General features: G+C 36.3%; 3 protein-coding genes across 3 annotated transcripts; all 3 read right to left on the bottom strand.

Annotated features, from left to right (window-relative positions):
* Nucleotides 1–20,646: 20,646 nt before the first annotated feature.
* On the bottom strand, nt 20,647–21,585 carry LOC128598411 (olfactory receptor-like protein OLF3). The gene has a single exon (XM_053608744.1). It carries the CDS (start codon nt 21,583–21,585, stop codon nt 20,647–20,649), a length of 939 nt encoding a protein of 312 aa, XP_053464719.1.
* Nucleotides 21,586–34,608: 13,023 nt separating this feature from the next.
* Nucleotides 34,609–35,565, bottom strand: LOC128598410 (olfactory receptor-like protein OLF3). The gene has a single exon (XM_053608743.1). It carries the CDS (start codon nt 35,563–35,565, stop codon nt 34,609–34,611), a length of 957 nt encoding a protein of 318 aa, XP_053464718.1.
* Nucleotides 35,566–57,680: 22,115 nt separating this feature from the next.
* On the bottom strand, nt 57,681–58,760 carry LOC128560175 (olfactory receptor-like protein OLF3). Its single transcript, XM_053553732.1, has one exon. It carries the CDS (start codon nt 58,720–58,722, stop codon nt 57,766–57,768), a length of 957 nt encoding a protein of 318 aa, XP_053409707.1. The 5' UTR covers nt 58,723–58,760; the 3' UTR covers nt 57,681–57,765.
* Nucleotides 58,761–72,089: the final 13,329 nt, after the last annotated feature.

Below are 72,089 nucleotides of genomic sequence, written 5' to 3'. Positions count from 1 at the left end.
TCCTCTAAAGAGGCACAGGTTGGCTGACTGGATACAAAAACTCAAGCCAGATATCTCCTACATACAAGAATCTCATGTTACATTAAAAGACAAATATAAAGTGAAGGTAAAGGGATGTTCATCTATATTCCAGGCAAATGAAAAGCAGAAAAAAGCAGGTGTTGCAATCCTATTTGGAGATGCAATAGGCTTTAAACGAACCAAAATAAGGAAAGATGGACACTTCATATTTGTTAAAGGTAATACTCATTATGATGAGATTTCAATTATTAATATTTATTCACCCAACAAGAATGTGCCTCAATTTATAAGAGAAACTCTAACAGACATGAGCAACTCGACTTCCTCCAGTTCCATAGTAGTTGGAGATTTTAACACCCCTTTACAATGCTGGATAGATGCTCCAAAAAGAAGCTAAGCAAAGAAATTTTAGATTTAAACTTAACCATTCAACATCTGGACTTAACAGACATCTACATAACATTTCATGCCCCCCAAAACTGAATACACATACTTCTCATCAGCCCACGGAACATACTCCAAAATTGACCACATCCTAGGCCAAAAATCTAACCTCAGCAAATTTAAAAAAATAGAAATTATTCCTTGCATCTTCTCAGATCATCATGGAATAAAAGTTGAGCTCAACGACAACAGGAATCTGCATACCCATACAAAAACATGGAAGCTAAATAACCTTATGCTAAAGGACAGATGGGTTATAGATGAGATTAAGAAGGAAATTACCAAATTTTTAGAACAAAACAACAATCAATACAAGAATTATCAGAACCTCTGGGATAATGGAAAGGCCGGCCTAAGAGGGAAATTCATAGCACTGCAAGCCTTCCTCAAGAAAACAGAAAGAGAGGAAGTTAATAACTTAATGGGACATCTCAAGCAACTGGAGAAGGAAGAGTATTCCAACCCCAAAACTCAGCAAAAGAAAAGAAACAATCAAAATCAGAGCAGAATTAAATGAAATTGAAAACAAAAGAATTATACAACAGATCAATAAATCAAAAAGTTAGTTTTTTGAAAAGATCAATAAAATAGATAAAGTTTGGCCAACCTAATCAGGAAAAAAGTAGTAAAATCTCTAATTTCATCAATCAAAAATGGTAACAATGAAATAACAGACCCCTCAGAAATTCAAAAAATCCTTAACGAATATTACAAGAAACTTCACTCTCAGAAATATGAAAATCTGAAAGAAATCAACCATACTTGGAAGTATGCCACCTACCAAGACTTAGCCAGAATGAAGTGGAAATGTTGAATAGGCCTATATCAAGTTCTGAAATAGCATCAACTATACAAAATCCCCCTAAAAAGAAAAGCCCAGGAGCAGATGGCTTTATGTCTACCAAATTCTACCAAACCTTTAATGAAGAACTAGTACCTATATTACTAAACCTCTTCTAAAAAATAGAAAAAGAAGGAATATTACCCAATGCATTCTACGAAGCAAACATCACCTTGATCCCTAAACCAGGGAAAGATCCAACAAGAAAAGAAAATTATAGACCAATATTACTAATGAATATTGATGCAAAAATACTCAATAAGATCCTAACAAACAGAATTCAACAACACATGAAAAAAATTATACACCATGACCAAGTTGGATTTATCCCAGGGTCTCAAGGCTTGTTCAATATATGTAAATCTATAAATGTAATTCAGCACATAAACAAACTTAAAAATAAAGACCATATGATTCTTTCAATTGATGCAGAAAAAGCTTTTGATAATATCCAGCATCCCTTCATGATCAGAACACTTAAGAAAATTGGCATAGTAGGAACATTTCTTAAACTAATAGAGGCCATCTCAGCAAACCCACAGCCAATATCATATTGAATGGAGTTAAATTGAAATCATTTCCACTCAGATCAGGAACCAGGCAAGGTTGCCCATTGTCTCCACTGCTCTTCAACATTGTAATGGAAGTTTTAGCCATTGCAATTAGGGAAGAAAAGGCAATCAAGGGTGTCCACATAGGGTCAGAAGAGATCAAACTTTCACTCTTCACAGATGATATGATCGTATATCTGGAAAACACTAGGGATTCTACTACAAAACTTTTAGAATTGATCAAGGAATACAGCAATGTCTCAGGCTACAAAATCAACACCCATAAATAAGTAGCCTTTATATATACCAACAATATCCAGCCAAAAAAAAAAAAAAACAGTCAAGGACTCTATTCCTTTCACAGCCATGCCAAAGAAGATGAAATATTTGGGAGTATACCTAACAAAGAATGTGGAAGATCTCTACAAAGATAACTATGAAACTTTAAGAAAAGAAATAGCTGAAGATGTTAACAAATGGAAAAACATACCATGATCATGGCTGGGAAGAATCAACATTGTTAAAATGTCTATACTACCCAAAGCAATATATAATTTTAATGCAATTCCTATTAAAGCTCCATGTCATACTTAAAAGATCTTGGAAAAATAATACTTCGTTTTATATGGAATCAGAAAAAACCTTGAACAGCCAAAACATTACTCAGAAATAAAAACAAAACAGGAGGAATCACACTACCAGACCTGAGACTGTACTATAAATTGATAGTGATCAAAACAGCATGGTACTGGCACAAAAATAGAGAAGTAGATGTCTGGAACAGAATATAGAACCAAGAGATGAATCCAGCTACTTACCATTATTTTATCTTTGACAAGCCAAATAAAAACATTCAGTGGGGAAAATATTCCCTATTTAACAAATGGTGCTGGTGAACTGGCTGGCGATCTGTAAAAGACTGAAACTGGACCCACACCTTTCACCATTAACTAAGATAGACTCTCACTGGATAAAATATTTAAACTCAAGACATGAAACTATAAAAATACTTGAAGAAAGTATAGGGAAAACTCTTGAAGAATCGGCCTGGGTGAATATTTTATAAGGAGGACTCCCCAGGCAATTGAAGCAGTATCAAAAATACATTACTGGGAACTGATCAAACTAAAAAGCTTCTGCACAGCAAAGAACATAGTAAGTAAAGCAAGCAGACAGCCCTCAGAATGGGAGAAAATATTTGCAGGTCATACTTCTAATAAAGGTTTAATAACCAGAATCCACAGAGAACTCAAACGTATTAGCAAGAAAAGAACAAATGATCCCATCTCAGGGTGGACAAAGGACTTGAAGAGAAACTTCTGTAAAGAAGACAGACGCACGATCTACGAACACATGAAAAAAAGCTCATCATCCTTAATCACCAGAGAAATGCAAATCAAAACTACTTTGAGATATCAAACTAACCCCAGGAAGAGTAACCCACATAACAAAATCCCAAAACCAGAGATATTGGCGTGGATGTGGAGAAAAGAGCACACTTCTACACTGCTGGTAGGAATGCACACTAATTTGCTCCTTTTGGAAGGATGTTTGGAGAATACTTAGAGATCTAAAAATAGACCTGCCATTCAATCCTATAATTCCTTTCCTAGGTATATACCCAGAAGACCAAAAATCACAGTATAACAAAGACATCGGTACCAGAAATTTTTATTGCAGCCCAATTCATAATTGCTAAGTCATGGAAGAAGCCCAAGTTCCCATCGACCCACGAATGGACTAGCAAATTGTGGTACATGTATACCATGGAATATTATGCAGCCTTAAAGAAAGATGGAGACCTCACCTGTTTCATGTTTACATGGATGGAACCAGAACATATTCTTCTTAGCAAAGTATCTCAAGAATGGAAGAAAAAGTATCCAATGTACTCAGCCCTACTATGAAGCTAATTTATAGCTTTCATATGAAGGCTATAACCCAACTATAGCATAAGAATATGGGGAAAGGGCCAAGGAAGGGGAAGGGAGAGGGTAGGGTAATGGGTGGGGCCACACCTATGGTGCATCTTAGAATGGGTACAGGTGAAACTTAATAAATGCAGAATACAAATGTCTACATACAATAACTAAGAAAATGCCATGAAGGCTACGTTGAACAGTTTGATGAGAATATTTCAGATTGTATATGAAACCAGCACATTGTACCCCTTGATTGCACTAATACACACAGCTATGATTTAACAATAAAAAAAAATAAAATAAAACAAATAATCCCAGATTGGAGATATTCAGCAGATGCAAACTGGCTGCATTCTGGGACATGCTGACATAATCTTATCCTAGAATTCAGCTGTACAGGAAGCAAAAAGAAAGTCAAAAAACTCATTCCTTTGTTCCTTGGGGCATAGAGTCCCTTGGCTGGCTGTTTTCTTTTTTTCAGAATTCTCTTATATCTGCTGTTGTATTGTAAGGGTCAGTTAATGTTTTATTGAGAAATACTCTGCTATGCTAATGTATCACAGTTTGTTCTATATAGGTATTCACCAACTGATTTTGCATTTGGTTCTTTCTGGGGCACATTTTTAACACTCAGGACATTGATACTTTGGCTTAGCCATCACTTGTTATAACAGAGTGTGAAACATTCAGAGATGAAATCTGAGGGTCTTTTCAGACTTTTTCTAGGCACTCATTCTGCCCTGGACATATGCATAGCTCTCTCAAATTTCTGGTATATACCAAGTTTTTAAAAGCCTTCATGCCCTGGTATATCTTCTTTCACAGTCTCTTCCTTCCAATAAATAATCTTTTGATCTGTTTATTGCTTTTCTCAACTCTTATCCTTATACTGAAGCTGTTGGAAGTGACACTTTTGCCTTTAAAAGCATTCAGCCAATGCCCCCTAAAAACATCCCCAGTCAAATCAAACAAGGGTAAGACCTTTAGTTGGCCACCAGCTAATTTGAAACTTCAACCAATTTTCTTTGAGAATAAAGTCTATATTGCTCCTTTTCACACTGGCAATCTGCACTGGGCTGTATTCTTCATGGCTTCCACCAATACTGGGGGAATTTAAGTGCTCAAGCATTCTCTTACTGCAATTAGTATTGCATGGTAGGTCTTAATTATCTTTTTATATTTAATCAATTTATTATATTAAAAATGGATTGATTAATTATACAGAGGATATAGTTGAGTCCTTCTATTTTATCCTATACTTCATTTGCTGCCTTTTAAATATTGTGTTTTAGATGATTTACTTTTACCATTATAGGGGTAAAGGTATATTTAATTCTACCATTTTGCTGTTTTCTGTTTGATTGCTTTTGATTTTTGTTTATTTTTCTATACCTCTACTTTTTATATTAATTCAATATTTTAATAACTTTATACCTAACAGTGGCTTAATAGTATTTTTATATACCTTTTAAAATTTCTTTACTGGTTGCTCTAAATTTTAAAATGGAAATATTTAACTTATCACACTATACTTTTAAATAACATTATACTCCTTGATTTCTCAAAGAACTAAACATAAAACTACAATTCTATCCAGAAATCTCACTGTTAGGTATCTGCCCACAGAGAGAGAAGTAATTATATTAAAAAAGACACCGTACTTGTATGTTTATAACAGCACTGTTCACAATAGTTAAGTCATGAAATCAACTTAAGGACTTAAGGGTCTATCAATGAATTATTGGATAAAGAAAATATGATATTACATAGATATATGTAGTAGTAGTAGTAGTATTCCTATATACATATTACTTAGCTACAACAAATAATGAAATACTGTCTTTGGCAGGAACATGAATGGGAATGAAGGCCATTATCCTAAATGAAATAACTAAGAAACAGAAAGTCAAATGCTGCACATTCTCACTTCTAAGTAGGAGCTAAACGATGTGCTGCACACTTGGACATACAGGGTAGAATCATAAACAGTGGAGATTCTGAAAGGTGGGAGGGAATGATGGATGAAACAATACCTATTGGGTACAATGTGTACTACTCAGGTGATGGATACACTAAAAGCCCAGAATTCAGCAAAACACAATATGAGCTCAGACAATTGGGTTCATGAAGTATCCTAGAAAAAATAGTACACACCTCATTGTTGAATGTCAATATGGTCACCTTCAAAGTACTTCAAAGCAATTTTAGAACTCTTTTTCTATAATGGCCATCAGAGCTGTAGTCATATGAGGTCTGACAATTAAGTTTGTGAACTCATCCTGGAAAAAGTCCTATGTACCTCATTGTTGAATATCACTATGGTCATCTTCAAAGTAATTCCCTTGGCCATTTGTAGACCACAGTGATATTCAGCAACGAGGAATGTAGCACTTTTTCTAGTATAAGTTTGTGAACTTAATTGACCTCCTATATTGATGTTATAAAATTGTATTTATACCTCTAAATCGAAAAAGAAAAACAATTTAAAGAGCATTTTTTCATATTGCTTTTTGCCATTTGTCTGTCTTCTTCTCCTCCCCCTTCTTTCTCTTCTCCTCCTCCGCTTTCCCCTTCTTCCTGACAGAATCTCACTTTATCTCCTCAGCTAGCTGGCTAAAGTGCAGTGATATCATTACAGCTTACTGTAACCACAAACTCCTAGGCTCAAATGATCCTCCTACCTTAGCCTTCCCCCTGGCTGGGATTACTAGAGTGTGCCACCATGCCTGGCTAATTTTTCTATTTTTTTTTTTTTATGGAGATAGAGTGGGGTCTTACTTTTACTCAAGCTGGTCTCCAACTCCTGAGCTCAAGTGGTACTCTTGCCTTGGTTTCCCAGGGTGTGGAAACTGCACTCAGTCTATCTATCTTCTTTCAAAAAACTTCTGTTCATGTCTTTAACCCACTTTTGATGGGATTGTTTGTTTTTTTCTCACTGATTTGTTTGAGTGCTTTGCAGATTCTGGATATCAGTTCTTTGTCAGATGTATAGATTACAAATATTTCCTCCCATTCAGTAACCTTGTTACTCTGTTGATTATTTCCTCTGCTGCACAGAAGCTTTTCAATTTAATTAAGTCCTATTTATTTATTTTTGCTGTTGCTGTATTTGCCTTTAAAGTCCTTTTCTTTGCCTATACTGATATCCGAAAGAGGTTGTTTCACATTTTCTTCTAGAATTTTTGTGGTTGCATGCTTTACATTGATTTAAGTTTTTAATCGGTCTTGAATCATTTTTGCATATGATGAGAGAGAGATCAATTCTGTTTCATTCTTCTACATATGATTCACCAATTTTCTCAACACTTTTATTAACAGGGCTTCCTTTCTCCAGCGTATGTTGTTTGCTTTGTCAGAGATTAGCTGGTTGTAGGTAGACGGTTTTATTTCTGGGTTCTTCATTGTGTTCCATTGGTTTGTGTCTTTACTTTTGCAGTAGTACCATGCTGTTTTTGGTTACCATACCCTTGTAGTATAATCTGAAGTTAGGAAATGTGATGACTCCAGATTTGTTCTTTTTACTTAAGATTGCTCTGACTATTCAGGCTCTTTTTGGTTCTAAATGAAACTTGGAATTATTTTTTCTAGATCTGTGAAATATGATGCTGGGGATAATGTTGAATTTGTGAATCTCTTTGGGAAGAACAGACATTTTAACATTATGGAGTCTACAAATCCATGAACAGGAGATATTTTTCCATTTGTTTGTGTCATCTGTGATTTCTTTCTTACTATTCCATAGTTCTCCTCATAGAGGACTCTCACATCTTTGGTTAAAGTATATTCCTAGGTATTTTATTTTCTTTGTAGCTATTGTGAATAGTATTGAGTCTTTCGTTTGGCTCTTTGCTTGGCTATTATTAGCACATTGAAATGCTACTGAATTGTGTATTTCTATTTTGTAACCTGAGAATCTGCTGAATTTATTTATCAATTCCAACAGTCTTTTGGTGGTGTTTTAAGGGTTTTCCATGCACAAGATTATATCATCAGCTAATGAAGGTAGTGACATAGAGCCAGCAAACATATGAAAAGATGCTTACCATTAATAATCATCAGGGAAATACAAACTAAAACTACAATGAGATACCACCTTACCACTATTAAAATGGCCATTATTAAAAATTCAAAAGACATTAGATACTGGCATGGATGCAGAGAGAAAGGAACACTTACATACTGTTGGTGGGATTGCAAATTAGTACAACATCTATGGAAAACAGTATGGAGATTCCTCAAATAAATAAATGTAGACCTACCATTCAATCCAGAAATTCCACTGCTGGGTATATACCAAAGGATAGCTACATTTGAATATTAATTGCAGCACAATTCCCAATTGCAAAGTAGTGAAACCAACTTAAGAGCCCTTCATTCATGTGTGAATAAAGAAAATGTGGTATATGTACACCATGGAGTACTGCTCAGTCATAAAAAGAAATGAAATAATGTCATTAGCAGGAATGTGGATGGATCTGGAGACCATTATTCTTTGTGCAGTATCTCAGGAATGAAAAACCCAAACACTGTAAGTTCTTGCTAGTAGTTACATTCTTTACAAAATGTTGTAAAGAAGGGGAAGTGGGTTTCTGTGGGATTAAAACTCATCTACTGGATACAATGAACACTATTCTGGTGATGGGCACACCAAAAGCTCTGACTTAAGCGTTATACAAGATATCCATGTAAGAGAAACACTTGTATCTCCTTAATTAATATTTTGAAATAAGAAATACCTTTTTAAGCAAACATTGAAAAAATAAAATTCAACAACAAAACCCTTTAGTATAAAAAACTTAATAATATCATACTCCTTTTAAAAACTGTAAAAATGCCACAGTAGGGCGGCGCCTGTGGCTCAAGGAGTAGGACGCCGGTCCCATATGCCAGAGGTGGCGGGTTCAAACCTAGCCCTGGCCAAAAACCACAAAAAAAAAAAAAAAAAAAAGCCACAGTAGTTCATTTCCATGTTTCCTTTCCATCTTTGTGTTATTGTCATTATGTATATCTTTCTAAATATGTTGTAAACGCCACAATAAATGTTACTATTTTTACTTCATTTAATCAATTATCATTTCCAATTAATAGAAATAAATAACTTTTTAATCTTCATCATTTTTACCATTTCTGGCATTGTTTTTTCTTTTGTAGGTTCAAATTTCCATTTGGTATCATCTTCCTTCTTTCTGAAGAACTTTAATATTTCTTGCTGTATACCTATGTAGGGGCAATAAATTATCTCAGTTTTTTTAAATTGAAAAAGTATTTCATACTCATTTTAGCAAGAAATTCTGACTGGTTATAGATCGCTAGATGAGAGGATTTGTATCCCTCCTCTGTGTTTATTGTTTGCCCCATTTATGATGATAATTTTATCTCTGTGTGTGTATGTATAATATTTGTCTCTGAACATCTTCAAAATTTTCTTCTAAAATTTGAGTTTTAGCAATTTAAATATGATTTTTTTCTATCCAACTTATGATTCTCTGTTCTTGAATCTGTAGTTTTTTTCATTGATCTTGCAAAATTTTTAGCCAAGATTTCTTAAAATGCTTCCTCTATCTCATTTCCTCTTCTTCTGGGACTCAAATTAAACATTTGTTAGATTGTTTTATTATATTGTACAACTCTGGGATTCTTTTGTCTGGCAAGTGGTAGGAAGGTTTCCTGACCTTTCTACAAAGGTAAAGTGATATGATTTTGTTTGCAAAGCTTGTGGTTGAGGGTGGGGTGGGGTGGGGTTCTGTTTCTCCTTCACCTTCATCAGAAAGAATTTTTTTCTTCTACCTTTCCATCTTGGTCCCTTACAGGTAATTTTGTTTTTTTCTCTGACAACTTAAAAAGGAAAAAAAAAATCTACGGTGCATCTTAGAATGGGTACAGGCAAAACTTACTAAATGCAGAATACAAATGCCTACGTACAGTAACTAAGAAAATGCCATGAAGGCTATGTTGAACAGTTTGATGAGAATATTTCAGATTGTATGTGAAACCCGCACATTGCACTAATGTACTTTGATGCACTAATGTACACAGCTATGATTTAACAATAAAAATAAATAAATTTTTAAAAAAAGTATTGTTTTTGGTTTGTAGCAGTTTTACCCTGTTATACCCAGTCATGTTTACATTGTTTTTCTCCTGTTTGACATTTGTAATACTTTATGTCCCTGTGGCCTGATGACTATATTCAGTTTTCAAAAATGTTTATTATCTTTTATATATTCCTCTTGATCATTCTCTTTCTTCTCTCATTTTAAGTCTTTAATTACATGTATGTTAGACCTTTTCATTATTATATGTTAGAACTTTTTGCCATGTTCCGTAAATCACTAATGCTCTTTTTAATTTTCCTTCTTTTTTCTTTCTCCACCAAGTCATTTTCTACAGACTTATATTCTACTTCACCTCTGATTTTTTTCTAATCCACTATTCAACCTATTAAATTTTTGTTTTAAACTTACTTTTTAAATCTAAAAACATCATTTAATCATTTTTGTTGAATTCAGGTTTTTGAAGATATTCTCCAACATGGCTTATTTTCTCTAGAACATGTTAATGTGTGAATCATTTATTTTAAAGTCACGTCTGATAATACCAATACCTACGTTTTTCAGAGATTGTTTTTGGCATGAGTTCCAAAACTGAAAAATGACCTAAGAGTAAATGCCTCTTGGCCACTGGTTACTGAGGACCAGTGGCCAAGAGACTAGCAAAATGAGCAGAATTATGGTAGACCAAAAGCTGAGAAAACACTAGTTAGACAATCTCTTCTAGACATCCATGTTGTCAGGTAGGACTTCGGAAGTACTATTCTTTAGGAGTAGGAAGAAATTACAAACATAAGACCCCTCCATATTGTAGTCAGCTCAATTAAGGTGAGCAATCTCTAAAATTGCCTGTTATTAGCCAAATAAATCCTTTATTGAGGAGGATAACATCATATAGAGCATCAAATTACTCCACAATTTTCCAAACCCAATGTATATCATTCTATCAAAAATTACCTATTGTAAGAGATGAGACCAAAACACTGAAAAACAGATAAAACTAAAAAAAAAAAAAAAGCAACTCTTTTTTACCTAGTAAGTTCTCTAATTCTTCCAGGTAGGTATTCTTTTCATAATTCTAACCATTTTTTCTAGTTATTTCCAGTGGAAGGGATCATGTGATATAAGATGCTTCACTATAGCAAGATGCAGAAGTCCTAAAATCAATATTTTCAATGTAGAGCCAACAGGATACACTGATGATGGATTGAACATGTAATGAGGAAAATGAAGGAAATAGGGTATAAAATAATAGTGATGCTGTATACTGAGACAATGGGGGACTTTGCAGTTTTTGGCTGGGAACTTTGGAAGAGGAATATTTTGGTGCAGGGAGTTTAAGTAGAGTTTATGCTTGGGTATATGAAAGTTTAAGTAGGCAGTAGAATTCCAAAGCAGCACTGGGTGTATAAATTTGGGAGTCGTCAAATGTGTGCTTATAGGAATCGTCCAGAAGAAACTAAGAAATATATGATTCAAAATTCAGGCAAGGATACATTCAGATTTTGTGGTGTCTGAGACAGGCAATTTATAGGGCACTCTTTAAGAAAAAAAATATAAAATAACAAACATGAAATGCATACGAAACAAATGTTGATTTAGAGTGTGAAACCATGGGCAACCAAAAGTTTTAAAAGGTTATAAAATACCTTAAACATTTATAAAATTAAAAATATTTCTGTCTATTAGCAATCTGATACAGCTCCATAGATTTATTTATTTTTCTTACTGTTTTGGCTGCATAATATTTTATCACTTTTTCATTAGCAACAACTTTGTTATTATCACTTTGGGGATGACTTTGGAATCATAGGAGATTAGTAATTTGGTCATCTATGTAAGCCAAATAGAGATACAAATCAAGATGAAGTAATATATGGATTTCCTGTAGAACTTCAGATGAACAGGGCTATGAAGCAGAAAGTAATGATTTAGGATAGACTCCTAGGGGGAAGTGCATAATCAGGTCTAACTAAACCTTCTTTCTTGACACTGGTCTGTATCCAAGTCCTCATTCCCTGTGGGTTTCAGTATCTTTGTTTTGTGCTTACCACTCTGGCTTTTACTTCTTCACTTTCAGCACACGACATACATAGCTTATAAAAGTCAATTTTATAGGGGCGGCGCCTGTGGCTCAGTCGGTGGGGCGCCTGTGGCTCAGTCGGTGGGGCGCCGGCCCCATATACCGAGGGTGGCGGGTTCAAACCCAGCCCCGGCCGAACTGCAACCAAAAAATAGCCGGGCGTTGTGGCTGGCGCCTGTAGTCCCAGCTACTCGGGAGGCTGAGGCAGGAGAATCGCCTAAGCCCAGGGGTTGGAGGTTGCTGTGAGCTGTGTGAGGCCGTGGCACTCTACCGAGAGCCATAAAGTGAGACTCTGTCTCTAAAAAAAAAGTCAATTTTATACTTAAAAGGCTTTAGCTTGTTGTGTGTCTTATTAAAACTTAACTTTAAGTCAGTACTTTACTTCATGCCATCTTTTGTTGCCTGAAGTTATTTTTGCATTTTTTGCTATGTTGGTTATTAATATAATCTTCATGAAGGAAGAATGAGTAATAATTCAATTGAATTTCGGATATGTAAGTATGCATTTCTGTTGCCCTTACAAGGGCACACTTCTAACTTTGACTTAAAATATACAAAAGCAAATTATGTATAAAATATATATGTACCCCTTAATATTCCAAAATTTTGATAAGTGAATGATGCCTTAACTAGGCATAAAAATTTTATTTAACGGTATGTTCTGTCAAGATTCTGTAATAAGACATTATTCTATTATTTCTGTCATCTATTATTGTAATGTCTGAGTCTAGCCTTGCAATCTGCCATAGCCAGAATTCTAAGTTGGCCCCTAATATCTTCATCAGATGGTATTCATACCCTGTGCAGCCCTCATTTCTTCAGTATGATGATGACTTATGAAATACAATGGGATTTTGCTCCTGTGATAATGTTACATTAGATGGAAAAACAGATCTTTTTTTTTATTGTTTGGGATTCACTGGGGGTACAAAGAATTAGGTTACACAGATTGCATTTATTAGGTAAAATCCAATTATAATTATGTCCCACCCCCAAAAGGTGTGCCATACACTGTGACCTCCCATCTCCCTCGCTCCTCACCTCTCCCCACTCCTGCATTCCCCTTTCCCCCACCTTGTGTTAGATCATCTACTTCTTTCATATTAGAATTGAGTACATTGGATTCTTGCTTCTCCATTCTTGTGATGCTTTACTAACAAGAATGTGTTCCAACTCCATCCAGATGAATAAAAAATATATAAAATCTCCATCTTTTTAGTGGCTGAATAGTATTCCACAGTATACATATACCACAGCTTGTTAATCCATTCCTGGGTTGATCAGCATTTCGGTTGTTTCCACATCTTGACAACTGTAAATTCAGCTGTGATAAACAGTCTAGAGCAAATGTCCTTATGATAAAATGAATTTATTTTTCTGGGTAGATGCCTAGTAAAGGCATTGAAGGACCAATTGGGAGGTCTAATTTGATTTCTCTGAGGACTCTCCATACTTCCTTCCAAAAAAGTTGTATTAGTTTGCAGTCCCACCAGCAGTGTAAAAGTGTTCCCTTCTCTCCACAATCATGTCAGCATCTGCAGCTTTGAGACTTTGCAATGTGGGCTACTCTCACTGGGATTAGGTAATATCTCAAGGTGGTTTTGATTTGGATCTCTCTGATGATTAGGGATGATGAGCATTTTTTCATAAGTTTGTTAGCCATTCATTTGTCTTTTTTTTTTTTGTAGTTTTTGGCCAGTGCCGGATTTGAACCTACCACCTCCGGTATATGGGGCTGGGGCCCTATTCCTTTGAGCCACAGGCACTGCCCATATGTTTGTCTTCTTGGGAAAAGATTTTATTCATTTTTAAAAAACTTTATCCAAATTAATATGATGGTACAATATTTAGAATACATTGTTCTCACTTCCAGGGTAAAGTTCCTTTTGTAGAAGAGCCTCTTCTGCGGGGGGCATGCTATATACCTTCACAATGTGCATATTAGGTGAGATCCCATCTCATGTCCTCCCTCCTTCTGCCACATGTCTTCCCCTGCCCCCCTCCTACTTCCCTCAAGAAGGTTCTAGTCATGTCTCTTGCCAATGTCCTATGGGATTATTAGCTTTTTTTTGTTGTTGATTAATTGGAGTTCTGTGTAGATCCTAGTTATCAAGCCTTTTTCCAATTCATAATAAGCAAATATCTTTTCTCATTCTGAAAGTTGTCTGTTTGCTTTGGTTGTTGTCTTCTTAGGTGTATAGAAGCTTTGCAGTTTAATAAGTCCTATTTATTTATTTTTTTTGTTGTAGCAATTGCCACAGAAGTCTTCTTCATAAAATCTTTCCCAAGGCGAATATCTTCAAGTGTTTTCTCCATACTTTCTTCAAGGAATTATGTTGTTTCATGCCTTAGATTTAAATCTTTTATTCATCATGAATACATTTTTGTAAGTAGTGAAAGGTGTAGCTCTAGTTTTAGTCTTTTACATATAGTTATTCAGTTCTCCAAACACCATTTATTGAATAGGGATTCTTTTCCCTAGTGTATGTTCTTGTTTAGTTTATCAAAGATCAGGTGGCTGTGACAGGTTAGATTCATCTCATAGTTTTCTATTAAGTTCCAAATGTCTATGTCTCTATTTTTGCACCAATACCATGCTCTTTGGATCACTACGGCCTTGTAGTAAAGCTGAAAGTCTGGTAGGGTGATGCCCCCAGTTTTGCTTCTATTACTAAGAATTGCTTTGACTATATAGGTTTTTTTCTGGTTCCATAAAAAACAAAGAATTATTTTTCCAAATCTTGAAAGTATGATGATGGTATTTTTATGGGGACTGCATTGAATCTGTAGATTGTTTGGGGAAGTATATACACTTTAACAATGTTGATTCTTTCCAGCCACAAGCATGGTATGTTCTTTCATTTGTTAATATCTTCTGCTATTTCTTTTCTTAGGGTTTCATAATTTTCTTTACCTCTTTTGTTATGTATATTCCTAGGTAATTCATTTTTTTCAAAGCTACTGTGAAGGGAATTGTGTTCTTGATTAGCTTCTCAACTTGGCTGTTATTGGCTACTGATTTGTGGACATTGATTTTATATCCTGAGACATTACTGTATTTCATCATCACTTCCAGGAGTCTTGTGGTTGAGTCTTTGGTGTACTCTAAATATAAAAATCATATTTTCAGCAAAGAGGGAGAGTTTGACCTCCTCTGTCCCCGTCTGGAAGCCATTTATTTCCTTCTCTTGCCCAATTGTCTTGGCTAGAAATTCCACCACTATGTTGAATAGTAGTGGCAATAGAGGACGACCTTGTCTGGTTCTGGTTCTAAGTGGGAAAGCTTTCAGTTTTACTCCATTCAGTATAATATTAGCTGTGGGTTTGTAATAGATGGCCTTGATCAGTTTGAGAAATGTGATGCCTATGACTATATTCTTCAGAGTTTTAATTAGAAAAGGATATTGAATTTTATCAAAGGCTCTTTCTGCATCTATTGAGAGGATCACGTGGTCTTTGTTTTACTTTATCTCTTCCAGAACCCAACTATCATTCAGCATAAGGTTTTTAAATTTCCATGACTTTATGTGGGGATGAACATTATTGTTGGATTTGAGTTCCACCTTTATTGCCTTGTGGTCTGAGAAGATTCAAGATATAATTTCTATTTTTTTAATTTTGCTGAAGTTTGATTTGTGTCCTAGGATGTGATCTATTTTGGAGTATGTTCCATAGGCTGATGAGAAGAATGTATATTCTTTAGATTTGGGATGGTGTGTTCTGTATATGTCTATTAAGCATAGTTCTAGGGTCACATTTAAGTCCTTTGCATCTTTGTTTAGTTTCTGTTTAGAGGATCTTTCCAATTCTGTCAGAGGGATGTTAAAGTCCCAAGATATTATGGTATTATAGGATATCATATTGCTCAGACAAATCAAGGTCTATTTCATAAATCTAGGAGCATTTAACTTGGGTGCATAAATATTTAAGACTAAAACATCTTCTTGTTGTATTGTTCCCTTGACTAGTATAAAGCGTCCATCTTTGTCTTTTTAACTTTAGTTGCTTATATCTGACAATAAGATTGCAATCCCTCCTTTCTTCTGATTTCCATTTGTCTGAAATACTGTTTTACATCCCTTCCCAGTATGGCTGCCTCACCAGCCACAAATCCAATGGTAAATCCACTCCACCCAGTATTCAAATGTGGTTGCTGTATACTATTCAAGTCTGCCCACTCTTCCAAGCTTTCTACTCAATTAACAATTTTCCCTGGAAACCAAAAACTGCAAAAAGTCTTCCTCCTGTCCCTGGACCACTGTGGGGTAGAGGGGCAACAATTCCTGCCAGCTTCTAGTCACTTGCCTACTGAGTCAGACTTCCACAGTTCCAGGTTACACACTGCCTCTTACACACCACCACTTCATTGTGCTCTGCTCCCAGAGTTATGACTCCAGGAATGATTCCTGTTCCAGGTATGGCTGGGTTCTCTTTTTTCCCCAGTCATACTAGGAGAGCTCTGCCAAAGGATCCTTCTGATCCTCCATCTTGCTCTGCTCTCCCCATCCCCAGCCTTTTGTGAAAAACAGATTTTTTTAAATATGTAATTAATTGGTTGAATTTGATTGACTCAAAAGGAGATTGCCTTGGGTGAACCTGACCTAATCAGGTAAGGCCTTTTAAAGTACCCAGGCATTCCCAGAAGTCAGAGAGATTTGAAACAGTAGAGCTTTTCCTGTCATTCTTAAAGAAACAAACCACCATGTTATGAGCAGAGTGGGCTGTGTGGTAAGGACTTAGGGTGGCTTCCAGGAGCTTAGAGTGGTCACCACCAACAACAAACAAGATAATGGGTACCTCATTCCTACAAATACAAGGAATACAACACTAGTGAATATGGAACAGGACCATGGGTCTCAGATGTGATCACATCTCCGGTGATACTTGACTTGAGCCTGCGAGACCCTGAGATCAAAACCCAGCTATGCCATGCCTGGACTTCTGAACAACAGAAACTTTAATATAATAAACTTGGGTTGTTTTAAGTTTCTAAATTTGTGACAATTTATTATACAATTCTATAAAACTAATACAGTATTTTAACATTTTTCTAAGTGACATTTTGTTTATTTTCTGAATCTTTGTGATTGCTTTATTATAGTTGAAATTCAGTTGTTTTACCAACAAGTCTATCGTTTTTTCTTTTTTTTTTTAACTTCAATTTGGAGGTACATGGTGAGATTCTCTAATCAAATAAGTTCTTTCTTTGTTTGAATTTTAATTGTTTACATTTGGAAAAAGAAAATATATTTTATTCAGTCTTTTCTCTTCATCAGTAACACCAATTGTCTATATGTTGTATCTTTTTATCTGTATTGATATCTGTTATCTTCTTTTAATTTCAAATAAGTTATTAACCTTTCTAAATGATTAATTTTGTTCCTTACTACTTTTAATGTCCTTTATAAAATCTGAAATAGTTTTTTTAATATCAGTATCTTACTGTAATCCTTGTAGCTTCTGCTGTATCTCATCTTGTTCTCTTATCTTCATCTTTCATTGAGTTGAAATCTTTCATTTTCTTGCAAGTACTATCATAAGTAAACAGTTATTTTCTTAATATCAGAAGCTCTGATTTTTTTTTTTTCTTTTTTAGCAGGGGACATAACCACTAACAACTACATGTATCAGCTTTGAATGTGTATATGGCCAAGTGACTAAGTTCTGGTCAACTGGTAGAATCTAAGCAGCAATGTCGTGTGTGACTTTTAAAAGGGTCTCTGAAGAATTGAGTATGTTCTTTCCTATTTCCTATCATTATTTTTGGTGACCATAATGTAAATGTGTTGGCTGGAACTCAATCCATATTTTGGACTAGTAAGTAGAAAGTATATGCCTACAATGATGGGTAAGAAACAGAGATGAAGGCTCAATTTCTGTAACTGAAAGTTAGCCAGACTTGACTTGCCTACATCCACATTAATTTCCTTTTTATAAATTTAAATCACCATTTCTTTAGATATTCTGCCTTTCACATTCTTACATGACTCCAATGATGTAAATACATCTATAATTGTTGCCTAGCCTTACTAGTTGTTTGTTTCATGAAAAAGTCTTTCAGTCGCTACCATACTAAAACTGACTTTCCAGCCTATAATCACCCTCCCTACAGGCACAGTGCTGTTTATTTGATAAACGTTAGATTTGTCTGCTCAAAATTTAAACTGGATATCTGATGATATAGACCTACATTCTGTTATTTAGCAGCTTGTCAAGTGAGAAAAGAAGGAACAATGCCTCAGCAGAGAAAATGTCCTCTGAGTGATTTTCCTCTTTGTTGTCAAAATTGCTCCAAAAGAATGAGTCATTTCACATCTGGTCTATTGTTTAGCCTGGCTCTCTTTCAGTAGTGCAAAGATGCAATATAAAACACTTACATGAATTTCTGACTGCAGAATGAGGATAGTGTTAGCCCTTTTTCCTCATTTTATGTGAATCTTTTTTCTTCTAGAAAGTCTTTTCCTGCCACTCTTCACTGGTACATAACTGATTGTTAGCCAGGAAAAATTAAAAAAAAAACTGTTATCATCTGAAGAACATTGGTTCTATTTTCCTGTTTAGCAAATTCTAAATTCCTGTTTAGCCAATCCTATTTGAATTGGCTATAGATTCAAGGTTGTAATGAAATCTACTAGACTGATCCCTGTCTGTTCAATACTTCATGGTCACCCCCTTCCCAGGTTAGAATAGCTTTTCTACACATCTGCTTGAGCTCACGCTGCTATCAGATGGCTAACTTAATGAAATAAGGAAATTTTTTCTCCTAGAATATAGTGTCTGCAGGAAAAAAGTATTCCAATCCCACAGACTCCATTTTTATTTTGCTCCAAAATTTTTAATTCCTATTGAGAATAAAATTAAATAATAAATTGGTGAAGCTGGAAAACTGACACCATGTAATCTAGATTTATAGTACTTCACAGATGAGGAGACAGGAAACCATGAAGACCTAGAATCATTAAGTGAGAGACTTTTCTGAAATTGTTAATTTTGTTTCTAAGTGTGAGTTGTTTCCTCTTGGTGCACAGAACTCAGAGTTGTTATGGAAAAATTCTAATTTCAATTAGATTTCAGTAACATCTTAAAATTCAGTACTGAAAGTCCTCTGTGCACGGGACAATGGTGTCTTAAATCATTGATAGTGCAAATTTATATCCTATCCTCCTACAAAATGTAATTGAAAAAGAGAAACAAATGTTACCTAACTTTAAAAAGTTGGAAAAATTGGCTCATAACAAAAGAGTCATTCTCTTATTCTTTTACATGATAATGTTTATGAATTTGATATTAATTTATGTACTTCCTGAGGCATGAGGATTTTAGTATGCAAAAGACAAAAATCCTTGCCTTTAAAAGAGCATAGCCTAATGCAAAATGCAGTTTTCAACAATTTCCAAAGTAGCAACCGTAGAGATTTTTCCCAGTGAAAATGAAGATGAAAAATGTGTATAATTTTAGTTATGAATTAAAATTAAAAACAATCTTTCTATATTAATTATATTTCTAGAGGACTAAAATATATTGAAGAATAAGAGCCTTTAAAAAATGAGGAGGTTTGAAAGTCATCCCTTGAAGGAATTAAGCATTAAAAAAGGAGGCATATCTATAATAATTGCCTCATTGAAATCTGAACTTCTCCCCTAATTTATGAAAAAGTACAATTTGCCCTTCTTGAAGTTTCTTCTATTTTTTCAAATCATTTGAAATGACATTGTAAATAAATCAATGCCACAGATTTTTGCTTGCTTGGTTTCTGGTCAATATCCCCACTCTCCCTACCCCCCCGCCCCCCCCCCACACACATATACACATCAATTTCATTGAAAATAAAGTCAGTGCAAATTCTTTTGGAGAATGTAATTTTACCAGAAATTTGAACACAGTTTCAAGGCTATATAAAAGATGTCTTAATTGCAAAGTTTGAAGATCTCAGGTCGTATACACATATGTACAAATAAACTTATAATAGTAATTATGAAAACAAAGGAAATGTGTCATATAGTTTACATAGTTTATTTATGATTAGAATAAAATTCTCTTTCTTTGTCAGGCAGGGTCTGAGCTCACCAGATATCCCAAAATGTCTGAAGTGATTGTACCTTTGATTTCTAGAAGTCATTTTCAAGAGCAAGCAAACTCATTTGCTACATATGTATTTTGGTAAGGTTATATATTTCATTTAGTTGAAAATTTGGAGCATCCATAGAAGTGATGGAAGTAAAAGTGCCCTGTATATTCATAACAGAGAAGTGAGGTTGGCATAACTATAGAAAATGAATGACTTTCATGATGTTAACCACATGACAGGCATTTTATACAAATTGTCACTAATATTCACAACATTCCAGAAGAAGTACTACTTTTTTATTTAACAAAAAATTACAACTAAGCCATAAAATGCCATAAAATATTTAAATAACTTACTAGAGAGGACAGCTAGAGAGAGGCAGAACAAAGATCAGAAACCAAATCTGCTTAATGAAACCAGGGATCAGCCCTTTCTACCTGAGAAGAGATGACCTAAGAAGCTATCATCTTACAGATCATTAAAATGTAAAGTATCAAGGGTTGACCTAGATATAGAAATTCATTAAGCATATGATAAATACTTGTTTTGAATACAAGGATTTAACCATAATAGTCTTCATTAGCACAAATGTGTGGGAGTCCTATCTATACATATCTGATCTCTATTTTGGTTTTGCTAATAGATAACAAGAGATTCTTAGAGTCTTCACCTTTTTCTGAATTTCTCTAAAACTTTCTGAAGAGCAGTCATCACTTCCTTATTCCTCAAGCTGTAGATCAAGGGATTCAACATGGGTGCCACCACAGCATAGAAAAGAGTAACCACTTTCTCCTCTTCTTCCGAGGAGGCAGACTGTGGCCCCAAGTAAGTGAAGATGGTAGTCCCAAAGCACATGGAAACCACAGTCAGGTGAGAGGCACAAGTCCCAAAGGCTTTTCTACGTCCCTGAGTAGAACGAATGCGTAGAATGGCAGCCACTATACGCACATAGGAGAACAGAACCAGTGAACAGGGAACCATGAGCACCAGAAATCCTGAGATGGCCACCATGACCTTGTTGAAGGAGATGTCCACACAAGCTAGTCGTAGCACTGCTAGGGTTTCACAGACAAAGTGATTAATAACATTGTGACACAGGGGAAGCCGGAAGGTGATGATGGTTTCCATCAGTGAATTCATGAATCCAGCCATCAGGCAAGCAGTAGCCAGCCCCAGGCATAGCCCTTTGTGCATGAGGACGGTGTAATGCAGTGGGAAGCACACTGCCATGTAGCGATCATAAGCCATGGCTCCCAGCAGGAAGAACTCAGACCCACCCAATGCCAGGGAAATGTAGAGTTGGAGCACGCAACTGTGGAAGGGGATGGACTTTGATGGTGAGATCAAGTGGATCAACATTTGTGGGACAACACTGCTTGCATAAGAAAGATCTACAAAGGATAGAACACTAAGGAAGAAGTACATGGGGGTATGAAGCCTGATGTCCAGTCTGATCAGAAGCACCATGAGGCCATTTCCCACCACAGTCACCAAGTACATGGCCAGCATCAGGACAAAGAGGGAAATCTGAATGCTCCAGTCACTGGACAGTCCCAGCAAAATAAATTCACTCACCCATGTCTGGTTTTTATTTTCCTGGTCCATGAGCTCCAGAGGACCAAACTAATTATATAGAAATAATAAATCATGAAAATTTAGAATTGAAAGGGTGGTTTGTAGACCATATGGAGGGTGTATCCATCTGAACTTAAAATTCCCCTAGAATATCACCACTGAATCCTTGTTCAGACTGCTTGAATAGTGCATCCATGGATGAGGACCATGATGGTACTCAGATGTTCAGCTAGAACTTAAGGATAAAAGAAGGTACATTCTTGGAATTCAATTCATCTTCTCTGAAACAAGGGTAGGAAATTAAATGAAGCATTTAGACTGAAACATCTTACTCAATTTAACACTCATTATAGACGAAAAAAATACTGCCTTACTGGTGAGAAAGTTTTTGGTCCACATGAAAGACATTTCTGAATTCTGAATGATGATCAGTAGCACTTATTTTTGTTAACTGGGTTTCTCCTTGAGATATCTCAGATACAACCCTATTAACCTCTCCTCAGTGGAAGGCATCCATGAGGTCCTGAATGTAAATAGACTTCTTATACATTTTATTACTAAAAAATTTTGAGACTATTTTCTGTGACTTGCCCTTTTCCTTTCAGAATGTCAAGTGGAATTTTTCCTCCCCACCTATCTCATATCTTAGATAGGGGAGACTAATCCAAGATGACCAACCTCAGGGATAAGCTGTTGCATGAGAAGAAAATATAGATAATTCTTAAAATTAATCTCTTTGCACTCCGAAGATGAACTTAATAAAATATTTATTGATATCAGGTTATTACTTGATAATCATGTTTTCTCAGGCAAGTTGGAGTTTATTCATTTCCTGTGGAAAATGGTTCATTCAGTCCTCACCAGTGAAGATAGGCGGATTAAAGATAAGGCTTTAATTGCAAAATATAGTGATAGGTGGTAGTTTGATTTTTGTTTTGGTTTTTAATCACTTTATTGAGCTTCTACACAGTAAAGGAAACAACAAAATGAAAAGGAAACCTACATGATGGGATAAAAAAATTTTTGCAAGCCATATATCTGATAAGGGGTTAATTTCCAAAATATGTAGGAAACTCCCACCACTCAAAACAAAAAAGAAGGATAAGAAAACACAGGTAAAGGAACTGAATAGATATTTGTCCCACATTGACAAACACATGCCAATAGGCATATGAAAAGATACAATATCAGTGATCATTAGGAAAATGAATACAAGTCAAAACCACAATGAGATATCACATCATAATAGGAGTAGCTTCTGTCCCCCAAATAAAATTTCTCCTTTGTTTGTTCAGCTAGAGAAGGAGGGAAGTGATTCATATCTAACAATGTAGATAAAGCCAGAGGTCTTGGAGAGATTCTTGTGACAATACATGAAGGTATTCCAATGAAATCCATACTAGTCATGCTAAAACTATAGTAGACTATGATCATGTTTACTGAAAGCTTCTAGTTTTAGCCTAAAAACTTTTGGGATGGTGGTTAGTGATACACCATTTATAACACAAATGGTTGTAGTATTTAAGATTAAAGCTCATTATTAAGAAAATAATAATATTTAGATGATTAGTAATAAAACATTCAGGATTTAGTATTGTTTTGAATAAGATCCAAGATGCCAAGGAATTAATTTAAAATATAGAGCTTTCAGAAATTGTCAAATAGAAATTAGTAAAAATGATGAAATAATGTCAGGTTGCACGTTCCATGTCTTGCACTGAGAACTTTCAGTCACAAATTCCAAAATCAATCAGACAACAAGTTCAACTACAGTATTGGGAAAGAAAATGCAAAATGTTAAAGTTGTAAGATTCTTTGGTGTAAAAAGATAAAAGGATTCAAAATCTTTGTCACAAATAGGTAGTTTATAATTGAATGATATTTTGATAGAATGTTCAAAGTTAACAAATTTATAACTAAAATCTAATAACATGTTCTTAAATCTTTTATGTTCCTTTCCTTGTACTTTTCTGTCGTACTACATCTATTTGTACATCAATTTCTTTTTATTCTGCCACATTTTACCCTGACATAAAAGATATTTGTTATAGAGTCATACTGGTTCAAAAATTTCCTACTTCTGAAACTCCATATGCAAATATGAACTGGTCATGTTTACAGTGTTCTCCTGCCCCAGCGTAAGTGCATGTCTGGTACCCCATTGCTTTTTTGGGATTCACCCACAGCTGAAAAGACCATCTGACAAAATACTGCTGTATGAAAACCCATCCATTCTTTCCCCCTCAACTGCCTTTATCCTGCTATCTGGTCTCCTACACTCATTTGGATTGTGGAGGATGTCATTAGGTCCATTCTGAAGGGTGAAAGCATTTCCTAGAAAATTCACATTAACTACCTTTTCTGGGATTGTTATTTTAAATCTAAAGATTTCAACTATGCTTTCTCCATAGGGGAGTGTTTTCTTTTTTCCTTCATTTTCTCCTTCCCACCTAGTATCATGATGGTTGCAGGTATCTTCAAATATTCAGTTTAGAAGAGGAATACACCTCTTTCTTCTGCTCTCTCTCAGTGTCTCTTTTTCCATTTCACTTTCTATGTTACACACACATATATAAACACACACACACACACATATATCTATGGATATATATAATATATTCCAAACACACACTTCAAGAATTGCTGACAATGTTAAAGGAACATTGATAAATGTTGAAGGAACTCCCCCGTTCCCCCGAAAATAAGACATCCTCCGAAAATAAGACCTACCTACAGGAAAGATAAGACGTCCCCTGAAAATAAGACCTAGTGCATCTTTGGGAGCACAATGTCTTATTTTCGGGGAAACAGGGTAATAGCTATTTTGTGTTTTCATCTTTGTCATAGGATTTAAACAAATAACTAAATAACTATGTATATTACAAATAAAACCTAACACATACCAAAATGGCATGAATAATTTCCAAGAAGTATTTCTATTGTGACCTATGCTTTAAAGGAATACCAGCGATTTGTCAAACCTTATATGCAGTACTTACTCTAAGTAACCTTCCTTCAGTGCTCTCCAGCAAGAGTGCAGATGTAAGTGTGATGCAGCGACTCTCCCAGAATTATCAGTGGGTATGTATATCCACACGGGTGGCATCGATGTAGAAATTATGGTTAGCAGTGTATTCATTTACATTTTCCACTTCTAAAATAAAATAGAAAAAAGAGGTTTCTACCTATCTGAAAAATGTATTCAAAAGAAAAGTATTTGTGCTTAAATCCATGGTGTTTTTGCTCAGTAATGTAGATTCAAGCAAATGTATTTTCAAGTTTCCTATCTCTTGTATAAACAATTCTGTTGTTATTCCCTAAATTAAATATATTTGATAATTTTAAAGGGGGAAGCAATAAAATCAAAGCAAAACTTGATTTCTTATTTAAATTGTTTCAAATAACTTTCCCATTGAATGAATCATAGGATAATTGTGTTTGGTTTCAGAAAATCTTCTCAATCTTGTCTGCTATTTTGGTGGCAGGTGGTGGGAAGAAAACAAATTTCTGAAGGACTCTTGGCTAGTAAAAGTGCAAAATCTCATGGGGGGTGGGCAGGAAGAATGTTAAGAGAAGAATTAAGTCATGTTTGCATTTATCTGTATATTGCATTGGTATACCCATATGTTTATTAATTCCTGAGCACTTACCCTGTACTGGGCATTATACTACATATATGTCTATCACCTTAATGTAATAAATATGATTACAACAGCACTCTGAACTTTGACTTGTTATCTATATTTTGCTTATGAAAAAAAAGTAAGGTGCTTAGAAAGTGGGGAAGCCAGTAGGTAAACAAAAGATTGTCTGAATTCTGAGGGTACATCCATTATGCTACTGCTAGATATAGCATGACCTAGATAATCACTGTTTAAAGGCTTGAGAGAGCTCAATATAGAAATTAGCAGGTGTATGAAGAGGATTAATAGACTTCCTACTTTTTTCATCTCATTTACTTTAGAGACTAAAAAATCCAAGAGCTGAAGGAGCTCGCTTCTCACTTACCCATGAAGTTGAAGTCTGGTCTTCAAGCCACACAGGAAACAGGTAAGGAGGACACCATTCCTATTTGGGGGTTATCTTCTGTCTTCTTGCAGTATATGATTATTTTTAAAACAAGGACCAGCCAAGCAACCTATTAAGAATTCAGATGTGGACACTGGGACTGAGAGAAGCTACATTATATTCCTGCCCATCTCTAGGTAGCCAGTTGTGAGAAGCATTTTACACAGATGTTCCTTTAAAGAATTGTGCCCCAAACAAAATTACATATAAAGAAAAAAAAGCTTGTCCCTGAGGGTTACCTTTCCACTGACCTCAGAAAAGAAAAGGCCTCTCAGCATAGACTGGTAGGGATCAAGGTTGGGAATGCTTGAATCACTTGGAAAGTTCAAGTTCCCTAATTTAAATAGCCAGAACATATTTTCTTAGGACAGAATTCCACTAGAAGACAACTGTGTCACCATACCCTTCAACTTGAAGAACACACACCATACCCTTAAGCTTGAAGAAGGGTATGGATTACATGAGCCATCATCTTTCATCATGCATGTTTCTAAATAAGGATTGAAGAAACATGGAAAATTCTTGACTCACTTTTAAAGAAGGCCACACTGTGTCTTGGAAGGATGGCAGGAGTGGGAAAGTTGTGGAATTAAAGGAAGTGTGATTAGAACAGGCAACTTTCTCTAACTTTAGGGATGAAATCTCAAAGGGCCAATTATGGTTTGTTTATTAGATTTCTTGCATTTTCTGTCCGGTCACTTGTATACCTAACACCCTAACCTACGTTTCAAGTTTGCAGATAACAATTTTGTTTTATTTTCCCTTGAGCATGAGAAGGAGTTTACTAAACTTTAATTTCTCAAGAGAATTACTTTTGAGTCTTGAGTGATACCACCTTTGAATGGTGGGAACTTTTTTCTCATTTTGTGAGCATGCAGGTGTGATTAAATCTGTACTTTCTCATTCCAATTCATCCATTTCAACATTCCTTTGAGCAACAGCTCCTGGACTAGGCAATGTGGGAGGGCATTGGAATGCTCTATGGTGCATAATCTGATCTGAGGATGGTCAGGGAGACATGTTTATACTAGTCCCCAGGGAGATGTTGCTTTTTATTGGGGGAGCCTGTGTTTAGAATTCTAACACCACATCCTACAGCTTTCTCAGAACGTTTGCCTTCTCCCTTCCCTTTAAGGAAGACAGATTTTAGAATTGAAAGCTAACTTAGAAATGTTATAATTCCCAGAATTTTTCTTTGAGAAAGAGGCTTGCTTTTTAGCTCTGGGTAAAGTACAGTGGCATAATCACACCTCACAGAAACCTAAAACTCTTGGGCGTAAGTGATTCTTTTGCCTTAGCCTTCTCAATAGGTTGGAGTACCTCATGTCCAATTATTGATCATGTCTTATAGAAGATTTTTTTCAACATGAAGGACTGATCTGAATTGTAGGGATGTCCTACAATTACCGAATGTTTTTACAGTTAATTGAGATATGATGATCTGAAGGAAAGAACTCAAAGAGCTGATATTATAGGAAAAAAGTTGATCTTCTACATTTTATGGACAGCAACAGCTAAAGAAAGATGGCAGAACATTTTTGTGTTAGCAAAACCATAGTTAAGAACATACAAAAATGTAAACATGAGTACTTGGAGAGATATTGTAATGAAAGCAGAGACCCATAGTAGAAAAGGAGGAAAAATTCCCTTGATGAAGTCAATGAAGCCACATCAAGCTGGTTCAAGCAAATGAGGGAAGTTAGTGTTCAAATCTCTGGGGTAATGATCCATGAAGTTGCTAAAAAAATTACTCAGGAATTTGGGGTGGCAGATTTCCAAGCATCAAGTGATTGTTTTGAGAAACAAACTACTACACAAGATCCCCCAGAAAATCTTCAGTGGAATTCAACCTCTCTAATGGCACAACCCTTTAATACAGTTCCTGTGGGTCATGACCCACAGGTTGAGAACTGCTGTTCCAGTAGAATTTTGGAAGAGTTTATCAAAAACTTCCTTGATTTCACCAGAGGCTTCAAAGATGATGACATCTTTAACTTTGTCCTAATAGGAGCCTCATCCTGAAAAGTGAAAATGTAAAAGGAGAAAATGTTCACAGTTCTGCTTTGTGCTAGCTCAACCAGAGAGAAACTAAAGCCCTTAGTAATTGGTAAATTGGCAAAGCCACACGTATTCATGTACTTGAAGCCCAAAGACCTTCCCATCACTTAGAGATCAAACAAATGCACATGGATGACTGGTGCCCTATTTGATGAATGGGTAAGAGGTATCAACTGAGAAATGAAAAAGAAGAAATGATCTATTTTACTGACAGTAGAAAACTGTCCTTGCTACCCAGAAGTTAAGCATGCCACAAATGTGACACTGAAATTTCTGTCTCTATAGATGACCTCAAAAATCCAACCCCTTGACCACGGCATCATTAAAACATTAAAAATTCACCACCAAGCCCAGCTCCGGCAGTGGGTCGTTACTAAAACACAAACCTTTAGTCCACCTGTGGAAGTAACTTCATGTCCTATATCAGTTAATGCCCTGGATGCTTTCCTCTGGGTCAGTTCTGCTTGGAATAAAGTTCAGGCAGGAATGATACAGAAGTGTTTCAAGAAAGTTAGGTTTGTCACAACCCAAGAGCATGCTTTGGCCCCATCAGACAGTCTATCTCCCGTGGCAGAATTCAAAGGAGTAGAGTTTGGAAGTTCTGTTTCAATGGATGATGAGGTGGCAGCTTGTGATGAACATGACCCAGAAATAATTTTCAAGCTGTATTCACCAAAGTACAGATCAGCATAAAAGTGCATGGAGCAGCTGATAAAATGGAAGAAGCAGGTAAGGATGACACAGAAATTACAGAGTCTCCAAAAGAAGAGAATGTCAGGCATCTGATAATACAGTTAAAGTCATTTGCTGTGGAAAAATGCCCAGGTCTGCTGCATGGTGTAGCCAGCATTGAGAGTGCTTTCTCCACTTAACATCTGTAATAAGAATAAGAAACAGACCAACATATAATCTTTTATTCAGAAAGAATGATTAAGCCATGACAAAACAGTAAATGTATTGATTTTGCATGATATTGTGTGCATAATTTTACTATGTTTTGATTAGGTATGACTTTGTATGATATTCTCTAATGAAAGCTACACAAGAAAGTAAATTACATGTATGTATCAGTACAGTAGGCTTACTTTCTTATGCTGACCCCCTCCATAGTTGACCAGTTTGTTACAGTCCCTTGGATGGTAAACTCATTGAGGTTCTACTGTACATTCATTTTTAAATTCACTTAAAAAATAGAACAAAATGGGAACTTTACTTGATCAAGGTTAAATACCCTGTATCCACAACAAGCTCTATACTTAATGGAGAATTTTGAGATACATTACTTTAGATCAGGAATAAAAAACATACCTACTCTCACAGCTGAAGTTGGATATAACACTAGAGGTTCAAGCCTATGCTGTAAGAAAAGATAATAAATTAAGTTGCATAAATATTATATGGAAAACTATCACTATTTACAGATGATATAACTAAGTATCTAGGAATTTCTTTTTACTACTGTATTAGATTTAATAAGAAAACCAGATACAAGATAACCTTATGAATATCAATGGCATTTCTGTACACCAGCAATAACCAACTAGAAAAATAAAATAAAATATCAGGTATTTTATTTGGGAATTGCTTAACAGAAAATATAAATGTACTCTATGGAGCTCTTTGACAAAACTTTTAGTATTCCCAATATTCTTTATCTACCTTCCCTATGTTATTTTTTTCCACAGCAATTGTACTATACAACATACTATATATTTTACTTAGTTCTTAGACTTACTATGTGTTATCCATTTACCTTAAATAGAATGTAGACTTCATGAGGGCAGAGATTTTTTTGTGCTTTTCACTGTTGTTTTCATGACCCTAGAAGAGTACCTGGTATATGATACCTAGTGAACAAATACTTGTTGAACAAATTTAGAAAAAAGTGTTAAAACTCTAAGGGGACATTAACAACTTTCTGAATAACTGAAAAGACATTTCATGCTTTACATGGGGCAGTTTAATATAAAGATGTCAGTTCTCCAAAAGTAATCTACAAACTCAGTGTAAACCCAATCAAAATTTCAGATGAAATTTTAAGGGAACTTATTAACAAGGAGCAAAAATTTATATGGAATGAATCACTGTCTAAAGCTGGAACTTTGCAAAAGAAGAGCAAATAAGATGAGTCTGCTTATATTATTTGGTTCATGGTATTTTCAAATTTGATGCAAGGAGAAGAAAAAATCCAAAGAGACTATGAAACCAAAACATAGGCAATAAAGGCAAACATAAACAAGTAGGATTATATCAAACTAAAACATTTCTGCACAGCAAAGGAATTAATCAACAAAATGAAAAGGCAACCTATAGATTGGAAGAAATTGGTTGCAAATAAAATATCTGAAAAGGAGTTAATATCCAAAATGTAAATGTCATGAATTTATATAACTCAATAGCAAAAACACACAAATAACCCAATTTAAAAAATAGATAAAAACCTGAGTAGACATTTTTCCAAAGAAGACACACAAATAACCAATAGGTATATGAAAAGGTGTTCAACATCACCAATGAGCAGAGAAATGCAAATCAAAACCACAATGAAATAGTACCTCACACCTGTGAGGATGACAAGTCTTGGTGCAGATGTGGAGAAAAAAAAAAAACTTATACATTGTTGGTGGGTATATAAATTTGTATAACCATATGGAAAACAGCACAGAGTTTATAACTACCAGCAATCCCGTTTCTGGGTATATATCTAAAGAAAGTGAAATAAATATGTAATTGCAGCATTACTCACCATAGCCAAGATATAGGATCAACCTAAGTGTCCATTAACAGGTGAATGGAGAAAGTATGATACACACACACACGTCTCACACACTCAGAGGAATGTTATTCAGTCATATACAAGAAGGAAATCCTGCCATTTGTAACAGTGTGGATAAACCTGGAAGACATTATGATAAATGAAAGAGTCCAGGCACAGAAACATATATACAATAGGATCTCACTTATATGTGGAATATAAAAAAGTCACCCTAACAGAAGAAGCCAGAAGAACAGTAGTTACCAGGGGCTGAAAGTAGAAAAATCGAGTGCTATTGGTTGAATTTTCAGTTATGAGATGGGCAAGTTCTGAGTATCCAAGGTGCAGTATGGGTGGTGATCAATGTGTTGATTAATCTGAAGTGGTAATCATTATACAACATATACATATATGAAATCATCACATTTTACACCTTAAATATATACAATCTTTATTCATCAATTAAATATTGGGAAAAAGAATACAAAGAAGGGGTAGCCCCATTCTTGGAAAAAAATTGTTTAAAGTAACAAGTAATAGAAGACAATTATTTCCTCTTTTAAGAAGAAAATTCTTCTTAAAGAATTGCCTGTTTTTGTGTGGCTCATGAGAAAAAGAAATTTTTTTAGAAAAATATTTAAATGGTAAAAAATAATCAAAAATATTTTAACTTGTAAAAAACTACATAAAAGTCAGATTTCAGTGTTCATTTATAAAAATGTATTGGTGTATAGCCATGTTTATTCTTTTAAGTATGGTCTGAGGCTATTTTAGTTCTGCAACAGCAGAGCCAAGCAGCTGTAGATTGTATGGCTCACAAAGCCTAAAATATTTATTGCTTGGCCCATTATTGAAACAGTTTTCCTACACTTGACCTAGAAGATAGTAAATTTCCTGAGGTAGCTGCCGTAATGCAATTAAAAAAGCTGATGCCCATGAAACGACCATCGGTGACTTTATTTTAGAGAAATATAAATATACAAATAAAGTTGGTTATATTAGAGAATAATTGGACTGCTTTGGCCGTGTAACTGAATATGATGGAATGGAATTCAGAGACACCTTTTAGATTTTGGTGTCCACAACTAAAGGTAGTATAGTTTATAGTGCCCATGTGCACTTTTAACCTTTATCATTCTCAAACCCCTTACGTCTTTACCTCCTCCTCTGAACACTAAGAGTGGGCACCACATCTTATTTCACAGAGAAAGTAGCACCCAATGGAAGCCATCAACTCCTCCTTCACCTGCCCATTACCCCAGAAGCTTCCTGCACAATTCTCCTTCCTTCTCTATTCTCTGCTATCATAAGCTGAGCTTAGGCTGGTCCTTCCATCTGGGTGCTGGACTTCATCTCTTCCTCCTGGTTGCATTGATTAGTCTCCTTTCCCCTTCCCATTCAACTTTTCTGTAACTGTCAACTCTGTAATGTTTAATTAGCATTTAGAAAAAAACCCACAACTGCTCATTTTCCTCTGGTGACAGCCATCTTTGTCTCCTCTCTATAGCAATATCTCTTAAGAAAGGTATTACTTCCTAGGCTTCCATTCTTTCCTCTGTCTTTTGCAATGTCCCACCACGTACTGAAACTCTTTTTTACAAAGTCTGAAAGATGCCTTGTTGATGTCATTCCTTTTTTTTTTTTCAGATTCAAGCTTTTTTACATTTTTTAATTTTTATGGTTGCATAATAGTTGTATATCTTCATAGGGCACATGGTTTGTTTCTTGCATTCAACATGAAATAATCAATTGAGGGTAATAGGACCTAATTTTTCACAGGACCCAACCTTAGTGCAAATGTCCTCTCCTCCCTCTTCTTTTAGGTACTGAACCACCATATTTTGCTGTTGTTCTACTTAGCATTCCAGGAGCTCTTTCTCAGTCTCCCTCATGGTCCTCTTCCTCTGTGTATTCTTAGATGTTTGCACTTCCCTGAGCCCATCCTAAGTCCTCTCCTCTCTCCTCTCACTGCAAAGTCCAACTGAATGACCTCAGAGACTTGCTGAGTGCCTCCACACAAACAGGTCAGGACCATGGCTCTCATTCTCAGACACTTCAAAGTTGCATTTGTCCTTTCCTCACATCTGTGATCCACATCTCAGAAATGGAAGCCCCATCTACTAAGACACTTAGTGAGGAATTGGGATTCTATCCTTTCTTTCTCTTTCATGGTCCATATTCAAGACATCATCAAGTTCTTTCCACACATTCTCTGAATCTATTTAAATATGATTTTACTTACTTTTCTCTCTCCCCACAAACACTGCCTCAGTTGGAATTTCTTGGTAGACTTTCAGTGTAACAGGAATGGCCCCCTAGATGAATTCCGTGTCTCTACTCTTTTTTTCTTCTTATTAGCTCCCTACTAATCATTAAAAAAAGAAGTTATATCAAGCAATTCACCTGCATAAAAACCTTTAATAGCTCGTTGTTGTAATAAGGAAAAAATTAAAGCATAATTTGACCTTCAAAGTCCCACATGATTTAACCCTTGCCTATATTTTAACCTCAGACCTTCTCATTGAGGCAAATTCCAGGCACTCTTGTTTATTCATGCTCTCTCTATGCTTTGCATAAGCTGTTGTTTGGTCAGGTTGTCTATCTCAGCGTTCAAGTTTCAGGCTAAGGGTTTCTTTTTATAACATGTCTTCCTACAGTCATGTCAATAGACCCCCACAGCCCCAGGGACCCTTGGCTTACTTGCATGTAAGTTCTAACTCACTGCATTGTAATTGCTTCATTGACTGTCTTCCCTACATACAGTCACATCCTTGATTATCAGGACTGTATCTTATTAACTGTAGTATCTCACGAATCATTAATTTTCATTGCACATCAAAAGACTCTAATAATATCTATTGAATTAACACCAGCAAAATTTCAGTCCAACATCACTGATACTTTTTAGTAGACTGTCTATCTCACAAAATTTAGGACTAGGTCAACATTAAGGTAAAATTGAAATGCCAAATAGGAGTTGGAATACGTGAGCCTTCAACTTCTTTTGCATATTGTAGCTGTGTGACAATACGTTCACAAATGGAAGAACCAAAAATCAGCTGAGCTAATAAAGATAAAGGCAATAAAGGAGGGTCCCCCTTCCAGACTCTTTGGAGTAAGTGAAAAGGCCCATTATTATGTTTTTTCCTGTTCTTCCCCTTTTCTATCTCCTGTTCAGTCATTCTTCACCTCCTCTCCCCCCCCCCCCTTTTAACCCATATTTAGGTTTTTCATCACATGTGAGGTACACTCTCAGAAGATCCCGGCCCACTAGGTCAACAAAGGTTGAGTGGGGCCTTAGTGCATGTTTGTGAGGTGAGGCGAGAGAAGGCTCCTGAAATGGCCATAACAACTTCTACACAGCAGATGGACTTGTCCTGATTTCTTAAAATTCATATTAAAGCTATATTGCCTTTCACTAGCTTGTCTGAGTAATTTGCTTTTCTGAAATTACATATTTAGTTAATCTGAAGTTAGCTCTTTGTTTATTGGTTTATTTTCTTTACAAAATTTCATTTCGGGTAAACTGCTTTTAGTAAACAGTTCTCTGAATGTTCAGAGATTAGATTATTTTAGTCTTTTGGATGAGAACCCATGCATAAATAATAATTTTCTTATCAAATTGTTCATTGATTATATAGTAGTAGCTGAATCTCAGGATTTTTCTAAGCCAATAACACCTCTGTGTATGAACAACCCTTGGCAGTATTCTTATCAGAGTAAAACTAGATCTTTCATTGACGTATCTCCATTAATCACAAATTTACTGGATGTGGCTACATATACCATGATTATGGTGAACAAATATTCAAATGTGAAAATACATTTTGTTCTGAATAAGAATAGCATAAGCTTTTTAAAAATGGGGAAATAAGAACCTGTTGTCCATAATGTAATCCATGAATAGATTCATAATTATAACCAATGTAACAAACCCCAAGTGCTCTGGTCTAATGTGGGAGTTCCTAATTCTATAGATCCTGCTTCTGGGACACAAACAACTCCTCATGTCCCACACCCCAACACAACCATTCAACCTCCTACACAACATCAGCAGCACCCAGCAGGCCATTTCCTTTCTGGTTGCCAGGGTGATGCAGTTCAGCTTGTCACATCTGAGTTGCAGGGAGAACACTGTGGCAAAGCTCTTTTCTCTACATGATGTTCATGAGTCATGAAGCTGCCAGTTTGGATGTTAACCCAGAGAATTTCCCTAATAGTTTCTGCCAGGCCCCCTTCACCTCCTTATTCCTCAGACTGTAAATCATGGGGTTCAACATGGGTGTCAAAATAGCATAGAAGAGAGAGATCATCTTCTCCTGAAGGACGGAGGGACTGGAGCGGGGCTGGATATAAATGAAAATGGCCATGCCATAGCACAGGGCAACCACCGTGAGGTGAGAGGCACATGTGTGGAAGGCTTTCTTCCTTCCCTCTGTGGACTGGATTGTTAGGATGGTGGAGATGATCCGGATGTAGGATAAAAGAACCAGGCAGAAGGGTGTCATCAGAAGCACAATGCTGGAGACCATGATGGTGACCTCATTGGAAGAAGTGTCCATACAAGCCAGCCTGACCACAGCTAGGATTTCACAGGATATGTGATCAATAATCTTGTTAGTGCACATGGGCAGCTGAAAGGTGATGGTGGTGTGCATGAGAGAGTTAATGGAGCCACTGACCCAGGATGTCATGGCTAACCTAGTACACAGCCCTCCACTCATGATGGTTGAGTATCGCAAGGGGTCACACACGGCCACATAGCGGTCATAGGCCATCACTGCCAGGAGAACAAACTCAATCCCACCCAATGCCAGGGAGAAAAATAACTGGGCTGCACAGCTCAGGAGCGGGATGACTTTCTGTTTTGCTAGAAAATGCACCAACATCTGAGGGACGATGCTTGTGGCATAGGAGACGTCAACAAGGGAGAGGTTGGTGAGAAAGAAATACATGGGAGTGTGGAGTCGGCTGTCCAGTCTGATAAGAAGAACAATGAGAAAATTCCCCAGCACTGTCACCAGGTACATGACCAAGAACAGGACAAAGAGGGTGACCTGAATGTCCCAGTCACTGGACAGGCCTAGGAGAATAAACTCTCTCCCCCATGTCTGGTTGTATATTCCCATTTAAAAGTGTGAGAATTATTAATCTGCAGACAGAATCAGAAAAAAATAGAAGTTGATGAATAACCATAAGAACAGCTTTCTAGGAATAGGTATGTTAATGACCCTTGAGTGCTAGCCTTGGTCTTTAGATCATTTGGAGACCAAAGGGACAATTTTGATCCCAATATTCATTATACATACTCTGCTTTAGAGAGACAGGTCATTGCATTGACAAGGACATGACATGTCACAGGGCAGTCATTTAAAACCTGGACATAGTTTGGTGCAATTTTAGGAGTTCTGCATTTTAACCAACTCACCTTGATTACAGGGCAAAAAGACCATTGTAGTTGGTAAAAGCCAAAAAAAAAAAAAAAAAGGAAAAAGAATAAAAGATAAGCAATTAAGAAAACATGATTGCATTTCTCTGATGATTAAAGATGATGAGCATTTTTTCATGTGTCTGTAGGCCATATGGCTTTCTTCTTCAGAGGAGCTTCTGTTCAAGTCCCTTGGCCACAATGAAATGGGATTACTTGTTATTTTCTTATTAATAAGTTTGAGTTCTCAGTGGATTCTGGTTATCAAACCTTTATCAGAAATATATCCTGCAAATATCCTCTCCCATTCTGAGGGCTGTCTGCTTGCTTTACTTACTGTGTTCTTGGCTGTGCAGAAGCTTTTCAGTTTGATCAGACCCCAGTAATGTATTTTTAGTGTTGCTTCAATTGCCCGGGATGGGGAGTTCTCCTCATAAAGTATTCTCCCAGGCCAATTTCTTCAAGTGTTTCCCCTATACTCTCTCCAAGAATCTTTATAGTTTCATGTCTTAAGTTTAAATCTTTTATCCAGTGAAAGTCAATTTTTGTTAATGGTGAAAGGTGTGTGTCCAGTTTCAGTCTTCTACAAGTCACCAGCCAGTTCTCACAGCACCATTTGTTAAATAGGGAATCTTTCCTCCAATTTGTATTTTTGATGGGCTTATCAAAGATCAAATGACGATATGTGTCTGGGTTCATTTCTTGGTTCTCAATTTTGTTCCATACATCTACCTCTCTATTTTTGTGCCAGTACCATGCTGTTTTGATCACTACAGATTTATAGTATAGTTTGAAGTCTGGTAACATGGTTCCTCCTGATATGTTTTTATTTCTGAGTCATGTAAATCAAAACCACTTTGAGGTATAATTTAACTCCAGTAAGAGTGGCTCACATAACAAAATCCCAAAACTACAGATGTTGGTGTGGATGTGGAGAAAAGGGAATACTCCTGCACTGCTGGTGGAAGTGCAAGCTAATACATCGCTTTTGGAAAGAAGTATGGAGAATACTCAGGGATCCAAAAGTAGACCTGCCATTTAATCTTCCAATTCCTCTACTAGGAGTATATCCAAAAGACCAAAAATCACTTTGTAAAAAAAGATATTTGAACCAGATTGTTCATTGCAGCTCAATAATAGCCAAGTTATGGAAGAAGCCCAAGTGCCTATCAACCCGTGAATGGATTAATAAATTGTGGTATATGTATACCATGGAATATTATTCAGCCTTAAAAAAGATGGAAACTTTACCTCTTTTACATTTACATGGATGGAGCTGGAACATATCCTACTTAGTAAAGTATCTTAAGAATGGAAGAAAAAATATCCAATGTACTTAGTACTATTATGAAACCAATTTACAATCACTCACACTTTCATATGAAGAACAGATCACAACTATGGCCCAGGATGAAGGAGGGAGGAGGGAGGATGGGAGGGGAGGGGGAGGTCAAATTGAGGGAGGGTGAATGGTGGGATCACACCTATGGTGCATATTGCAAAGGTACATGTCGGATCTATTAAGTATAGAGTATAAATGTCTTAAAACAATTATTAAGTAAATGGGATGAGGTGTAAATTAACCAGTCTGATGTAAGCATGCCTAATTGTATATGAAATCAGGACATTGTATCCCACAAAGGCATTAATGTATACACAATCTATGTGTTTATGATTTAATAAAAAATAAATTAAAAAAGAAAACATGGAAAGTTTAAAAACTACCTCAAATATGTCAACTAGACCCATCTTGATGAAATGTTCTTATCAATTAGAAAAGGAGACATTGGAAAGAGTTAAGGTTCCTTCAGAAAGACTTAGAATCAGAGAACCTAGTTTTGAAACTGATTTTATTTAAAATGTATATATTTTCTGTTTAGTGAGAAGCTTTCTTATGTAAAACAGGTTAAGTTTATTTAAGCCCCAAACATAGATAACCTATGGGAAAGTACTTTGTGTACTATTATTGGTAGTAAGAAATATTATTTTCTGGGTGGCGCCTGTGGCTCAACGGGTAGGGCGCCGGTCCCATATGCCGGAGGTGGCGGGTTCAAGCCCAGCCCCGGCCAAAAAAAAAAAAAGAAATATTATTTTCTCTCACATCCCCTCCATGAAATAAGATGTAAATAAATTGTTAGCAACATTTAATAGACCTGATGGCTCCATCCATGTAAACATAAAGGAAATATTCTTCTTAGTAAAGTATCTCAGGAATGGAAAAAAAATATATCCAATGTACTCAGTAGTACTGTGAAACCAATTTAGAATCACTCACACTTGCATATGAAGAATGAAACACAACTATAGCCTGGGAAGAAGGAGGGAAGAGGAGGGAGAGGGGGAGGGGAGGGGAGAGGAGAGGAGGGAGACTACACCTATGGAAAACAACGCAAGTACAAGTTGGATCTATCAGGTGTAGAACACAAATGTCTTAATGCTGTAATTGGGTAAATGAGGTGAAAGCTATGTTGATTAGTAGGATGTAAGCACTCCAATTTGTACAAATAATCAACACATCAAATCCCATAATGGCATAAATGTATTTATGATCTATGTACAAACGACTTAATAAAAAAAATAGACCTGATGGGTTGGATGTTTTGAGGATCCTGTGGTCGTCTTGATAAGCTTTGGTCTTTAGGCCATTAGTAGGTTGGGGAATGAATAGTATTGTAATGGTAACATGTCCTGTATAGTTTTTTCTTTTCAAATTGCTGCTGTTAAGAATATTTCTTCTGGGTATGGGTGTTGAAGTAAGCACTCCAAATAAGGATGCTTACATTTTGTAGATTCAAGGGATCAAGGAAAAGCAAATGTTTAAGGACCTTCCTTTACTGCCCAAGACAGAAAAGAAGATATGAGAGTTCACATAGGTGTACCTCCAGTAGAGATTCCTTTATGTTATCTTTTGTTCATCAAGTGCTTTGTCACTAAAACTAGTGTGTTACAGCATCAATTTTGAAAACTAAACACAAACAAGTTACATTTAAAAAATACTCAGTCATAAAAAAAGATGGAGACTTTGCTTCTTTTGTAATTACCTGGATGTTTTTCCTGGAGGGGATGTGAGAGGAAATAATATTTTTTACTACAATAATAGTAATGAGAATATGTTCCTAAGTAAACTATCTTAAGAATGGAAAAAGTGCAAGCATCCCATGTACTAATCTGAAGCTAGTAGATCAATAGCTACAGACCCACACTAGAGAAAAACAAAATTAAATTCAAGAATGGGGTAAGAAAGGTAGGGGCCCAGTAAGTTCCCATCTATCGGGCAATGTAGGGTACATGGCATACCTCCTGGGTTAAGGACTCAACTACAACTCAGACTTTGGGCTTTATTTCACAAATGCAAATAATGTAACCTAATTTTATGTATCCTTGTATTAATATGAAATTTAAAAAATGTTTTTAGAACCAACTCCCTCTTGTCCCATGGCTGCCAGTTCACCAACTTCCCTTGCACTGAAATGCACGGCCTAGAGTGAGTGGGTGAGAACGGAGGCAGGAGGAACTGAGGGGCTGAGTTCACAACAGAGGTTCCTCGTCAGACTAGGGTCTCCAAGCTGAAAGACCATTAATACTTCAACTCTCTTACCTGATAAAGGACAAAACACATATGTAGTACTTCCAGAAGTGCCCCTCTCCTTCAGGGTTGTGACAGTCACACTCCTTTCTAAACACTCCCTTGAGGTCCCCTCACAACCTGCTCTCCACTCTAACATTTCCTTCTTTCCTGCTGTCCTGATGCTCCCACCTCCAGCTCTCAGGGTGCTTCTTTAAAATCATAATCAGCATGAGAATACATCTGATTCTCCTAAAGAAGACATTCAAATTTAGGTTTGAAAACTTAAATAAAATATTTTATTTAAAATACTGATCAACTAGTGTTGAATAAACAGCACATCTGCATTCAAGTTAGACTGTCCCCTAATAATTTGACAAACATCTATGAAGTGACATCTTTGCTAGAAGATGGGATTTCAGGTGAATATTACCCTTCCCTGTCCTCAAAGAACTGACCCATCATCGGTGGAGGGAAAGACACAGAGATTGTTACAAGCCATTTGCTCCTCTGCTGCTCTGGGCCAGCTTCTTGGAGGCCCTGCAAGTCCACACCTCCCTGTGCTCCTCTCACCCACCCTGCACGTGTCTCCACGACAGGCCCTGTCGCATCAGAAACGTGTGACAGTGTCACATCCTAGAAAAAGCAGCATCTTCAGAGCCAAACAGAATCTGCTGTGAATTCACAGTGTTCTGGGTCCTGAGAGCTGGAACAAGATGCCTAACCTCTCTGATTTTCATATTTTTCATCTGCAAAATGGTATAATAGTGGCCATATTAAAGGATTGTTGGTGAAATTAAAGGAGCTGAAGGACTGAAGTTCCGAGAAAGCACCTGACAAGATGACAAGCAGGTGCCCATTACCGCATGATGATGATCAGTCCTGATGTCATGCTTTCTATCTCTTTCAGGAAATTGTTCCTTTGCTTGTTACTCCCCTGTCTGCCATCCTTAGGTAGTTCTTGCTCCTGACTGGTTCCTTCTCTCTGATTATAAAAGAAAATATACAGGGAGAGAAATCTTTGCTGTGTATTTACCATTCTATATTTTCCCTTCATTTCACATCTCAAATGATTGGTGTTAATCTTCTGTTTCCTAATAGTCAGCCCTTAGCTCATGGAAATTTCCACTCTCACTAATTTATAGAATTTGAAAATTTAAAGGTTATTGATAACCTGCCATCATTTTTATTCTAATTTGCATTTTTTACTTAACTTTTTAATAATGTTACATATTTGTTCTTCCACTTTCTGAACTCTGTCTTATGCAATTGTCCTGATTCTCCCCCAATCCAGTTTTTCTTGTTTGGATTCTTAGACATCTTTCCTAAATATAACTGCTCCATCACTGTAAGAATTCTCTAAGGTTCTGTGCTCAGAACTTGAGCTCTTCTCTCTACAATTTCTTTCTTTCTTTCTTTTTTTTTTTTTGAGAGCTTGTTATTTCTAATTGTAATAAATTATTATCAACTCCAGATGGCTCATGCTCTATTTAACATTTATCTCAGAGCCTTGGCTCCCAAGCTCCAGGTGCATTCTGCAAAAGCTCAATGAATGTTTTCTAAACATCTCCCCAGTGACTGTGTTCCTCTCTTCATGGACAGAATTTCCGCCTGATGTCTTTATTTCTATCAACATGATAGATTTCTCCCACTTTCCCTGAATCATGTTGTATTTTTCACTCATCCTCACCACTGCCCTCAGAATAAGTCCTTTTCCTTTATTTCTTGTATTACTTATCTCACAGTTTGCTCCTAGCCTTCATGCATACTTACCCCCATCATTCTCAAACCACTTTTCTCTACACATATATGTTTTGAGTTTTCATTGTCTGTTAAAAAATAAACAATTCATGCCGCCTGCTCAGAGCGTAGTGTTAAAGAATGGCCTGGATCCATGGTTCACTTCCTTAGGTTAGACAGGAGCACCCTGGAGGATGGATTTTTCATGCCTGTGTTTTATGAATGAGGGTGAAACTAAGGTAATTACTGTGTCTATAATGACTTGAACACAAATTATATTATAATATGAAACATGTAATTGAAATATTCCATAAATGTATTATTTCCTTAAAGCTCTATTACTAATTCTTGAAATTTCTTTTGGTTATGATAATATGTTCTTTTAGTGAAAAATATAAAAATTAAATAAAACTAAATAAAAGGTTTTATTATATGAAGTACTTAAACTCATTGTGAAGTAGTGTATCAGCTGACACCAATTTTTTACAATATGTCCTACAGAAGGAGAAAACAGGAGCCTGAGATGGGAACAATACTGAAATTCTAACAAAAGTCAGGGTTAGGATATTGACAGCAGCACTCAAATTACTCTGTTAAAATATTACTGCTCTGGGGCCCTAGTTAAAATTACCTGCATGTGTCTTCTCCCTTTATCCAGTAATTATCAGTGACAGCAAATATCAGAACTGAAATGACAAAGAAATAAAGACAAAAAAAGGTTTTCCATTTCCTTGCACAATCCTTTTTATATGACACAACACATCTAATTTAATAGTTAAACTTTAATCAACCTTTTTTCAAAAAGCAAATCTATTTCTGATTCCACAGAAACTTTTATATTTTCTTCATTATAAAAATTGAGTCTAAATTACAACAAATTAAATGTATTTTTAGTCTATTCTACCTTTGATTATTTCACCCAGTATTCTTTTTCCAATTGTTTCCATATACTACTACCTTATGATGTCATTAACTCAAAATATATGTCACCTGAGCAAGACGAGGAGGAGTGAAATATTCAGACACCATGCAAGCTGACATTAAGACCTGGGCTAGCCACAATCTGGACGGGGCAGATAAAATTTGGCTTTGGGCATTCCTGCCCACCCTTTTCTCTAAGTCTGTCTTCTAATATTTCATCTAGGAGCCAAATAGTTTCATGCTAGTCTCTGTAACTCTGCACAACAAGACCAGTTTTCCAGTAGACATTGTCTTGCTCTAAAACTGCCCTTTCCTCTCCCCAGGAATATCAGGAAGGAATATCAAGGAAGTCAAGATCTTAAGCCAAATTAAATATATTTCTAATGGTAAATTCTCAGGCATTGATTTTTGTTAATGTTTGTGTAAATATCTGGTACTTTGAAATCGTGAAATCCAGCCTCTCCCAACTAGTCTGTTATACTTTTCTTAAACTCTGAACAGTTGGTCTCCAAAGTGGGGGTCCTATCCATACTGAGGACCTCAGAGTTCTGCAGAAAGCCTGAGAGCAAAGGCTGTAACCCTAAGTAACAGTATGACTTCTCACATCAAGTGCCCTTCAACCCTTAACCACATCATCTCCGTGTTCCCGCTCTAAGACCTTGAAGAAACTATGGGCAAGTGCTCACCAAGAAAAAGATGAGAAATAAGACCCACAGGTAAAATCAACCAGACAGAAGTTTTCACAGTGTTGTTCATTCCACACAGACAGGATCACTGCTTATGGTTTTCTGGAAGTGTCTTCAGATGCTACTGCTCACATTTTCATCACTTTAAATTGCCCTTAGATTCTATTTTAACTCTACAGACAAATACTCAAAATTACTTGATTTACTTTTATAAGGAAGGAAGTATCATCGTCTTACCAGTTAGGCACCTTTTCCATTTGTAGCAGTTAGTGCCACATTTTATCATCCTCCTCCACCCAGTGAGTGTATTATGCATTTAAAACTATCTAAACTAAACTGAAAGTATCCTATTGGCTGGCTGTTTCAATACATTATGTTCCCTCTTTCCCCCCACATAAGAAAGAGTGAAATGAAATATTAATTTGGAAAGACTTAGGAGGTAAGCATGCTGTAAGAAGATTCCTCAATGTCTCATTCTTCAGAAATATTTCAAAGTAACAATCCTTTCCACCATTCTTGTCAATTCAGAGAGTGTATGGTTGGACAAAACATTGGATAAGCCTTTAAAATCCAATCTCAAACACACTGAGGCCTAAGGGTGGTCTCATTATCCGTATTTCAGAGATAATGCTGGATGTCATCACATGGACAATGCCCTACAACTATGGGGGGAAGTGCCAAAAGGTTTTATTCCTAGAAAAATTTGTTTGTGCATCATTTTTTGCAGCACTCCTTAATCATATTTGGCTTCCTTATTGGACTCTGCTGCAAATATAGAAGCAGAACACATGAACATGATACCCACAACTGCGGGCGCCTGTATTCCCGGCTACTTGGGAGGCTGAGGCAAGGGAATAGCCTAAGCCCAGGAGTTGGAGGTTGCTGTGAGCTGTGTGATGTCATGGCACTCTACCGAGGGCGATAAAGTGAAACTCTGTCTCTACAAATAAATAAATAAACAATAATATAATTAAAAAAATAAAGAAGATGATACCCCCAACCTACAGGTAGTTTCCTTTCCTGCTGCTTAAACAAGCCAGAAGTATACCTCTATACATTTGAGTCACCAGTAAAAGTGTCACTTTCATTCCATCTGACCCATGGCTGACCACCCGGCTGCTGTGTTCACTGAAGAGATCCATTATTCACAGGCAGTTTTCATCCTAACATTTGGAAACAGAATTCCAGTGCCACTGGACAAGCAATATCCATACCATGGTTTTACATCCTGAGGACAATTAGTTTCTCTTCTTGGGGGTCTTGTTATTTATTTCCTGTTTTTATTTGGTTGCCTGACTTTTCCCATCATCTGAATCCAGTTATTGGGACCCAGTTTCTTAAATATGTACAATCCTGAAACTCACCTTTGGTGATATGTTTTATTATTGTTTCATTGAGTAAATGCTCCTTGCTTTCTTTCTGTCTCTTATTCCCTATACTAAAGTCTAGGGTATTCTTTTCTGCAAAGTTCATTCACTCTAGCCAGAGTGTAACCCCTGCAGCCCCTGAAATAAGTCAGGAGACATCAGTTCTAGCCCCAGTTCACATTCAGAGAGCCTTTTGACTTTGAACAATTAATTTAATCATTTTTCATTTTGATTCCTTTCTACTCAAAAGGAAACCAAAATACTTGGTATACATTCTCTTACTGAAATGATTGAGATGAGACCTTTAAAACAATTGACAATCATCTTTTCTGATAGGTAATACACTCCTAGTACATGTTAATGAATATCAATGTCTAATAAAATTCTTTATTAATTTAGGCTTCTTCCCTAAATGTCTCTCCCCCACCCCCAAATGATGCAGAATTCATCCATGGTATTGTCAATACTTAATTAATAACAGTTATCTTCCTTTACCTCTGTTTTATGCTTTCTCTTTCTGTCTGCCAGTATAAAGTCTGGAATTAATATACTCATACAAGGAGGATAAGTCTAAGCCTCCTGCTACTAAAAAGCAGAATTATTTTACTATACTTGCTGTGGTACTTACAGTAAGAAGATTTTCCTATTCATAGTTGATATTTCGAATCCAAAGTACCTAGCCAATTATATCAGTACAGTGGCTGCTCCCCTGCAAAACAGCTTACACCCACCCTCTGGACAGTTCTATTAAGAATTCTGAAATGTTAATCAGTGTCTAACAAAACAGACTTTGCTTCAGTCTAAGATTAAGTTGTTTTCTAAAGAGTGCTCCCATCAAGCAAAGTGGAGGACCATAGAGATTAACTGTCCCAGGGACTCATTTACATTTCAGGGAACTAGGGAGGAAGTTCACAGGGGCTCCCAAGTTGGCTCAAACACACAGAACTAATGAAATGTGGTGGTGGCTGCACTGTCAACATAGGGGGACAGATTCCCCCCAGGAGCACCATGCATTAGGTGTTAATTGTCACCACTCTCAATTCTCAAGGGCAGGGCCTTCATGCCACCCTTATTACCTGTACAGAAGGCTGTTCTTCTCCACCCTTTTTCCCTACAGAACTCCAGTAAAGTCATTCTAAAAATATCAGAGAAGCCAGCTTCGTTTTAGGATGTTTTCCTAAAACACTTTTTAGGAATTTATACCTACAACATGTCTCATCATTCTATCTAAGCAATAGTATTGCAGAAAAAGATTTAGGACTCTAAATAAGCTGTAGAAAAAAAAATGAGAGGAGTAGGGTGCTGGCCCCATATGCCGGAGGTGGCAGGTTCAAACCCAGCCCCAGCCAAAACAAACAAACAACAACAACAACAACAAAAAATGAGAAAGAAAAGGTTATCCAAAATAACATAATAGTGTGAACTTTGTAGACCTCTTCAAATGTTTAATATGTGTAAAGAGATTCAATGTAGTTTTGAATGAATCCAAGCATAGTATCATTCTCTGATGTATTCTTTATCCATTATGCACCTTCCAATGAATAATTTATCTACTTATTTATTCACCTACCAAGCCAAATATGCAGTAATTTCTCAGCACCACCATCTACCTATCCACTTCATTATGAAGCCACAGATATATGAAGAGTTCACACTTATTCTCAGGACTTCCTCCTCAGAATAGTCTCCACAGGAATGTTTGGGGGAGGGTGGAAAACCAGAGGAAGCCTCCTTCATGATGCAGGCTAAGGTTCAGGGAGGCAGAAGATGCCTTTCCTCCTACCTCTTCTGTTTTCCTTATGGGACAAAACCCTGAACTACTCGGGGAAGGGCAATACGCTTTCTCCCCGAGAGGGAAAGCTGAAAGAAAGGCACATAAAACACCATAAAACTTCTATCCCTGGCGATTTTGTGAGATAGGAAACACTCTGGGTTCAGTCATCTCCTAAGGCTGAGAAGGAGGCAGGATCACTAAGAAAACCCGAACCCTGAGATACAGGAATAAAGGATGTCCCTAAGATTGAGAAAGAACTAAAACAACAGAGAATAAACCCTCACTTTCTATCATCGTCTAGCAAAAATTGAGAACAAATAGGAGGAGTTGACCACAGTGGAGAGGCAGCGTGTGGAAGAAACACCCTCTCTGATGTGCAGTCTCACTGGGAGGGCTTAACTCTGAGGGTGGACCAGCAGTGTTGGGAAAAATGTTCCAACAACTGGACATTTCACCCCGAGCACATACTATGCGGGAGAAATGTGGTTCATGGAGGCTGATCAACAATAAAACTCAAACCCAGGTCAACTCATGACTGCATTGATTCCCACACAAGACTACAGGACAAATAAGAAAAATATACGCACTTCAAGAATCTATTATATTCCAAATTGTATATGAAATCAGCACATTGTACCTCCAAATGCATTATTGTATACATGATCTACCTCTTTATGATTTAATTTAAAAAAATCTATTATAGACTACAAACATACACAAAAGTAAATAGACTTATCTGGGAGCCTATTGTCCCCCCCAAACACACAATGTCTGGATCCAATCAAAATTAAAGATCAGAGGAAAACACTGGGGGAAGAAACCAATGTCATTGACCAAAGAAATGGACACAGCCAGAATCCAACATGACTTGGACATAGGAACTATCACATGGAGGTCTAAAATAACTTCTCATTAACAAGCTAAAATATCCTATGGAGAAGATGAACAGGCTTCATAAATGCATGAGGAATTTCAACAAAGAATGGAAAACTGTGTGGAAGAATCAGATGAAGAAGATGGAAGTGAAGAACATAGTAACAGATGAGAAATATTTATGAGTAGGCTTAATGGAACTGAGAAAGAGTCAGTAAGAATAAAGATAAATCAATAAGGATTAGCAAAACTGAAACACAAAGAGAAAAAAATAATAAAAAGAGAAGCGTGCCTCCGAAGATTGTAGGACATAAAATTTGAAACTCCCAGAAAAAAATTGAAACAGAAGTTAAAGAAGAAATATTTGAAGAGATAATGGCTGAGAAAAATAATGAAATCAAAGCACAATTCCAAGACACTCAGCCAAATAGAATAACTGAAACTGATCAAAAGCAGGAAGAAAGAAAAAGCCTTTATACATGGCTTCATTCTGTCAAAAAGCCAAAAAATAAAGTGAAAACATTGAAGGAAGCCTGAGGAGAAAAACAGACATGTCGTTTTCAGAAGAACACAAATACAAATCAAAGCAAACAGTTTTATAAGTCTACAGAAATAAAGGACACTCAGATGGGAAGGGAGGAAATAATATTTCTATTTGGATGACAATTATCTATGTAGAAAGTACAGCCAATCTACAGAAACTAATTCCTGAGTTTAGCAGGGTCACTGGATGGAGTCAATATACAAGATCACTTATACCTATAATTGCTAACAATAAACAATTGGAATCCGAAATTTAAAAAGCAGTTTTATTTACAATAGCACTTATAAACATAAAAGAAATAGGCATAAATTTGGTACATATATGCTAGAACTATATTCTGAAAGCTACAAAACACTGATAAAAGAAATTAAAGGAGGACTTAATAAATGAATTACTCACCATGTTCATAAAGTGAAAGGCTTATTATTTTAAAAATATCAGTTATCTTCCAAACTAATCTATAGATCCAGTGCAAGATCAAAATCCCAGATGAAATTATTATATGAATTTAGAGACTGATTCTAAAAATTGTATGGCAAAATAAAGGATGTTGAATAACCAAAACGATTTTTAAAAAGAACAAAATTAAATAATTTATGGTATATTTCAAAATTTATCACAAGTTAAGTAATCAAGACAATATGGTATAGGTGAAAGTATCTATATATAGACCAAAGGATATAGAAATCTCCAGAAATTGATTTATACATATGCATGTGATCAACTGATTATCAACAAAAGACCAAGGAAATTTAATGGAGAAAAGACTGACTTTTCAATAAATGGTAATAGAAAATTAGATATCCAAAAGGAAAATATGACTCTAGGTCCAGACCTCAAATCACATGTACAGTTTAACTCAAAGTGGACAGAGACTTAAATGTATTGGATCAGAAATTTAAATGCTGATGAAAAATTTCGGTGACCTTGAATTAGGCAAAGATTTCTCAGTTAAAATATTAATGACATGATCTATGAATAAGAAAGGATAATTGTTACATCTTCAGTTCTTTTTCTTTTTTTTTTTTTGAGAAACAGTGTCACTCTGTCACCCTTAATAGAGTGCTGTGGCGTCATAGCTCACAGCAACCTGAAACTCTTGGCCTTAAGCGATCCTCTTGCCTCCACCTCCCAAGTAGCTGGGACTACAGGCATCCACCACAATGCCTGGCTATTTTTGTTTTTTAAGAGACAGGGTCTAACTCTTGCTCAGGCTGGTCTTGAACTCCTGAGCTCAAACAATCCACCTGCCTCAGCTTCACAGAGTGCTAGGATTACAGGCGTGAGCCAACACACACAGTAACTTCTTCAAAATTAAAATGTATGCTTCCTGAATGACAAATAAAATGAAAACAAAAATAAATGGGACTTAGTTAAACTAAAAGTTTCTCCACAGTAAAAGAAATAATCCACATAGTAAACAGAACCTACAGAATGGAAAAAAATATTCACAAACTATATTTCTGACAAAGGACTAATACCCCAAATCTACAAGGAACTCAGGAACTCAAACAATCAGAAAAAAAAAAAAAGAAAGAAAGAAAGAAAAAGAAAGGGAAATCCCAAATCTCAAACATTACAAAGTGGGCAAAAGTGGCCAAGAAGGATGTCTCATGCTAACACTCTGGGAGGCTGAGGTAGAAGGATTGCTTGAGATCAGGAGTTTGAGACCAGCCTAAGAAAACTTAAACCCCCATCTCTACTAAAAAATAGAATAATTGTCTAGGCATGGTGGCTAATGCCTGCAATCCTAGCATGCTGGGAGGCCAAGGTGGGTGGATTGCCTGAACTCAGGAGTTCAAGACTAATGTGAGCAAGGTCGAGACCCTATCTGCACTGAAAATAGAAAAACTAGCCAGACATTATGGAAGGTGTCTGTAGTCCCAGATACTTGAGAGACAGAGGCAAAGAATTGCTTGAACCCAGGAGTTTGAAATTGCTGTGAACTATGATGCCACAGCACTCTATCCAGGGAAACAGAGTTAGACTCTGCCTCAAAAAATAAATAAATAAATAAATAACAAAAAACAAAACCAAAAAAAAAAAAAAAAAAAAGAAAAGAAAGAAAGTAAGAGAGAGAGAAAAAATAGCTTGTCATTATGGTAGGTACCTTTAATCCCAGCTACTTGGGAGGCTGAGGCAGGAGGATTGCTTGGGTCCAGGAGTTTAAAGTTGCTGTGAGCTAGGCTGAGGCCATAGCCATCTAGCCTAGACAATAGAGCAAGACTCTGACTCAAGCAAAAAAAAAAAAAAAAAAAAAATTATGCAAAAGATGTGAATAGGCATTTTTCAACCTAAGATGTTGAAATAATCAATAAAACATATGAAAAATCCTCAGCATCACTAATCATCAGGTAAAGGCAAATTAAAAGGTATTTTTCAATATAAGATGTACAAATGGCCAATAAAACATATGAAAAAAATCCTCAACATCACTATTCATCAGGTAAAGGCAAATTAAAAACAAATTAATATCACTGTATTCTAATTAAAATAGCCATTGTGAAAAAGGCAATAAAACAACAGATACTGGTGTGGATGTGGTGAAAAGGGCACACTTATACATCATTGGTAATGTAAATTACTACAAATTTTATGAAAAATAGTATGGATATTACTCAAAGAACTAAAAGTAGACCTGTCATTTGATTCAGCAATCCTACTTCCGAATATCTACCTGAAGGAAAAGAACTCATTATATTAAAAAATGCTTGTACGGTTACGTTTATCTCAGCAAAATTCACAGTTGCAAAGATATTTAATTGACTTAAGTGCCTACACACACACACACACACACACACACACACACACCATGAAATACTCTTAACCACCCACCCACCCCCAAATAAAATAATGTCTTTCTCAGTAACTTGGATGGTTGGATGGAGCTGGAAGCCATTATCCTAAGTGAAGTATCTCAGGAAAGGAAAAACAAATACCACGTGTACTTATAAATAGAAGCTAAAAATGGGCATACATGGTCATATGTAGTAATATAATAGACTTTGGAGACTCAGATGGGGGAAGGTAGGAAAGAGTATCACATGGACTATTTGGGTGACAGGTGTCCTACAAATTGTTACTTTACCATTGTACAATTACTCCATGTAATAGAAAACTACTTATACTACCTTAATGTTTTGAAATTTAAAAAAGTTTGAAATTCAAGTTACTTAAAATTGATTAGATGATGAACTGCTTTCAGGCAAAGAACACTTGCTACTTTAAGTAGCACAATGCTAATTAGACGTACAAAGGATACAAGTGAAATTATTATATTAAAATAATTTCATGTATTATTCAAAGGGGGATAATCACTGAAAAAAAAATCCAAAATAACAATTGCTTACCAAATTAGCATTTCATCTCACATTTACATAGAATTCCTACTTGAGTGACACTGGTGGGAGTGGTTCTTCTAGCTTGCAATAGTTCTCTTCTACGTAATGACTCAGAACCCAGGCCTCTTGCACCAAAAACTCCTCAGTTCCCTGGGCCTGGGTTCTGTGCATCCTTGAATGTTCCTGCACTTTATTCATTTAATGATTCAGAGACAAAGACTCAGATCCATAGTCACCCAGCCTGCTGGCCTAGACTTGCAGTCCCCATCCCAGTCCATGCCCCAAGAAAGGTTTGTGGCACCCAACCTACTCTTCTCAACAGGTGGTGACTCAGGCCAGGAGTGTCTGTTCTATCTCCCCACCACACACTTCACTTCCTAACCTCCTGTCAGACTGTTTGCAGGAGGCCACCCAGAGTCATCTCATGGGCTCATGGTCTTCAGTCTCAACAAAGTAGACCACAAAATCTGATCCAGAGTGGAGATGCAGTGTCCTTCTAACTTGGTTTACTTTTGATCCAAGAAAGAAGTAGTATAAAGAATAGGTTGAAATGTAGATGGAGAACAGGTTGTAGTTCATCAAAACTAATTGTAAGATAAGGATCCTTACACCTCATGCATAGTGTTTATGTCAAACTCCTCAACATGGCACTATATGAGGCAATCTTTTTTCTTTTTCAATGAACTGTGTCATCAAGGTCTAATGCCTGGGTACCCAGCCTTGAAATTTTTGTTTAGATGATGCTAATATAATCTCACCTCTCATCTGTACCTCTGCTTTAAGACTCAGTGTTTTTCATATTCGTCCATTTGAGGCTTACCATGAGCAGACCTGTCACATCATGATATATGAATACTATCTTCCACGGAAGTTCAAAGCAAGAGCGTACTTTCCCATGGTCTATCTGCTGTACAGACAGTTCTGCTCCTTGGCATTTATGACCCCACATTTTCATTGCTACTTGAAGTTTCTACAGAAGCTCGTGATCCAGAATAAAGTCTGTGGGAAGATTTGATTGGAAAATCACAGTGCTAGTTTATGTGGTTTTAAAGAAAAACTATGCCTCTTTGGGAAAGTAGGCACGCTCTTCAGAAACAGTTCATGTCTTGGTATTGGCTCTTAGCAGTAACTTAACGCTTGGTCATGAGAACCTAGCTTACAACATGCTTGGAATTGTTTGTATAAAATTGCTTTCAGAAACCAAAACATAAAGTAGCATATATGGGTCTAAGCCTGAGTAGACCCTGAAGACTCAAGCAAGTGGCATAAACAAGTGTCACTTACTTCCAACCTGTCTATTCCTGTCATTGACCATGATGCTTGAACCCACAATTACAGCCTCCCTGCATCTCTAGGGCTACACACGACTGAGAAGGTGTGGCCCCGCAACACGGAGAAAGCATTCCTTCTACACAAAAGAATTTTAAACAGTACATAGTTTTCCTGGAAGGAAAAGGATCTGAAGCTAGGATCAGCACTGATTGAAGGGCCATTTCTAATGGTTTGACTGGATATAAAAAAATGAAGTCTAGAGAAGTTTAGAGAAAAAAATAAGAGTAAATTAATGTGTGTCACATGTGACTGCTCAGGACAAAGTCTCTTCTGGAAAGGAGGGTCTTTGTTCCCATGTATACAGGAACCCTTGCACACTTTGGGTGTCAGTTAAGCTCAGATTCCAAGCACAGCAATGGTCATGGTGACAAAGATGAAAACGATTTATTGATTCAACAAAGTGGACTCCATACAGCCAAGACTAACCCAGTCAATTACTTCCATTCCTGACTATCCATCTTGCCAGCAGCAGGACCAGCCTAAGACATCCTATAGAATATGGTACTTAGATTACGGTCTTCAAATACCATCTTACACCCAAAGGAATCAAGTCTTTTCAGAAATCATTCCCATTATAAGACAGGAAATGTAAAAGTGGGACTATAATTTTATACCATGCCAAAAACTAAGAAAGCTATTAAAGATTACTAGAATCATGTGGGAATGAAAATTGAGTAGCTGATATGAATATGCTCTGTGGTAGACTAAGTAATGACCCTGGAAGATGCCCATGTCCTAACCCTCAGAAAATGCAAATGTGCTTTTTACATGATAAAAGAGATTTGTAAATGCATTTAAATGAAGAATTTTTTGATTTTTTTAATTTCAAATTAATATGAGGGTACAAATTTTTAGATTGCATTGTTCTCACTTCAAAGGAGATAAAGATAAAGATTCAAGGTAAAAGTAAAGTTGTAGAAGAGCCCCTCACCCAGGGGACATACTGTATACCCTCACTTTGTGCACGTTAAGTGAGATCCTGCCAATTGCTCTCATCCCTCACCCCTCTCCCGCCTCATCCCTTCCCTTTGCTAAACTATATCAGTGTTTTATTATTCATGTGGGCATATAATTGTCTATATATTGGTTTCATATTAGTATTGTGTACACTGGACTTTTTTCCCATTCTTGAGATACGTTAATAAGAAATATATGTTTGAATTCCATCCAGGTAAATATAAAAGATGTAAATTCTCCATCTTTTCTTATACCTAGATAGTACTCCATGGTATACAAATGCCACAGTTTGTTAATTCATTCATAGGTTGATGGGTGTTTGGGCTGGTTCCACGACTTGGCAATTATGAATTGGGCTGCAAAAAACATTCTGGTGCAAATGTCTTTGTGGTAAAGTGGTTTTTGTTCTTCTGGGTAGATACCTAGTAATGGAACTGTGGGTTCAAATGGAAGGTTGACTTTTAGTTCTTTGAGCATTCTCCATACTTCTTTCCATAAAGGTTGTATTAGTTTGCAATCCCACCAGCAGTGTAAAGTGTTCCAAAATGAGTGGTTTTTAAATGAGGAGATTATCCTGGGCAATCTGAGCAACATGTCACAATAATCGCAAGAGTTGCTGTAAGAGCAGGGCAAGAAGACCAGGATCAGAAGAGACATATGTGGTGATGGGAGCATAGACCAGAGTCAGGCACTTTTGGCTTTGAACATGAAAAAAGGGACTCTGAGCCAAGGAATGGGGTCGCCTCAGGAAGCAGGAAAGCAAGAAGACAGATTCTTGCCTAGGCTTATGGAAAGGAATGCAGCAGCCCTGTTGACACCTTGATTTTGGCCTGGTGAAACCCATTTCAGACTCTGAATTCGTAACTGTAAGACAATAATTTTGTATTGTTTTGAGTCACAAAGTTTGTGGTACTTTCTTACACTAGAAATAGTAAACTAAAATAGGTTCCTATTCACCAAATATGGGACAATTTGAACATCAATGAGGACAATAATTGAGATGGATTAAGACACATCAAATAAATTTATATCAATGAGATCATAATCACAATAAAAAAGACCTCTTCTGTTTTATTAAAAACGGCAAAGTAAGTAAATGAGATGAGGTATACAATAACCAGGGTGTTGTAAGCATTCCTAATTCTATATGAAATCAGCACATTATATCCCATAAATGCATTAATGTATACATGACCTATGTGTTTATGATTTAATAAAAAAATTAAAAAATGGCAAAGTAAAAAGATATATTAAAAAATGTATTCTGCCTCTTTTATATCAACTATAGCTCAGGAAAATGAAGGTAAAGGAGAATTTCTATTTATAATTGTGTTCCAGATGATTAAGAGAAAGGGGTTATAGGCTCTCAGTACCTTGAAACCCCTAATAAATTAATGGAGCTGGGTCAGCTGTTCTCTGTCAGGAGCAGTTCTGGTGATGCCTGGTGGGCAGGGAGTGCTACCACCACTTTGTAGGTAGATATCAGGCATGTTGCTAAATTCCCTATAATGCACAGGATGAAGAACTATTCAGTCCAAAATTTCAGTAGACATTTGTCACTGCTGAGAAATCCTGATCTAGAAAATATAATACTGTAATAATCACTAGGGAGAAAAAATCCCCAAAACATTGTTTATCTCTTGCCAGAAGTATATGCAAACATCTATAAAATACTATTGTCAGAAAAAGGTAAAAAATCTGATCAAACCTCTAGAGTTAATAGTAGACAAAGAGTTGAAATAATATGTAAAATTACAATTTAGGTTTGTCATTCAAAAATCCAGACTGCACAGAAAATTCAACCTGAGTAAACAATGCAGTTTTATTCTTTAAAAAACTGCAATGATATAAAAGGAGTATTGAAGGTGAACCTATAAATTAAAATGATCTCTAGAGATGTAACATACAATTGTAACACATGAGTCTTATCTAGATTCTTATTTTAACAAACTAATTTTTATATGTATTACATGTTTTTTAAAAGAAAAAAACTTCAGTAATTTTTTTGTTATCAACTACTGAACAAGATGTTGTTTTCAGATACTTTTCAGTGTCTAACTTTTGAAAACTTTCTATTTAATGGTAAAATAAATAACAAGGTGCAGCATATGGTCTTATTTTTCCCCTTTATCAACAATACCTCCTTTTATTGGGAATGTCTTTGTAAGAAGCTTTGAATTAGAAATGCCTGTAGCGTCAAGGTGATCCAGTTAATTGAATTCACAGAGAATTTAATTCACTGAGAAAATTCAGCTTGTAAAAAGATAAAAATAGAAATTTAATAGATGGAATATGCAACTATTTCTAACTATTTCTACCCACCTAATGCACATGCAGTATTTCTGCTTCCAGGGAAGGAAGATTCAGATAACCTCTCAGGCAAAGAACCCAAACCTGCTAAGATACTGTTTGGGGGCAAAAGATCATGAGATAGTTGATGGAGAAATGTCACAAGAAAACACTCACAAAAATGAGGATATACTATATTACCTCATCACATATTTTCCTCCTCAACCTATCACATGCATATTTGTATTTTTGGCTAATTTCCTTCTTATCTTTCCCATATAATTTTATATAGGGTGTGTTTATGGTGATAAATTTTCCAATTTAGTAGACAGAATATTCAGATAGGATTATAACATTTTAGAAGAGGAATGAAATTCACATGGAAATTCCAATCTGGGAGATGAAGAGTTTTATCTGCAATCTCTTTAAAATAACATGACTTTACTTTTCTTTTCCCCATTGCTCCTATCTTAATCTAGACCGCTCCAGTGTTCTGACAACCATACTGGAGTAGCAGCCTAGCTTGTCTTCTAGCCTTTAATCTTTTCTTCCATTATCTCATGCCAGAGTCACATTTCAAAATATAAATATTCTCAAGTGATAATCCTACTAAAAAATCTTTACTGGCTCCTATCAGGATAAAGGAGAAAGATAATTTAACATTCAGTGTCCCCCTAGACCAGACTATATCTACCTACTTGCTTTATATTTACTATGTACTTCCTCACACTGCCCTGAAATTGAGCTTCCAACATTTCTTGGACTCTCATGCTTGCTTTTATCTCTACAACTTTGTGCAAGTCTTTTCTTATTTAGGTTACTCGTCATCTGGATAACTTGTTCTTACATTTCTGGCCTCAACCTAAGGGACCTTCCAAAGGAAGCCTCCTACAATCACCTGCCATGAGGTTACTCTCACATAACACTGATCAGAACACAGGGGAATTGCTTCATCGTCCGTCATCCCTACTATGTGAGCATATTCTTTTCAGGACTGTACAAAATTAACTGTTGTGTCCCACAACCATTCACAGACACTGACACATAGTAAGTGTGAACAAGTAGGTTCATAGTAAGAACCTCCAATTCATAATGTTCAAACTAACACCAATACAAAGTTAGTTTGCTAGCATTAATATTTTGAGATGCCTCCCTATCTTGAAAAATTTAGAATTACATTATTATTAAGGTAAAAGTCAAATGTCAAATGGACTGTAGATTATATGCATCTTCAACTCTGCTTGAACCCTCAGGTCCTATGATATTGTGTTGACTATCACAAGAACTGCAGATCAACTGACTTAAAGAAAAGACTAAAGGAAAAAAAGACTTAAACACCTCCAAGTAAGGGAGAAGACTAGCTGTTACCATATTCTTTCACATCTTTCCCCTTCCTTATCACTTGTTCAGTTACTTCTCTTCCTTATGTTGTATTGTTTAGCTTTTCTTCATAGTGAAGTTCACTCTCAGACAAGCTAGTGCAAAGGTTCACTATGTGTGTGAGGAGAGACAAGAGAAGACCTTAATGATTGGTTGTGTTGGGGTTTGGGGGTGGGGGTATTTTAGGTCTGATGGCTGACCTATGCAGATGCTCCAAAATCCACAATAAAATTATCTCAGCTTTCATTGGCTTTGGCTGGGGAGTCTGCCCTTTCTTAGATTAACTAACTCTTTGATATTTCATATATTATCTCATAATGTATGGGCTTATTTTATTTCTAATGATCCAGAGGACAGAGTGTGGGGATTTTGTAGAGAATGGACAATTTTAACATTTTAAATGATAACATAAAATTCCTCTCACGCTGTTTGAATACTGCCAAGAAGTCCATGAAACTTAACTTTTTCCTGACCAATAATAATCTTGAGTACAAGTATCCATTAATTATAAGCCTATCAAGATAAAAAAAATCCTTTAGTTGTTGTTACTCCAATGAATTAAATCCAATGCACAGAGAAAGACATCATGTCCACATTGAGTGGGTCTCTCATGAAAATGTCTTAATTGGCCTTGACAATACTCTTGTCAGAGTGTCGACTCTTATGATTATGCCTGAGGCTTCACACAACACATGATATTTTCAGTGAGTCTTCAAACATTAAAATGCATTTTTTCCCCAATGGAAACAGCATACCTTTTTCAAACTGCAGATGTATAAGAACCAGTAGTCCTAGCAAAGGAGAATGAATAGGTCCATGACTATAAACAATGAGACAAATCAAAATGATAAGTAGTACCTCTTTGTTCAATTATCTTCAGGCCATAAGAATGTAGATTCAGTAAGTGGGGGAACTTCATTTACCGTGCTGAACTCCACTGAACGTGCTGCTGTGACATAAAAATACCCCAACCCCCAAACCCCAACACAACCACTCAGGCTCCCCACACATCAGCACCAGCTGGCAGCCGTCTCTTTCCTGGTTGCCAGGGTGATGCAGTTCAGCCTGTCACATCTGAGTTGAGTGGAGAACACTGAAGCAAAGCTCTTTTCTTCTACATGATGTTCATGAGTCATGAAGCTGCCAGTTTGGATGTTAACCCAGAGAATTTCCCTAATAGTTTCTGCCAGGCCCCCTTCACCTCCTTATTCCTTAGACTGTAAATCATGGGGTTCAACATGGGTGTCAAAATGGCATAGAAGAGAGAGATCAGCTTCTCCTGAAGGACGGAGGGACTGGAGTGGGGCTGGATATAAATGAAAATGGCCATGCCATAGCACAGGGCAACCACCGTGAGGTGAGAGGCACATGTGTGGAAGGCCTTTTTCCTTCCCTCTGTGGACTGGATCTTTAGGATGGTGGAGATGATCCGGATGTAGGACAAAAGAACCAGGCAGAAGGGTGTCATCAGAAGCACAATGCTGGAGACCATGATGGCGACCTCGTTGGAGGAGGTGTCCACACAAGCCAGCCTGACCACAGCTAGCAGTTCACAGGATATGTGATCAATAATCTTGTTACTGCACGTGGGCAGCTGAAAGGTGATGCCAGTCTGCATGAGAGAGTTGATGGAGCCACTGACCCAGGATGTGATGGCCAACCTAGTACACAGCCCTCCACTCATGATGGCTGAGTATCGCAAGGGGTCACACACGGCCACATAGCGATCATAGGCCATCACTGCCAGGAGAACAAACTCAATCCCACCCAATGCCAGGGAGAAAAATAACTGGGCTGCACAGCTCAGGAGCGGGATGACTTTCTGTTTTGCTAGAAAATGCACCAGCATCTGAGGCACGATGCTTGTGGCATAGGAGACATCAACAAGGGAGAGGTTGGTGAGAAAGAAATACATGGGAGTGTGGAGTCGGCTGTCAAGTCTGGTCAGAAGAACAATGAGAAAGTTCCCCAGCACTGTCACCAGGTACATGACCAAGAACAGGACAAAGAGGGTGACCTGAATGTCCCGATCACTGGACAGGCCAAGGAGAATATATTCTCTCACCTGTGTCTGGTTATCTGTTCCCATTAAAAAACACGAGGATTATTAATCTGCAGAGAGAGTCAGCAAAAAACAGAATCTAATGAATAACTGTAAGAACTACTTTTGTAAACACACACTGTGTATGCCAGTGAGCCTTAGGCAAGACCTTCAGATCATTTATTGACCAAGATGATATCCTTGTTTCCAATATGCATTATATTATATCTACATTGCATCAGAGACACAATCTGTTGCTTTTATGAGACACAATTTGGTGTCAGGGAGGTCAGTTAGAATCTGGAGACAAGGCAATGTAATTTTAGAAGTTCTAAACATTCTTACCTACTTACCTTTGATTGCAAGGCAAGCAGAGAATGGTACATGACAATGGCAGGTAAAATGATAAACAATGAAGGGTTGGGAAGTTCAAGTCTTATCTTAAGTATGTCAACTAGACCTATCTTGAAGAAATACGTAAATCTATCACAAAAGGACAAAAATTGAAGAAGTGAGGCCTTGTGGGAAAATATGGAATCAGGGAACCTAGATGTAAAACCTGACTTTATTAGGCAGCCGCGTAACACTGGACTAGTGATAAACTTTTATATTTATGAGAGAATTAAATCATGTAGATACCATGGGGAAAGCACTTTTCAAATTGGTACTAGTAGTATTACTACTACAGTACGGGTGTTAGCAGAAACACGTTGGATCTCTGTGCCCAGATAGGTAAAATAGCAATTTTTATTCTCGTATCCCTTCCACAAACAGACACTAACAAAATTGAATGCACTTGTAATATATCCCAGGGCCTAGGGAGGGCAGGGTGCTTTGAGGATCCTGAGCACCACTGATCTTTTTGACAGCCTTTGTTCTCTTCAGCCTTTAGTAGGCTGGGGCAAGGATTATAATTGTATGTCTTTTTTTTTTTTTTCTTTTTTCAATTTGCTATTGTTGCTGTAACCTCCAAAGCAAACAAATAAGAGTATGTATACTTAGGCTTTCTAGATAAAAGGCAGAAAGAGAAAGCAGATGTTTAAGGACTCTCCTTTATTGTCAAGCACAGGTTTGAATTCATGAAGATGCACATTGGAGCGGAGATTCCTTTTATGTTTTATTTTGCTCAGCAGGTGCTTCTTCAGTAAAACCAACATATAGCGTCAGTCTTAAGCATTAAACAGAAACAGGTTACATTTAAAAAATTTTTCAGAACCGACTCTTTCTTGTCCAATGCTGCCAGTTCACCAACTTCTTTTTTTTTCTTTATTTTTTTATTAAATCATAGCTGTGTACCTTAGTATGATCATGGGGCACCATACACTTGGTTCATAGACTGTTCTTTTGCATTGCAGTGCACAGCACAGGACAAGTGGGTGAGAACGGAGGCAGGAGGGGCTGAGGGACTGAGGCCACAACAGAGGCTCCTGGTCAGACTAGCGTCTCGAAGCTGAAAGACCATCAACACTTCAACTGTCCTACCTGATAAAGGACAAAACACATATGTAGTACTTCCAGAAGTGCCCCTCTCCTTCAGGGTTGAGCCAGTCACACACAGTCACACACATTCTTTCTAAACACTCCCCTTAGAACCCCTTACAACCTGCTCTCCCCTCCAGCGTTTCCTCCTTTTCTGCTCTGTCCTGATGCTTCTTCAAAATCATAATCAGCCTGAGAATACATCTGATTTCCTCAGAGAAGATGTTCAAATATAAGTTTGAAAACCTCAACAAAATATTTTATTTAAAATACCGGTCAGTTGGTGCTGAATAGACAGCAAATCTGCATCTAAATTAGACCTTCCCCCATTAATTTGGCAAACATCTATGAAGTACATCTTTGCTGGAAGCTGGCGTGTCAGGTGAATATTACCCTTCCTTGTCCTCAAAGAACTGACCCATCATCAGTGGAGGGAAAGACACAGAGATGGTTACAAGCCATTTGCTCCTCTGCTGCTCTGGGCCAGCTGCCTGGAGGCCCTGCAAGTCCACACCTCCCTGTGCTCCTCTCACTCACCCTGCACGTGTCTCCACGACAGGCCCTGTCTCATCAGAAACGCATGACAGTGTCAGCATCAGCTTCCCAGCCAAACAACTCCTGCTGTGAATCCAGAAACTAGTCTGCTTCCTGAGACCTGAGAAAGCTGCTTAGTGAGTCTCTTTATTTCTTCACCTGTGAAATCTGCATAACACTGGCCAACTGCAAAGGTAGTTGGTGAAATTAAAGGAAGAGAAAGAGTACAGTTCTTACAGGAGTCCATTATTCAGTGATGATATTTACCCTTGTTTGCATGTTCTATCTCTTTCTTTCTTCCAGCATCTTCTTTCTTTCTTTATTTAACCCTCCCTACCATCCTCAGGTTTCTTTTGCCTGAGTGTTCCTTCTCCTAATAATGAATAAAAACACATGTACGCAGTCCTCTCGTCTTGGGAGAAGAATCTTTGCTATATACTCATGATTCTAAGTCTACCTTCATTTCCCATCTCAAATGATCAGTGTTCATTTTCTGAATCCATTTCTTACTATCCGTCTCCCAGCACATGAAAAGTGTTCATTCTCATTAATCTATATAATTTGCAAACTTAAAGGTTACTGATAACCTCCTATCAATAAAACCAGAAACTTTTATGCATTTTTAATTTTATTTATCTTTAAAAGATGTTAACTTTTGTTCCTTCATACTCTTAACTCTGTCATACACTGTTACTCATTCTAATTTTCCTTGTCTGTACTTTTAGGTAACCCTTCTAAATTCTCCTGCTCCATTGCTGTGAGCACTTTCTAAGGTTCTGTGCTCAGAACTTGTTCCCTTGTATCTATGGTTTCTTCTTGAAAGATTTAGTTCCAGCTACAGTAATTATTATGTGTTCTGTGTGACTCACTTTCAATTCTACACTAATATGCTCTCTCAAAAGGTTCAGATGCTTTATCAAAGGGCTTACTAAATGTTTTCTAAATATCTCACTTATGACTACACTCTTCTCTATACACACTAGATCCCCTCTGGGCTTCTTTATTTCTATCAATGGAACTAGAATTCTCCCACTCTCCCAGTGAATCATGTTTGATTTTTCCCTCTTCTTCACCACTCCACCGAATACATTTTCTTCCTTTATTTCTTTTATTACATATCTCTCCCATGATCTCCTTATCCTTATCCACACTTATCCTTTCCCTAATCATTTTCATATTATGAAGGGCACAATCTTCCTTGTAAATTTCCCTAAAGTAACCTCAACTCACTCCAAAAATCCTATACTCCACCTCCAAATTAATCATTCAAAATACAGAATTGTTACACCATTTTTACATACAAACAGATCTATAATATCCAAGTGTTTACAGAATTGAATTTATCTTTGGCAGGAAAGTTTTCACACAATGCATGATCTGATCATCTTCTATAATATTAGTAACTTTTACTTTATTAACTGCCTTATGCCCTATGGTTTTACAGCAGTCTTTCATTAAAATTGGGTGCTAATACCTAACACATTGACTGCCACACTAGAAAAAAGTTTTTCCTTGGGGCCACAGTGTTTTATTAGGTTAAGAGAGGTCATGATACAAGTTAGTTGTATATGCTTTTTGAGGCCCCAGGTTCATAACTCACATTGTGGTTAAATACCTTTTACTGATAAGCCAGCTGATTATTTTCAGCTCAAGTTCAAAACGTATTTCCAAAGGTCATTGTCTTTCTTTCAAGATAATTAATATCCAAATAGACATTTTGTTTATGCCTTTTTGAACACATGATTACATAAAGAAAACAAACATTGTCTGCATTTGGAAAGCCAAAAGATGGAGAAAACATCTATAAGCCAGGTGATTTTAACACCTACAGTTAATTCCACCCATATTACTTTGGGCTCATTTTCCAGCTAATACAATTGGGTTTCTATTCTTATTTCATGGTGAATGTACAAGATACCAGATAACATGCTTCAGATCTAACCACTCCTATACCGAAGCCAGAGTTTGGTCTTTCAAGCTCTAACTAATTTGTGGGATCTGTATTCTCCCTAAACCAGTGATTTTTATTAAAGTCATAAAACTAAGGGGAAGGTGTTAGACTCCTTCTTCCACTTGTCTCTACAAACAAGGCAGCAAAGTCTTCTTAGTACAGGGTTAGGGATGCAGCTAGTTTTCAAAATCAGTTTCAGCAGTGAGCACAGTAGTAGTCCTGCTTAGCTCTTCCTGTGTACAAGTGTGCCTTGTGCTCTCGTCCTAGTATGTGTTCAACCCCAATTACTTTACCTTTTGTCAAGCATCTAATGGTCCTGTAGGAAGAAATAAAATCCTATTTTACAGTCTTTGAGTTCTTTCATCTTCATACTGAACGAGCATCAACCCAAACCTCTCTACGTGTTTTGAGCTTTATTTGGGCTATTGAAAATAAATGATCTGTGCTGCTTGCTCTGAACATTAGAGAATGACATACCTTGTTATGTTTCCTCTCCTTAAACATGAGCACCATGGAGGAAGCACTTCTTCTCACCCGCATTTTCTGAATTGTGGTGAATTTAGGGTATTACTGTTGCCATATCAAATAGAACACAATTATGTGATATAATAAGAAAGGTGCAGTTGAAATATTCCACTACAAATTATCTCCTTAAGTCTCAGTCATTTGTGCCCCAAATGTATTATATTTACATTGAGCACGCCCCTTTTTGTGAAGTATTCAAAATACTAAAGGGAAAGATCATAATGTGAAGTATGTGAACTTACTGTAAACTAGTACATCAGTTTACATTAATCCTTTACAATAGATCATCTAAGAGTGTAAAACTGGAGCTTGAGAAGGAAATAAAATGGAAAAATAGGCAGCAAAAAATAAAATGTCTCAGTTAAAAGACTACCTTTACTGGAATGGCTAAGTTGAGCTTAACATATGCATTGCCTCATCTACTTAAAATTTTTGTGATGAAATTGCTTAAAATCTATACAATCAATATACATATTTTTATTTTGAAATTGAAGTAAGAAAGAAGAGAAGAAGAATATACCTTTGTCAACCCAGGGTAAAAGTACCTCCATGTGTCTTCTCTCTTGCAATTATCAGTTACGACAAATGTCAGAACTGAAATGTTCTCTCTATAACAAGGAAACAAAGACAAAACACCACTTAGATTCTTCACTCCACTCTTTTTACATGACACAATACATCTAACTTAAAAGTTAAATTTCAATCAGTCAGAATCTGTTTTAACAACACACATCTATTCATCAATTCCATGGAAACTGTTATATTTTATTTATTGTCAACCTATTCTGCCTTGATTAATCCACCCCCTATTCTTTTTCCTACTATTTCAACATCCTACTACCTTATATTGTCTTTAGTTAAAAATATATATCACCTGAACAAGATGAAAGGTGAAAAATTCAGACAGCCATCCTAGCTGACATTAAAAACTGGACAAGTCTTTATTGGATGAGGCATCTAGGGTTAAGCTCCATGATTTATATAAACTTTTCTTTCATGCTGGCCAGATAAACAAGAACCATACATTTGCACAGTTGAGTTGTCAATTCAACAGAACTCTCCATCTGGCTGAGTATTTGGTTTTTCTATATGTTGAATATATCCATCACAGGCAGGCACTGTCCTAGTATTTAGAGACAGAAAACCCCAGTGCCACTGGATGGGTGGTGCCTCAAAGATGATTTTATAGCCTGAGGGAATGATTAGTTTTTCTTCTTTGGGGTCTTGTTATTTACTTCCTGTGTTGATTTGGTTACCTGAATTTTCATATAACCTGAGTCCAATTATTGAGACTTGGTGTCTCATGCATGATACAAACTGAAATTCATCTTTGATGATATATTTTATGGTTTCATCTATAATTTCCCAACTCCTTCATAGCTCTTTGGCCCTATATCTAAGATCAGGGTATTCTTTTGTAGTATAATTCCCTTAGTCTTGGAAGCCTCAACATTATACTCCCTACAAATGCATTCTGGATAAACCAACCCTGAAATGAGAGAGTTGGGACACCTCAATTGTAATCTCTGTTCACATTCTAAGTGCCATAGGATTTGATCAATTTACTTACTCTTCTTACAGGCAAAATTTGTATCACTAAAAGGAAAATCAAAATCCTCTTAAGGAAATAATTGAGAAAAAGACATTAGAGCAATTAACAATTTATCTGGAAATACAAATATTTGGAAATGTAATATATGCCTACTATTATACATGTTGCTGAATGTCAATCAATATCTAAATAAAAGGTTTACAGATATGAGTTTCCCTTCTAAATTTCTTTCCCCCAAATAATGCAGAATTCATCCATGGTATCTGTGTGAATTAATTAATAATCATTTTTTCCCAACTTGTATTTCATTCATTGCCTTTCTCTCTGCTAGTTCGAAAGTTTGGAATTGACAAACTCATGCAATGAAAATGTACCTAAGCCTTCAGCTTCTGAAAAGTAGAATTATTTTACTACATTTGTTATAATACTTAAGATGACATTTTACCATTCATCTTTCATGTTTCAGACCCAAAGTCCCTAACCTAACCAATTATATTAGTACTCTCGCTGCCCCTAGGTAAAGCTCTGCTTACACCCACCCTCTGGACACCTCTATCAAGAAGTCTCAAATATTAATCAGTGTCTGATAAAATGGACTTTGCTTTAGTCTAGAATTTAGTTGTTTTCTAAAGGGTGCTCCCCCTCTAACAACGTGATGGACCATGGAGATTAAGTGTCCCAGGGACTCATTTACATTTGAGGGAAGCTAGGGAGGAAGTTCACAGGGGCTACCAAATTGGCTGAAACACACAGAACTAATGAAGTGTGCTGGTGCCTTCTTTGTCAACATAGGACTACAGAATCCCCCCAGGAGCTCCATGCATTAGAGTATTAATTGTTGCCATTCCAAATTCTCAAGGGCAGGACCTCCATGCTACCCTTCTTCTCCCTGGGGAAGGCTGTTCTTCTTCATCATTCTCTTCTCCAAAATTTCACTGAAGTCTTAGGTCATTCTAAAAAGTCACCTAGAAGCCAGGTTTGTGCACTTTTGGGATGTTCTCAATAGCTCAAACCTGACCTTTAGCACTAAGCCCTTATTCTAGGCAGCAATGCGTGGGCCTGCATCCTTATCTGATGAACTAAGCTAATTCTCATCTTTGGTTCTAGGATGCCCTTACTGCTCCATCTGTAAATAAGAGAGTTCTGCTTCTAATCACAACTTTTTGAGCAAAGAGTGTCTGACCATTACAAATGTTGATGAACACCTAAGTATATTTTCATGGTACTATTTAAGTTTCAATAATAATAGCATTGCATTAAGATTTTAATTAAGGTTTTAAGAGTGCAAATAAGATCCACATAGAATCTTATACTGTACAAGGAGAAAAAGGAGAGAGCAAAAAGACTATCCAAAATTCTTAATGCAGATGGTTAATTTTATGCATCTCTTTAAATTTTTAATATCTATGAAAGGGTTTCTTGTAATTTTGAAATAAAGGAGTTGTGTTACCATTCTCCATCATATTCTTTATGCTTCAAGCATCATTTAAGTGAATCACTCATGTGTTAATCATTCATATGTCAAGTCAAACACTCAGTAGTTGCTCAGCACCACCATCTACCTCTCTGCTTATTTACACAACTATCACCATCTCAGTAGTCAGACATCCATACAGTCATCTGCTTTTCCAAACATTGATGCACTTTGTCATCCAGATGCCAGCTCATCTATTTAATTAATCCCATAACTGCCTACTAACTCTTCTATACGCACCCAGTGTCATGTCCATCTGCCTCTCCACGAAGTCATTCCATCATATGCCAACACTTCTGGTATTACAGCACAGGGTGACTTTGACAAAGGTTCTATGATATTCCAGGCAATGTAAAAAAGGAAATATTTCCTCATTCTCTCCTCCAATTTCTAAACTTTAAGAAAATAAAAGGATTGGTTGAATATCTCTGAGGCACGTTGAGAAAAAATGCATGGTTGTGAGTCTTTTTGTCACAGTATTTGGAAATTCATATCAAAATATGTTTTAACACTGAAATTCACCTTTGGTGATCTATTTTATGGTTTCATTCTATAAATTACCACTTTCTTTATAGTTCTTTGCCTTTGTATCTAAGACAAGGGGATTCTTTTACAGTATAATCCCCTTAGTCTAGGCTTCCCAGAATAGAAATAATAGTAAAAAAAAAATTATAATGTTATAGAATCCTATAAGTGCATTCTAGATAAACAAACCCTGAAATGAGAGAGTCAGGACACCTCTATTATAATCCAAGTTCACATTCTGAGTGCTATAGGATTCTAAAGTTTTCATAGGAAGGCAAAAGACCCAGAAGAACAAACACAGTATTGAAGTCTGACGCCACATAATGACAAGATTTACTTTAAAGCTATAGTAATCAAGACAGTGTGGTACTGCTGAAAGAATGAGCAGACAGATCAAGGGGCAATAATTGAGAGCTCCAAAATAGAAACATATACCATAGCCAAATGATCTTTGACAAAGGAACAAAGTCAATGCAATGGAGCAAAGGTATTGTTTTCAACAAGCAGTGCTGAAAACACATGGAAAAAAAAAAAGAAATTTAGACACAGACCTTATACTCTTTACAAAAAATAACTCGAAATGGATTATAGGTCTAATTGTAAAGCACAAATATGTAAAATTCATGGACAATAACAAAGGAGAAATGCTAGATGGCCTTGGGTTTGTCAATGGCTTTTTAGATACAATACCAAAGGCATGATCTATGTGAGACATAATAAGCTAGACTTCAATAAAATTAAAGTTTTCTTCTCTGTAAAATATACTGCCAAGAGAATGACAAGAAAAGCCACAGAATGGGAGAAAATATTTGCAAAATACATATGTGATATTGGACTGTTATTCAAAATCAATAAAGAATTTTTAAAACTCAAAAATAAAAAATTAAAAACTCAAATAATGAGTCAAAAACCTTAATAGATGACTCACCAAAGAAGATATACATATGGCAAATGCAAATAAGCACATGAAAAGGTGTTCTACATCATATAACATAAGGGAATGCAAATTAAAACATTAAGATGCTACTACACATCTATCGGAATGGTCAAAATCCAGAACACCAACAACATCAAATGCTGATGAAGATGTAGGTCAACAGGACATTCATCTATAGCCCATGGGAATGCAAAATGTTTTGAAATTTACTTTGGCAATTTCTTACAAAATTAAACATGCTTAGTATGGTCTGAATATCTGTGTTCAGCCAAAATTTATTTGTTGAAGCCATAATGTAATGGTGTTGAGTGGTAAGATGTTTGGGAATTAATTAGGTCAATGGTGGAGCCTCCGTGATGAGATTAATGTCTTTAGAGAAAGATGAAGAGATTTAGATCTTTCTCTTTTTGTTCTTCACCCATGAGAAGAAAAAAAACAAGATCCACTTGCAAACCTGAAAGCAAGTCTTCACCAAATGCCAGGTTTTGGGCCTTGATCTTAAGCTTTCTAGCCTGCAGAACTGAGAGCAAGAAAAGCTTATTGTTCAAGCCACCCAGTCTGTGGTAATTTGCTATAGCAGTCAAAACTTTCTAAGAAGACACTCTTACCCTATAACCCAGCAGTCACACAGTTTGGTATTTATCCAAAGGAACTTTATGTACATACAAAAACCTGCACACAAACACTAATAGCAACTGTATTCATAGTTGTCAAAAAGTTGGTAGCACATCCTCCCCCCTCCCTCCCCTCCCTCTCCTGCGTCTTACAAGGGTACATGTGAAACTTAGTAAATATAGAATGTAAATGTCTTAACACAATAACTAAGAAAATGCCAGGAAGGCTATGTTAACCAGTGTGATGAAAATGTGTCAAACGGTCTATAAAACCAGTGTATGGTGCCCCATGATCGCATTAATGTACACAGCTATGATTTAATAATAAAAAAAAAAGAAAAAAATTTATACATCTAAAAAAAAAAAAAGTTGGGAGCAATCAAGAATTTTTTAGTAAGTGAATAAATAAATAAACTGTGTTACATCCAAACAATGGAATAGTATTAAATGCTAAAAACAATGAGCTTTCAATTCATGAAAAACATGGAGGAAACGGAAATGCACATTACTAAGTAAAACAAGCCAATCTGAAAACTTTATGACATATATATGATACACAGAGGGTGCCAAAATAATGTACATGTCTTTTAAGAAACGAAAAAATTGTATTACAATTGTCATGTTTGACTTCTGCAGTTGCAAGAGATACAAGATAAAATACACAGACCAGGAGAAAATATTTGGAAAATACATATGCGATATTGGACTATTATTGTTATCCTTATATATTGAGTATTATAATTTTAATACAGTTTTTTTCCCTTTTTTCTTTCATAAAATGTATACACACTTTTTGGCACCATCTATATAAAACTCCATATATGATATATTAGATTTTATATATATATATATTACATATATAACTTGTACATACATTATATATGTGTGTGCATACATGTGTGTATGTATATATAATTCCAGCATTATAGCATTTTGACATTATGGAAAAGGCAAAACTATGAAGACAATAAATAGATTAGTGGTTGCCAAAGGTTGGGGTGAAGGAAGTGATGAAGACACAAAACACAGAGGATTTTTAGAACAGTGAAATTGCTCTCTATGACACTATAATGGTGAATACATTTATTATAAATGTGCATAAACCCATATGATACACAAAGCAGGGTGAACGCCAATATAAACTATGGTCTATGAATGATTATGACTGGTTAGGTGTACATTGATCATTTGTAAGAAATGTTCCACATTTGCAAAAAGATGTTGATAACAAGGGAAGGTAGGCAATGTACATAAATCAGGAGGTATAAGGGAAACTCTCAACCTTCCACTATATTTTATTACTAACCTAAAATTATTCAATAAATAAAATCTATTTTTTAAACAACTAAAAAAAGAACATGCATAACAACAGTTTACCTCCTCTTTCCTGATTTGGATACTTTCTTTCTCTTGCCTAATCACTGTAGCTAGGACTTCCAGCACTGTGTTGAATAGAAATGACCATAGTATGCATTCCTGTCTGGTTCCAGGTTTGAGAGGGAATACTTTCAACTTTTTCCCATTCACTATGATGTTGGCTGTGGGTTTGCTATATAAAGAATTTATAATTCTGAGATATGTTCCTTCTCTGCCTATTTGTTGAGGGTTTTTATCATAAAAAGATGCTGGATTTTGTCAAGTGTTTTCTGCGTCTATTGAGATGATCATACAGTCTTTGTTTTTTCTTTTGTTTGTGTAATGAAACACATTTATTAATTTATGTATGTTGAACCATCCTGACACCCTTGGGATGAAGCCCACTTGATTCTGGTGGAATATAAAGTGCTGTTGAATTTTATTGAGGATTGAGTATTTTATTGAGTATTTTTGTATCTATATTTGTCAGAGATATTGGTCTGTATATTTCTTTTTTGTTGCACCCTTTCCTGGCTTTGGTATCAAGGTGATACTGGCTTCATAGAATGAATTGCATAGGATGCCCTTCCTCACAATATTACGTAATAATTTCTGTATTATGGACACCAGATCTTCTGTGCAGGTCTGATAGAATTTGTCTGTAAATCCATCTGGTCCAGGGCATTTTTGTTGTTATTGGAAGGTTTTTTTTATTACTGTTTCAATCTCTCTGCTCAATCTCAGTCCATTCAGGAGTTCCATTTCTGCCTGGTTGAATCTTGGGAGGTATGTGTTTCAAGACATGTCCATTTCTCTATGTTCTGTAGTATATGCACAAGAGATTTATGTAATATTCCTGAATGGTGTTTTTTTTTTTTTTCCTTTTTTTCTTTTATTGTTGGGGATTCATTGAGGGTACAATAAGCCAGGTTACACTGATTGCAATTGTTAGGTAAAGTCCCTCTTGCAATCATGTCTTGCCCCCATAAAATGTGACACACACCAAGGCCCCACCCCCCTAATGGTGTTTTGTATTTCTGTGATATCAGTTGTAATGCCATGTTTTTCATTTATGATTAAGTTTATTGGGATCTTTTCTCTTACAAAATATCAAAGATTCTACCAAGATTCTTTTAGAATTAGGCAGTGCCTGTGGCTAAGTGGGTAGGGCACCAGCCCCTTATACTGAGGGTGGAAGGTTCAAACCTGGCCCTGGCCAAAATGCAACAACCACAACAACAAAAATAGCTGGGCATTATGGTGGGTGCCTGTAGTCCCAGCTACTCGGAAGGTTGAGGCAAGAGAATTGCTGAAGCCCAGGAGTTAGAGGTTGCTGTGAGCTGTGTGATGCCACAGCACTCTACCGAGGGTGATAGAGTGATAGAGTAAGACTTTGTCTCTACGAAAAAAAAAAAAAAAGATTATCCTAGAATTGTTGAATAAATTCTGAAAGTCTCAGTATTCAAAAATCAATGTACATAAATCAGTAGCATTTTGATGTTATTATATACCAACAGCAGCCAAGCTGAAAGTCAAATTAAAGACTCAATACTATTCGCAATAGCTACAAAGAAAATAAAATACTGGGAATATACTTAACTGAAGAGATGAAAGATCTGTACAAGGAGAACTATAAAACTCTGAGTAAAGTAGTCACAGAGAATACAGGAAAATGGAAAAACATATTATGCTCATGGAGAGGTAGAATCAACATTGTTAAAATGTCCATACTACCTAAAGTGATTTGCAATTCAATGCAATCCTCATAAAATTACCAACATCAAACTTCACAAATCTAGAAAAAGTAATTCTACCCTTCATTTGGAACCAGAAAAGAGCCTGAATAGCTGAAGCAATCTTAAACAAAAAGAACAAATCTGAAGACTTCACATTATTATACTTAAAACTATACTACAAGGCTATGGTAATCAAAATAGCATGGTACTGGTACAAAAGTAGAGACATAGACCAATGGAATAGAACAGAGAACCCAGATATAAAACCATCTACCTACAACCAACAGATCTTTGCAAAAGCAGACAGCAACATACACTGTAGAAAATAGGTCCTACTAAATACAAAAGCTGAAAAATTTGGATAGCCACATGCAGAAGATTAGAACAGGACCCCTCACCCACCACTCACAAAAATTAATTCAAGATGGATAAAAGTCTTAAATATAAGGCATAAAGCCATAAGAATTCTAGAGGAAAATGTAGAAAAATCTCTTGTAGATATCAGCCTCAGTAAGATATTTATGATTAAGACCCCAATCACCATGATAGCAATAAGAAAAATATTAATAAATGGGATTTGATTAAATTATAAATCTGCACAGTTAAGGAAACAATGAACAGTGCAGATGGATACCCAACATAATGGGGAAAATATTCACAAGCTACACATTTGATAAAGGTTAAATATCTATAATTTTCAAAGAACTCAAGCAACCAAGCAAGAAAAAAACA

This window comes from Nycticebus coucang, chromosome 11, assembly GCF_027406575.1.
Source record: "Nycticebus coucang isolate mNycCou1 chromosome 11, mNycCou1.pri, whole genome shotgun sequence".
NCBI lineage: Eukaryota > Metazoa > Chordata > Mammalia > Primates > Lorisidae > Nycticebus > Nycticebus coucang.
The sequence above is the reverse complement of the archived record's forward strand: the minus strand, read 5'-3'. Positions and strand labels throughout refer to the sequence as shown.

Coding starts and splice junctions, on each gene's coding strand:
- LOC128598411 (XM_053608744.1), bottom strand. CDS start 21,585: ATGGACCAGGAAAATAAAAACCAGACATGGGTGAGTGAATTTATTTTG.
- LOC128598410 (XM_053608743.1), bottom strand. CDS start 35,565: ATGGGAATATACAACCAGACATGGGGGAGAGAGTTTATTCTCCTAGGC.
- LOC128560175 (XM_053553732.1), bottom strand. CDS start 58,722: ATGGGAACAGATAACCAGACACAGGTGAGAGAATATATTCTCCTTGGC.